The 58,065-nt window shown below is 43.8% G+C and overlaps 2 protein-coding genes across 6 annotated transcripts; both read left to right on the forward strand.

Moving 5' to 3' along the window:
• The first annotated feature begins 16,423 nt into the window (after nt 1-16,423).
• Nucleotides 16,424-35,979, forward strand: AMMECR1L (AMMECR1 like). 3 transcript variants are annotated; one of them, XM_046658028.1, is made up of 9 exons: nt 16,424-16,866; nt 18,341-18,450; nt 22,793-22,913; nt 25,338-25,782; nt 27,829-27,939; nt 28,246-28,360; nt 29,019-29,109; nt 30,535-30,631; nt 32,358-35,979. In XM_046658028.1, the coding sequence occupies exons 4-9, from the start codon at nt 25,376-25,378 to the stop codon at nt 32,467-32,469; spliced, it is 933 nt and encodes a 310-aa protein (XP_046513984.1). In that variant the 5' UTR covers nt 16,424-16,866; nt 18,341-18,450; nt 22,793-22,913; nt 25,338-25,375; the 3' UTR covers nt 32,470-35,979. The 3 variants fall into 3 exon arrangements, with proteins under 3 accessions (XP_046513984.1, XP_046513980.1, XP_046513981.1); XM_046658024.1 differs by lacking the exon at nt 22,793-22,913 and having other exon boundaries at nt 16,429-16,866; XM_046658025.1 differs by lacking the exons at nt 16,424-16,866; nt 22,793-22,913 and adding an exon at nt 17,868-18,008.
• A 3,664-nt stretch (nt 35,980-39,643) lies between these two features.
• Nucleotides 39,644-54,194, forward strand: POLR2D (RNA polymerase II subunit D). 3 transcript variants are annotated; one of them, XM_046658031.1, is made up of 4 exons: nt 40,301-40,428; nt 45,752-45,932; nt 52,154-52,249; nt 53,821-54,194. In XM_046658031.1, the coding sequence occupies exons 1-4, from the start codon at nt 40,356-40,358 to the stop codon at nt 53,897-53,899; spliced, it is 429 nt and encodes a 142-aa protein (XP_046513987.1). In that variant the 5' UTR covers nt 40,301-40,355; the 3' UTR covers nt 53,900-54,194. The 3 variants fall into 3 exon arrangements, with proteins under 3 accessions (XP_046513986.1, XP_046513985.1, XP_046513987.1); XM_046658029.1 differs by lacking the exon at nt 45,752-45,932 and having other exon boundaries at nt 39,663-40,428; XM_046658030.1 differs by lacking the exons at nt 45,752-45,932; nt 52,154-52,249 and having other exon boundaries at nt 39,644-40,428.
• Nucleotides 54,195-58,065: the final 3,871 nt, after the last annotated feature.

Genomic DNA, 58,065 nt, shown 5'->3' on the forward strand with positions numbered 1-58,065 from the left:
GTGGATGTCTAATTACTCCAGCACCATTGGTGGAAAAGGCTCTCTTTCCTCCATTGAATTGCTTTTTCATCTTTGTCAGCATCAGTTGGCTGTACTTGCACCAGCCATCTCTGCTTTCTCTATTCCGTGATCTATGTGTTTGTCCCTCAGCTAACACCACGGTCATTTTTTTCCCAGTTTCATTGAGAAATAATTTACAGACATCACTGTACAAGTTTAAGGCATACAGTATGATGGTTTGATTACATATACGGTGAAATGATCACCACAATAGGTTCAGCTAACATCTACTCATATAGATACAAGAAAAAGAAAAAGAAATTGTTTCCTTCTGTTGAGAACAGTTAGGATTATTTTCTTAGCAACTTTCCTATATGCCATACAGCAGTGTTAACTATACTCATCACGTTGTACATTACATCCCCAGAACTTACTTACCTTATAACTACAAGTTTGTGCCTTTTAACCACATTCCTCCGCTTCCTCCTCCTCCCATCCTCCACCTCTGGTAACCACAAGTCTGATCTCTTTTTCTATGAGTTGATTTGGTTTTTGGTTTTCTTTTTTTTCTTAGATTCTACATATAAGTGAGATCATACAGTATTTGTCTTTCTCTAACTTATTTCACTTAGCATAATGCCTTCAGGATCCATCCATGTTGTCACAAACAGTAGGATTTACTACCTCATTTTTTATGGCTGAATAATATTCCATTGAATATATATATAGCACAACTTCTTTATCTATTCATTCATCAATGGACGGTTAGGTCGCTTCCATGTCTTGGCCAATGTAAGTATTGCTGCTATGAACATGAGGGTGCAGATATCTTCTCAAATTAATGTTTTTGTTTCCTTTGCATATATACCCAGAAGTGGAATTGCTGGATCATCTGGTAGCTCTATTTTTAATTTTTGGAAGATCCTCCATACTGTTTTCCATAGTGGCTGCACCAATTTACAGCCTCACCAATGGTGCACAAGGATTCTCTTTTCTCCACATCCACACTGGCACTCGTTATTTCTTGTCTTTTTGATAATACCATTCTAATATGCATCAGGTGACATCTCATTGTGGTTTAATTTGCATTTGCCTAGTGATTGCCTAATGATGTTGAGCATCTTCTTGTCTATCTTCTTTGATATACAATCTTCAATACCACAGTCTTGATTACTGTAGCTGTGTAAGTCAGTCTTAACATCAGGCAGAGAGAGTCTTCCTACTTTCTTTTTCTTTTTCAAAGCTGTTACATTCTAGTTCCTGTTCTTTGCCATATAAATTTTAGAATAAGCTTTCCTATGTCTACAAAAAACGCTGGTAGAATTTTGATAGGAATTGCATTAAATGTATATATAGATCAATTTGGGAAGGACCAATAGCTTTATGATGTTGAGCCTTCCAATCCATGAACACAGTATGTCTCTTCAGTTTTTAGATCTTTTTTCATTTCTTTCATCAGCATTTTGCAGTTTTCACTATACAGGCCCTCACATATTTTGTTAGATTTACACCTAAGTGTTTGATTTTTTTTTTGAGCAATTGTAACTGGTATATATTTTTAATTTCATTGTCCATTGCTAGGACATAGAAGTACAATTGGTTTTTGTGTGCTGATCTTGTATCCCATGGCCTTGCTGAACTTACTTATTAGTTCTAGAAGCTTTCTGTAGTTTCCTTGGGATATTCTATGTAGACGATCATGCCACCTGCATATGGGGACTGTTGTTTTATTTATTGCTTTCCAATCTGCACTCCTTTACTTTCCTTTTCTTGCTGTATTGTACTGGTTAGAACTTCCAGCACCATGTTCAATACATACTTCACTTTTTTAGACTCCTAAACCATCTTCAGCATGTTTTTTAAAAAACTTATCTGTGAAACACTTACTGAGCATGTACCATGCACACACCTCTATGCTGAGAGCCAAGGGGATGGAGGTGAAGGAACTGCAGTTCTGGTTGGAACAGCTCTCATTCCAGAGACAGAAACAGACCAGGAAATAAATATGAGCCCTCCTGGGAGGGACCAGCACCCAAGGAAGTGAGCACAGGCTTTAGGTCCAGGCACAGTGACTAATAAAAGGAGTCCATGTTTCCTCCCCTGCCTCCTCCCTGGTGCTTTGGGCAACGGGTGGTGGGAGGTGGGCACAGAAACCTATAGAGTCACCCCAGACATCCCCGGCACTTATACCAGGAGCAGCACTTCCTCACAAGCACAGTGGATTATGTGGTCCTGGAGATCTAAGACCTCACTTCCTTGAGGTTCAAGTGGTATAATTAAAGAAAATGCACGGGAGAAAACTCGGTTCTAATGGGGGATTGTTGAGTCCTCTCTCTGAGTAGGCAGGAGAGAGAAATACGTAGAGGAGGTCTTACATCTAAACCGGGCAGTTGGCAGAAGCGGAGCTCTTATTGTCCTCTCCTGGTGCTGAGTCAAAAATACCTCTGTGCTTAGAGGCTTGAAAAACCATATTCATTTCCAGCCAAAGCAGGGAGTAATGGGCCCCCTGGTGCATCCACATGTGCGCATGTCTGCTCCTCTGCCTTGCTGTGAGCGGAGGTGGTCCGTCCGCCCCCTGGGCCCTCCTGGCCTATTCTCCGGCACGTCCCTCCCTACAGCTTTGTGTAGTTTAGAAGAAGCCTCACTAGACTGGGCTGTCTGGGCTCTCGGTTTCTCTGGAGAACTGTGTGCCTGGGTTCTAAGGCTCTAAAGGGTAGGAACTCAGTTCCTTCTCAAGTTAAGATCCCTGCCCTGACGAGTAAGAAAATATTCATGGCATACTGAGCCTTTGAAATTCACTCATTTGTTCACTCTTGGTCAGACACATTCGTGCCCAGGGCTGTAGCTGCATGTGCTTCACACTTTGACCTGTTCACCGCACCAGCTGCATAGCTTCAGCCGTTATGAATTCTGGAGAGCAGGGAGCAGCAGTAGGGTCCGTGAGCAAGGGTACCTGAAGCTTTCAGCTTCTTTTACTTTGCCTTGGTGTCATCCTCAGCAATGCAATGTTTTCTATTGCTCTGTGTCTGTTCAGTGATTCCATTCAACATAGTTACTTTCTGTTGTCCCCAAGCAAGCCTCAAGCAAATGGTTATCTTTTTCAGCATGAATCAGCATCTGCGCTTGTAGCTTGTCACCAGCTCCTTCCTTCTGGGTCCCCAAATCCTGCCTTTCCTTTTGTGGTTAGATGTTGACTGTTTATTCAGTCTCATTCTTCCCCCATCATGTCTACATGTAAAGGTCTCCTAACAGAATAGTGAGGGGAAAAAGGTGGTAGTCTTAAATTGCTCTCATTTGTTTCCATCTCTGAGAAACTTAAACTCGTTATATTAAGAGAATCCTTGTAACATTTGTAAGGCACTGACTCTTGGAATGGGTCCCAGTGACCTCAGAAAGGGCTAAGAAGGGAAAGTGTGTCTGACCTCTGGCTCTGTCCTTCCCCTGGTGTGTATCCAATTGCTGCAGCTTTAGAAGCTAGAAGTTCAGGAGATCTACAAGCCCTAAGGTGCTAGACAGTTCAGGGACTGGGACAGCTTTCAGCTTTACTGGGACAAGGCCTAGAACTTCTAAGGTGTCAACCAAGACCCGAAGGAGTTGCTACCAGCATATTCCCAGAAAAACCAGAGGGCAATTTTCTTATTTTGGTAAAATCTTGAAGTGCTGGCTTTGCCATTATTTATCTATTCTTGCTCAGGTCAAGCCTATCCTCTCAATTCATCCACGCTGTGATGCTGGGCCTGGCAGTCTGCAAACTACATTTCCCAGACTCCCTTGCCACCTGATTTCCTTTTAAGTTATGCCAATGGGAGGTACTGATGGAAGACTAGAAGGTGGAAGGAAAGAAGAAGGGCATCTCTTCCCATTTTCAGCTGTCTTCAGCTGCTCAGGCATTTCTTCCGACTCTTCCAGTAAATGCAGGAAGTTCCAGCTCCCCACTACTCTGGTTCTCTGGGCACTGGCCCAAGGGCACCCCTCAAAGGCCTGAGCACCAACTGGACACTAGTCCCAGTACCAGATGTACAATGGTCTCTCAATCCAGCACCAGCCCAAGGTGGACTGTCCTTCAAGTTTGTAGGTTCTAGTAACATTAACTCTTCCCTTTTGGCCTCCCAGTCCTAGAGGTGGTAGCTAATTCCTACAGTTGCTGATTTTGGGGTTAACTCAACATCTACTTCATTCTTTTAGACTTCTAACATGTGAGTAACCAAGTCTCTCGATTAAATCCCTTTTGTTTGCAATGCTTACTGCAGTTTCTATTTCCTGATCCCTAATTGGTACAGTATTTGGTATCAGCATCAGGGTTATTTCCCACCTCCTGGAACTTTCTAATGTGTCTAAGGTACTTGCCACTTCCTGCTCACCAGGTCCATTCAGCAAGATGTCTTGAGTGTAATGGATCAGTGTAATGTTCTGTTGAATGTCAGGAAGATTAAGTTCTCTGCAGGCAATATTATGGCAGAGAGAAGGATAGGTCACATAACCCTGAGGCTAGACAAGTGAAGATGCATTGCTGTCTCTGAAATACCTCCTTCCTTACTGGATCCTGGCAGATACAATAGCTATTTTCAACCATTGTAATTTGAAGATGAACTACACCAAGCTTGTCAAAAAAAAAAAAAAAAAATGGGATCTTATAAAAAATACTAAATCTCTAGATTTAGAGAAGGGAATAAGATTGTTTTAAAATAACGCTGGCTAGACAAATTGTCACATATTCATTCAATATGTACTGAATAGTATACATTCAATATGTATTGAATGGCATAGTAGTCTATACAGCAAAGAAAAAGAATGAACTATAGCTGAACATAACCAAAGAGATGAATTTCTAGGACGTAATATTGAACAAAAGAAATCATACACAAAAGAATACATATTGTATGAGTCCATTTGTATGACATTCAAGAACAAGCAAAACTATTCCATGGTGATAGAAGTCAGAATAAATGTTATCTTTTGAAGGGGAATAGTACCTGGGTGGAGGCACGAAGGATCTGTCTGGGCTGCTGGAAATTTCTACATCTTAATTTGGATGTTACATGGATATATACTAATGTAAGAATTTGTCAAGCTGTACACTTAGGATTTGTGCATTCTATATATGTATATCCAAATAAAAATGCAATACAAAATTCTCGGTACAGACTAGACATTGAGAGTATTTATAGAATAAATGAATGTGTGACTTGAGCGTTCCAACTTGGTTTCATTTATTTCACAAGTAATATTAGTAGAAGTTTAGAAGCATTTGATGTTAAATTGTGTACCCAAGTGACAAACCAAGTTTAAAAACACATATTCTCAAGAGAGACATCAGCATCTTGGTGGAGTGAGTTGTTCCCTTTGTCTCTCCCCTCTAAGTTACAACTAAATGGACATTCATTAACCAGTAGAGGATTCCTGGCACAGCACAACAAGACATCTGAGAGATCCATACAGATGTGCATCTGAAAGTGGGTGGGCTAGATTCCCAGGAGACAGTGGAACTAGGTGCGTGCACCTCTCCCCCTTTCCAGCTGCACCAATCTAGGTCTCAGGTCCACACTGTGGCTGGCATGACTGTAAGAGGAGGCAGGGGGCAGTCCGACCCATGCAAATGCTTTTGGAGTTGTAGCCTAGCCTGAGGGAGTGCCCACCATGCCACAGCAGACTCACCCATGGGAACACTCCCCACTGAGTAGCATGGCTTGGCCCCTGAGAAGGAGCCCCTACCAAGAGCAGATCAGCCGAGCCACCTGTTAGCAAAGAGTCACCCTGCATGCAAAAGGAAGTGCCCCTCCCCACCTACCTAGTGCACCATCTCAGCCAGTCCCCAGCCAAGTGCAGTGGTCCAGCACCAGAGTGACCCACCGGCAGAGCAGAGAGGGCCTGCCTGCACATGCGGGGATGGCCTGCCAAGTGACTGCAGCCAGTGCACAAATGCAGACAAGCCCTACAGGCACAACTTCAAGCAGACAGGGTGGGATCAGAAAACATACCTTCTATCCCACCCCCCACCCACCAACAGTGACAGGTGGAATCTGTGACCTGATACTACCAAAAATGCACCAGCAAAGGGTCAGTTCATCAAACACCATGAAGAACTACAGTAACACTCAGAGCAGAAGGAAAATGAAAGTCTCCAGAAACAATCCTGAACTCACAGAAATTTGCAATCTAAATGACAGAGAATTCAAAATAGTTATCATAAAGAAACTCAACAAGCTACAAGAAAACTCAGAAAGACAATTCAGTGAGCTCAGGAATAAATTAATGAGCGAAAGAAATACTTCACCAAAGAGATTGAAACTCTGAAGAAAAACCAAACAGAAATTCTGGATTTGAAGAACACAATTAATGAAATAAAAAACAATCTAGAATTCATAAAAAATAGAGCTGATGTTATAAAGGACAGAATTAGTGATTTAATGGATAGAAATATAGAAATGCTTCAGATAGAGGAAGAAAGAGAACTGAGATTTTTAAAACATAAAGAAATTCTTTGAGAAATATCTGACTCAATTAGGAAAAGCAACATAAGGATTATAGGTACTCAAGAGCAAGAAGCATGGGAGAAAGGAGCAGAGAGCTTGTTCAAAGACATAATAGCTGAGAACTTCCCAAACCTCGGGAGGAAACTGGACTTACAAGTACATGAAGCCAATAGAATTCCTAATTCCAATGCAAAAAGACCTTCTCCAAGGCATATAAAATTAAAACTGGGGGCCGGCATGGTAGCACAGTGGTTAAGTTCTCACATTCCGCTTCTCAGCAGCCCAGGGTTTGCCAGTTTGGATCCCGGGTGCAGACATGGCACCGCGTGGCACACCATACTGTGGTAGGCGTCCCATATATAAAGTAGAGGAAGATGGGCATGGATGTTAGCTCAGGGCCAGGCTTCCTCAGCAAAAAAGAGAGGAGGATTGGCAGTAGTTAGCTCAGAGCTAATCTTCCTCAAAAAAAAAAAATTAAAACTGGCAAAAGTAAATGACAAAGAAAAAATATTAAAGTCAGCAAGGCAGAAGGAAATGACCTACAAAGGAACCCCTATCAGGCTTTCAGAAGATTTCTCAGCAGAAACCATACAGGCTAGAAGAGAACGGAATGATATATTCAAATACTGAAAGAAAAACTTTCAGCCAAGAATACTCTATCCAATGAAACTACCATTCAGATATGATGGAGAAATAAAAGCTTTCCCAGATAAACAAAAGCTGAGGGAATACAATGCCACTAAGCCTGCCTTACAAGAAACATTGAAAAGACCCTTTCCATCTGAAACTAAAAAGCAAAGGTTTACAAAACCTTGACCAAGGAGATAAATAGACAGATAAAATCAGAAAACTGCAGCTCTATATCAGAATAAATTAGTAAACACTCAATTATAACATAAAAGACAAAGGGAAGGAAAGCATCAAAAATAACTATAAACACTTCAATTTAGTCACAAACTCACAACATGGAAAAGAACAACTTGTGACAACAATAACTCAGAAGGGGAATGGGAAATAGATGGAACCTGCTTAGGTTAGTGGACATAAGAGGCTATGTACCCCTATGTTCATTGCAGCATTATTCACAATAGCCAAGACATGGAAGTAACCCAAGTGCCCATCAACCAATGATTGGATAAAGAAGATGTGGTGTATATATATATATATATATACACACACAATGGAATACTACTCAGCCAGAAAAAAGACAAATTCATCTCACTTGCAATAATGTGGAAGGACCCAGAGGGAATTATGCTAACCAAAATAAGCCAGTCTGAGAAAGACCAACACAAGATGATTTCACTCATATATGGAATATAAAGGGGTGCATGGACAAAGAAAACAGTTCAGTGGTTACCAGGGGAAGGGGGTTGGGGGGTGGGCAGAGGGAGTGAAGGGGAGCACTTATGTGGACAGTCAAGAAATAACGTACAACAGAAATCTCGCATTGATGTAAACTATTATGAACTCAATAAAAGAAAATTGATAAAAAAAGAATCCATGTAACTTAGCACATTATCATCAAAAAAAAAAAAAGAAAGAAAGGCAACAGAACAGAAACAATGGAAATACAGAACAACCAGAAAACAAGAGATAAAATGGCAGTAATAAGCCACCATATATCAATAATCACTCTAAATGTAAATGGATTGAATTCACCAATTAAAAGACACAGAGTGGTGGGATGGATTAAAAAACAAGACCCGACAACAGCTGCCTTCAGGAAACACATCTCAGCTCTAAAGACAAACATAGGCTCAGAGTGAAGGGATGGAAGACGATACTCCAAGCAAATGGCAAGCAAAACAAAGCAGGTCTTGCCATACTTATATCAAACAAAGCAGACTTCAAAATAAAAAAGACAACGTGAGACAAAGAGGGGCAGTATATAATGATAAAAGGGACATTCCACCAAGAAGACATAATACTTATTAATATATATGTACCTGGGGGCTGGCACATAGCTTACTGCTTAAGTTTGGCATGCTGTGCTTCAGCGGCCCAGGTTCGGCTCCCAGCATGGAGCTATGCCACTTGTCAGTGACTATGCTGTGGTGGCAACCCACACACAAAATAGAGGAAGACTGGCACAGATGTTAGCTCAGGGCAACTCTTCTTCAAGCAAAAAGAGAAAGATTGGCAACAGATCTTAGTTGAGGGCAAATATTTCCTCAACAAAAAAAATACATATGCACCTAACTCAGGAGCACCAAAGTATTTAAAGCAACGATTAACAGACCTAAAGGGAGAAATGACAGCAACGCAATAATAGTAGGGGATCTTAACACCCCAATTACATCAATGGATAGATCATCAGATGGAAAGTCAACAAGGAAACAGTGCCCTTAAATGAAACACTAGACCAGATGGACTTAGTAGATATATACAGGACATTCCAGCCAAAAAGAGCAGCATATTCATTCTTCTCAAGTGCACATGGAACATTTTCAAAGATAGACCATACATTGGGAAACAAGGCAGGCCACAATAAATTTAAGATTGAAATCATATCAAGCATCTTTTCCAACCATAATGCAATGAAACTAGACATCAATGACAGGAAAAAGGCTGGGAAAGTGACAAATATGTGGAGACTAAACAACATGCTATTGAACAACCATTGGACCAATGAAGAAATCAAAGGAGAAGTCAAAAAATACCTGCAGACAAATGAATATGAAAAACAACATACCAGGGCTGGCCCCATGGCCGAGTGGTTAAGTTTGCGCGCTCTGCTGCAGGCGGCCCAGTGTTTCATTGGTTTGAATCCTGGGCGCGGACATGGCACTGCTCATTAAACCACGCTGAGGCAGCGTTCCACATGCCACAACTAGAACGACCCACAATGAAGAATATACAACTATGTACTGGGGGGCTTTGGGGAGAAAAAAAAGAAAAAAAAAAAAAAGAAAAACAACATACCAACTCTTATGGGATACAGCAAAAGAGGTCCTGAGAGGGAAATTTATAGCAATACAGGCCTACCACAACAAACAAGAAAAATTTCAGAAAAGTAATCTTAAACTACACCTAACAGAACTAGAGAAAGACAGAAAAAAAAAGCCTAAATTCAGCAGAAGAAGGGAAATAAAAACTAGAGCAGAAATAAATGAAATCAAGACTCAAAAAAAAACAAACCAATAAAAAGGATCAATGAAACTAAGAGCTGCCTGTTTGAGAAGATAAACAAATTTGACAAACCCTTAGCCAGATTCACTATGAACAAAAGAATGATGGCTCAAAAATAAAATTAAAAATGAAAGAGGAGAAATTACAACAGATACCACAGAAATACAAAGGATTATAAGAGAATACTATGAAAAACTATATGCCAACAAATTGGACAATCTAGAAGAAATGGATAAATTCTTAGAATCATACAACCACCCAGAACTGAATCAAGAAGAAATACAGAATCTTAATAGACCAATCACAAGTAAAGAGATTGAAACAGTAATCAATAAACCTCCCCGAAACAAAAGTCCAAGACCAGACAGCTTCTCTGGAGAATTCTACCAAACATTCAAAGACGATTTAATACCTATCCTTCTCAAACTATTCCAAAAAATTAAAGAAGACAGAACACTTTGTAATTCATTCTACATGCCCAACATTACCCTGATACCAAAACCAGACAAGAACAACAACAAAAGGGAAGATTACAGGCCAATATTGCTGATGAACATAGATGTAAAAATCATCAACAAATTATTGGCAAATTGAATACAGTAATTTATTAAAAGGATCATACACCATGACCAAGTTGGATTTATATCAGGGACACAGGGATGGTTTAACATCCCCAAATCAATCAATGTGATACACCATATTAACAAAATGAGGAATAAAAATCACATGATTATCTCAATAGACGCAGAGAAAGCATTTGACAAGACCCAAATCTATTTATGATAAAGAATCTAAGTAAAATGGATATAGAAGGAAGATAGCTCAACATAATAAAGGCCATATATGACAAACCCACAGCCAATATCATACTCAACGGTGAAAAACTGAAAGCCATCCCTCTGAAAACAGGACCCAGACAAGGGTGCCCACTCTCATCACTCTTATTCAACACAGTACTGGATGTTTTGGCCAGAGCAATTAGGCAAGAAAAAGAAATAAATGGGATCCAAATTGGAAAGGAAAAAGTAAAACTCTCCCTCTTTGCAGATGACATGATTCTATATATAGAAAACCCTAAAGAATCCACCAGAAAGCTACAAGAAACAATCAACAACTACAGCAAAGTTGCAGGGTACAAAGTCAACTTAAAAAAATCAGTTGCATTTCGGGGCTGGCCCCGTGGCCGAGTGGTTGGGTTCGCGCGCTCCGCTGCAGGCGGCCCAGTGTTTCGTTGGTTCGGGTCCTGGGCGCGGACATGGCACTGCTCATCGGACCACGCTGGGGCGGCGTCCCGCATGCCACGGCTGGAGGGACCCACAACGAGGAGTACACAACTATGTGCCAGGGGGGCTTTGGGGAGAAAAAGGAAAAAATAAAATCTTAAAAAAAAAAAAAATCAGTTGCATTTCTATAGTCTAATAATGAGCTAGCAGAAGGAGAAATCAAGACTAGAATCCCATTTACAATCACAACAAAAAGAATAAAATATCTAGGAATAAATTTAACCAACGAGGTGAAAGACCTATACACTGAAAACTCTAAGATATTATTGAAAGAAATCAATGAAGACAAAGAAATGGAAAGATATTCCATGCTCATGGATTGGAAGAATTAACATTGTTAAAATGTCCATATTACCTAAAGCAATCTACAGAATCGATGCAATCAAAATAAGAATCCCAATGACATTCTTCACAGAAATAGAACAAAGAATCCTAAAATTTATATAGAACAACAAAAGACCTGAAATGGCCAAAGCAATCCTGAGAAAACAAAGCTGGAGGCATCACAATCCCTGACTTCAAAATACACTACAAAGCTATAGCAATCAAAACATAGTTAAAACGTTCATGGTACTGGCACAAAAACAGACACACAGATCAGTGGAATACAACTGAGAGCCCAGAAATAAAACCACACATCTATGGACAGCTCATCTTCAACAAAGAAGCCAAGAAGACACACTGGAGACAGGAAAAACTCTTGAACAAATGGTACTGGGAAAACTGGACAGCCACATTGCAAAAGAATGAAAGTAGGCCATTATCTTCTACAACACACAAAAGTTAACTCAAAATGGATTAAAGATTTGAATGTAAGACCTGAAACCATAAAACTCCTAGAAGGAAATATAGGCAGTACACTCTTTGACATTGGTCTTAGCAGCATCTTTTCACATGCCATGTCTACTAGCACAGGAGAAACAAAAGAAAAAATAAACAAATGGGACTAAATCAGACAAAAAAGCTTCTGTAAGGCAAAGGAAGCCATGAACAAAATGAAAAGACAATCCACCAACTGAGACAAAATATTTGCAGAGCATATATCTGACAAGGGGTCAATTTCCAAAATATATAAAGAACTCATACAACTCAACAAGAAAAAGACAAACATGGGGCTGGCCCCATGGCCGAGTGCTTGAGTTCGCACACTCCGCTTTGGCAGCCCAGAGTTTTACTGGTTTGGATCCTGGGCGCGGACCTAGCACTGCTTGTCAAACCATGCTGTGGCAGTGTCCCACATGCCACAACTAGAAGGACCCACAACTAAAAAATATGCAACTATGTTCTGGGGGGCTTTGGGGAGAAAAAGGAAAAATAAAATCTTTTAAAAAAAGAAAAAGATAAACAACATGAGCGAAAAACGGGCAGAGGATGGGTTGGCCCCATGTCCTAGCAGTTAAGTTTGGCACGCATTGCTTCAGCAGCCCAGGTTCTGTTCCTGGGTTCAGACCTACACCACTTGTTGGCCACCATACTGTGGTGGCAACCCACATACAAACTAGAGGAAGATTGGCAAAGATGTTAGCTCAGGGTGAATATTCCTCAAGCAAAAAGAGGAAGATTGGCAATGCATAGTAGCTCAGGGCGAATCTTCCTCAGCAGCAACAACAACAACAAAAAAATTGGCAGGGTAGGTGAACAGACATTTTTCCAAAGAAGATATACAGATGGCCAACAGGCACATGGAAAGATGTTCAACATCACTAATTACTAGGGAAATGCAAATCAAAACTACAATGAGATATCACCTCATACCCATCAAAATGACTATAATTAACAAGATGAGAAATAATACGTGTTGGAGAGGATGTGGAGAAAAGGGAACCCTCATACACTGCAAACTGGTGCAGCCACTATGGAAAACAGTATGGAGATTTCTCAAAAAATTAGAAATAGAACTACCATAAGATCCAGCCATCCCATTACTGGGTATTTATCCAAAGAACATTAAATCGACAATACAAAGAGATCTATGCACCCCTATGTTCATCGCAGCATTAGTCACAATAGCCAAGATGCGGAAGCAACCCAAGTGTCCATCAACGGTGAATGGATAAAGAAGATGTTGTGTATACGTGTGTGTGTATATATATATATACACACACACACAATGGAATGCTACTCAGCCATAAAAAAGACAAAATCATCCCATTTGCAACAACATGGATGGAACTTGATGGTATTATGTTAAGTGAAATAAACCAGACAGAGAAAGACTAACACTGTATGATTTCACTCATATGTGGAAGATAAACAAACACATGGATAAAGAGAACAGATTAGTGGTTACCAGAGGGGAGGGAGCTAGGGAGTGGGTGAAAGGGTAAAGGGGTACATATGTATGGACGGATAAAAACTAGAATATTGGTGGTGAGCACAAAGCAGTCTATATAGAAACTGATATATAATAATATACACCTGAAACTACACCATGTTATAAACCAATACGACCTCAATAAAATAAACAAAAAACACATCTTCTCAGAATAATATGGTTTAACTCTGCCACAAACAAAATACTGTGGCTCTTATCCATTTATTTAAACTACTTCATATTTCTGAAATACTCAACCCATGTACACATTTGTATATAGAGATAAACATTCATTTTAACCAGATAGATATTCCTCACCCCTTTTAAATGCCCAACTGGACTTACCCTGTGAAGGATACTCAGGAGACAGGCACTGTCTCTAAAGGAGATTACAGTCTCTCTTTGCCTGCCTTTTGTGGAGGCTGGAGCACAGATTCAGACTCTATCTCCTACCGAGACCAGACTCACATCCATCTGGAAAACGGACAGACGAAATCTCCATCACCCATCAATATCTCCTGTGAAACCTTATTTCATTACCACGGGTTGGCAAATGCCCTTTGCATTCATTGCTCATCCAAGGTGCAAATCCAAAAGAATGAGTATGTCACGGGTGCAGGCTAATTTCATGCTTATTGCAACACCCTAACACTAATGAGGCTGACAGTTATTGAGCATTTGTGACATGCTAATCCTATAATAGCTTTATATGTATAAACTTATTTCAATCCCATAACAACTCTGAGGCATATACTGCTACAATCCCCATTTTACAGATGATAAAACCCAGTAACTGACATACTAACTTGCACATAAACCTCGGTTCACGCGTATTCGGTGTCAAGCCTGGAATTTGAACCCATGCTGTCTGATTCCAGAGCGCACCCTCTGAATCATGACTGTATATTCTTTGTTTTAATTAAAATATAATTGACACATAACACTGTGTAACTTTAAGGTGTATAATGTGTTGACTTGATACATTTATGTGTTATAATGTGATTACCACTGTGGTGTTAGCTCACACTTCTATCAGGTTACATAATCATCATTTCTTTTTTGTGGTGGGAACAATTAAGGTCTAGCCTCTTATATTACCGTATATTCTTAACCATTCCAGCTGCACATCAGGGAGGCAGCTGACTTGTTCTCAGGTATTTTGGTGGAGTGGTACGGCGATATAACAGCAGATTGGGAGGACACTTCAGGAGCATGCAGAGGGCTTGAGCCACCTAGCTTTTCCGCATTTCCCCTTTCCCAACCAGCTTATCTTCCCACGGCTTCCTGCTTTTCTTCTTCACTTGTCATTCAGGCTACACATAATTATTGTATGCCTACTATGTACCAGGTTTCTGTATTACAGGTACGACATTAGAAAATAAGTAAGACACAGCCTCTTCCATATTTATAGCACATATTGCCCTCAGTTGCTTCCTCCTGTCCATAATTTCATTCTGTCCATCTCTGCGTCAGTTCAGACAACAGTCTGCTTTGTGACCCCAAAGTGACTTTTTAAAAGTCCTCTCTGTCTTTTGGCATCAGTTAACAACAGCAGCGACCCCTGGGTCCTACTTCTCAGTAAGATGTCTCTTTGACCGCTCAAAGCAAGGTTTGCTTTTAATTTGGGAGTGTTTCAAGTCCAACTTAGTGCCATCATTTACGCCCTGGCAGCTTGATAACCAGGGAGCACTAATTCCCTTATCTGTGGGCTGTTTAATGACGATATAGTACCACCCTGGGAGCAACAGACTAAGGCCCTTTTCCAGATGCCCTGTTTTTAAGATTTTCAGCTGGAAAGACCTTCACCATGTGAAATTTATTCTATTTTAAGTTAGGATTTGGTCGTCTTATTCAGAAACCAAAAAAACTGACCTCTGGCTTGCTGCTTCCTGCACTTCTGGCTCTAGCCATATGATCATCTAATTTGTAGTTTTTCAGGCAGAGTTTAGAAGCTGGCAAATGTGGTCTCCACAGCAGATAAGCACGTCAAGACTGTGGCAGTAATTATGAAGACTGCTATAGAAATCGCTTTTTAAAAAAAGTCACCTCCTGTTCTACAAAGCGTAGCTGTCTCTTCCTTCCCCTGATATCCTTTGCCAGGTTCTCTTGGAGAGCTCCAGGTCCAAGAGGCACCAATCACTCAATCTCCTTGTTTTTTGTTGCTTACAGATAATTATACTAAGTGTGTAGTAGTAGATCTTATTACGCTTGACTACATTATGCATTCTGGAGCAGGAAGTTTTTTGCTGGAAAGCTTCACGGTTAGTTAGGATTTGCATTTTTTACTAGATACTTTGGTCCATGACAAACATGTTAAGGATTCCTTTGTGCATAAACAGCATAGCGAAACACAAAGCCATCTATCTGTCGGCTTCAGTCTGTTCTCACTCAGGCTGGCACTGCGTTACGACAGGGCAGCCCTTGCTGCAGGGCCTACAGGTCGGGTGTGGAGTGGTTAGCGCGAGGGAGCGGGGCAGAAATAAGACTGTCAGTGTCTGTAATTAAAAATAAAAATGCGAAATCACCAAATCAAACAGCAAGTCTTGAAACAAAAATGATTTACTCCAATTTTTAAAAAATGCTCCGTATTGTTCTTTTCGAGGCGCTTGCCCTGCCAGTGCTGAAGAACGCAGAGACGGCCTGCCGAAGGACCGCGTACTAGGGGCGCTTCCACGGCAGTCGTCTCCACGTGGGACTCAGGGCTCAGGCCAGAGAGCTGGTCTCCTGACCCCGCCTGAAGCTGGCCGCGCGGCGCCGGCCACAGCTCCCGCGGGCCTGGCCGGGCCAGCGGGTCGGCTCCATCTGCGGCCGGTCTGAGCTGCCCTTCCCGGCTGCGGCCGTCGGCTGAGGCGACGTAACCTGGCTTGCTGGGGTAGAAATGCCGGGGGCGGGCGAGAGCCGGGTCCCAACGCGGCAGAGGGCCGCGCAGCGAGGTGCGGCGCCCAGCCGGCGTCCCGAGTCCAGCCGGCGCCGCGCCGCGCACACGCCGCCCGGCCGGCCCGCACTACGACTCCCGGCGCGCTCTGCGCTCCCCTGCGCGGCCCGGCGTGCACCGCGCCCGCCGCCTGACAGCCGGGGCCGCGCTCCGCCCGCTCGGCGACCAGCCGGCCAGCCGGCCCCGTCTCGCTTCTCACCGTCAGCCCATCTCTGTTTCAACTGCCTGAGATTCGGCCCCACGAATGCAAAGCAGCCCCCTAAATTCAACCCCGTAGAGTCGGCGCCAGCCAATAAAGTGCGCAGAGTCAGGCCACGTGACAGTAGCGGGGCGGTGCTCCGGCGACTTCCTGATCTCTATGGTTTTTGCGGCTCGCTAGAGGGCGTGAGGTCCACGGGAGGACTCCCTACATTCTTCCTCCATTACCTCACTGCCTCCAGTGGCTGCTGGGATACCGGAGGACCCGGGTCCCTGCTCGACTGAGTCCTCCAGCTGCCCGGGGAATACCTCTAGCAGTTCCTCCCCGCCGCCACCGCTGCCCCGCCGCTTCCTCCTCCGCCCGCCCGCCGGCCTTCCTCGCCCCGCCCCGTCCGTGCCGCGCGTCCGGCCCGCCCGCGGCCCCGCTTCTCCCGGAGCCCCCACCTAGGCGCATGGCTCCATGAAGCAGGAGAAGAAGGCAGGGCGCGAGAGGTCCCGTCCACCCCGGCTGCGTCTGGGCCAGGAGAAAAGGTGGGAAACTCGGGCTGCGCCGCGCCCTCCTCCTCCCGCTCCCCTGCCGGGCCGGCCTCCCTCGGGCCGCCGCCGCCGTGCCCGCCGGGCCTCCCACCCCGAGACGAGCGGAGGGCCGGGAGTGGAGCGGGGTCCGGGCGAGGGTCCCGGGGCAGCGGGGGGGAGGGGCGCCGGCGGCGGGGCCTGCGGGCCGCGTGTCCCCGCCGAGGGCAGGGGGTCGGAGCGCTGCTGGGGAGGGCTGGGCGGCCGCCCTGCCCCGGGCTGCGAGGCGAGCGAGGCGAGGCTCCAGCTCCGTCTGCACTCCCTCCAGGAAACAGTGTAGGTCCGTGTAAAGTTTGGTGGTCTCCGGCGCCGCCTGGCGGCCCCCACCCACCGTCCCGCCGCCCCCTCCTCCGCCCGGCGTCTGGATTCCACCCCCGCGGCTCGGCCCTCCCTGTGCGACCCGTCCTCCGTGGTCTCCCCAACTCCTCCCGGCTCCCCGGACTCTCCTTCCCCACCCCCTTCTTTCTTACCTTTCACCTTTGCTCTCTGCCTGTTTTGCTCCTCCCCGCTCCGGCCTCTCCTCTCCCCACTCTCTCGTCCTTTTCTTGCTCAACTCTTCACACGCACGCTTTCTCCTCTTCCTCTTCTCTGTTTTTCCAACCCCTCCCTTAGTCTCTCCTTCCTTATTCATCCACCCCGTCTCCATTATCCCTCCACCTCACACTCTGGGTTTTATGCCTCTCTCGCTCCCGAGCTGTGGGGTTTGCCCTTCATTCCCTGCCCTCCTCCATTCCCTGTCCTGATCTGAACTCCTCACTCTGCCACATTCCCTTAGCCTACCCCTCTGGGCCTATCCTCTTTCACTGCCCTCTCCTTGGATAGAGTGGGTGGGGCCTGGAGTCTCCTGTTTACATCTTTGGGAATAGCTCGATTCTCTACTACTGGGGGGTGGGGGGAGTTGGTGAAGAGATCACGAAGAGATTTATCCAAGACTGAGGGGGATGACTCTCGCCAACAATTGTCATCTCCACCTGGGGCAACAAGATGGCCTGTCCTCAGGACCCTGGCCCCTGTCTACTGGGCAGAATTTTTTAGCACCGTCTTTGCAGAGGATTTGGGAATATGTTTGAATTCTGAAACCACTGGAGAGCCTTGAAATGGTATACCTTGGCCTGAGAGCAAGTTTTGATTTAAATTAGTGGTGGAGGAAGTTTTAGTGTGTCTCATGTTCAGGTTCAATAAAACCTTTGATCCTCAGTGTCCTCCCTTCTTGGTGATGACGCCAAAGATGAGGTGATTCAGTGCATGGGACTGCCATTGCTGCCTTATATTTAGATTTTGAAATGTTTTGAGGTGAGGAGAGCCTGTTCCGTGGCTTTTTTTTTTTTTTTGTCTAGAAATTGTTAGTTGAGTTGTAGTTTTTCAGAAACCATCTCTTACCTCTGCTCTACCCTGATTTTGTTCATTGATTGCACCTGCATTTCCATCTTAGGTACAGGAAGAAGGAATGGAATCGGAAGGAAGAGAATTCATTTCAGAGACAAAATAGCTCCCCTCCTCTGTTGTAGCTGTTCCCCTGGCAATACAAACTTTCTGCTTTCAGTGAGTATTTCCTTGGACATACTTAGAAAAGAATTTTGTCAGGATTTTTGGGGGCGAGGACTGTGCTAGAACTTTAGGATGTAAGTCTTTGTTCACTTTTATTTGACTTCCGTGAGGGGGTCCTAATGTTGATGAAGTTCGTTCCACTTGGTCTCTTTCAGAATAATTTAAATGTGTAAAGGCCAGTGTCTTGTCCCTAATCCTGATGGAGTGACCCAGGTGGTGGTGTAGCGGGTACAGTCACCCTTTGTGTTTTAGTACATGAGGTCTGGCTCCCCCCAGCCCAAATTTATCATTTTTTTAAGACAACCAGAGATCATAACTCAGGGGTTAATGCAGTTCCTGTCAAGGTCAATTACTGAGTTTCTTCCACATGGTTATAGTCTTCAGAGACTTTTGGAACATTTTGTTCTAAATCTACTATGGTGATACTGTTTTCTTGAAAATAACTAAAATTCTATATGTAAACAAAGTTATGGAAAGATTTTTATTACTGCTTCGTCCCCTTGAGTTTATTAATAACGACATGCTAACACTTGTAAGAGTTTTTCAAGTGCTTCACATCTTATTGGAGACTCACAATCCCTCTGTGAAGGAGGCAGGGGACAAATATTTTCATTTTGCAAATGAAAGGACCAAGGCCCAGAAACATGTGGCACCTTGCCATAGGTAACACAGTAAAGGGAGGGGATCTAAAAACAAAACTTTTGATTCCTATATTCATGTTTTTCTTTAAGCTAAGTTGACATGAAAATGTATGGTTCTGTGCATTTTTCTAAATCCATAGATTTTTAAAAGCAATTATATAGATCTGTATTTCATGGGGAAGATTTTCATACAGCAAGTGTTTTGAATATGTGTGTGTGTATGATGGGGTTTCAAAAATATAGAAGTGATTATTTGAAATGACTACCAGAATGTTTGTGGGTTTTTCATCTATTTCTTGGAATGGTTCCATAAGTAGGCTGGAATTATAGCTCAGGTGCTATTTCGCTGCTCACATAATTATTAAATTGAATTTCAGTTCAGCTCTCTGTGTCACAAAGGAAACAACAGCCTGTTCCCCTTCTGTATAAAGCTTGATTTGAACAGACATCTGGACACTAACTAGTAATGGGAGAAAATGCAGAGACCCCCTTTTCTTGCCTCCTTCCTACCTCCCATGTCTAGTTTCTTCGTTATAAGGTCATGCTCCCCAATAAGCTGTTTTGAGGCTAGCCTTCAAAAAGTGCATCTCAATTTTCTTTTTCCACTTCTAGGCTTTTCTAGATATTTTAATCTGGTTATTGTTTGAAATCTCATCACTTTGAAACCCTAGTTCCATTAGTACTCTCTATATAGCAAGACTTCTACAATAACAGCACATTTAGCAAGTTTAGTTTCTTTTTAGTGTATGTTTGTAAGCTTAAAAGAGGGCCCTGGGAGAATAGAAGTGTGTACAACTCTCAGACAGCCCGGTATTCTTTGTTTTCTGGCATCTCACAGTGAAAAGAACAGTGATGATTTATTAGGAACCATTGCTCTCCAAAGAGGAAAAACATCAAGGTCATTAGAGTAATAATTTCATGTTAATAATATGATCTTTTAGACTACATGGTAGTTTTTAATAGAATTTTATTATGAGGGCATTTATTTCTCTAGAAATTCTAAGAACTCAAGCTATGTTATTTTTATAACCAACCATACTTTGATTAGTGGAGGTACTGGTAGTATTAGCAATAGCTGACACTTTAATAAAAAGTAGTTATATGCCAAAGAACTGCTGGGTGCTCTTCATGTCTCACTCACTGACTGCTGACAACCTTCTCTGGTAGCAGGAGCCCGAGTCCACAGAGATGTGATAACCTGCCTGAGTTTGCACAGCCAGGATGTGGCAGGACAGAGTTGGGATTTGAGACAAGACGATAACCCTGCAGCCTAGGTTCTGTCCTCTGAAGACGGGAGCTGCTCTGGGAACACATCAGCGTGTTGTTTTCAGTGGACTCAGGAGCCTTGGCAGGGACCCTCAACAAGGGAGGAATGCCTCCTGCCCAACCAGCCACATCAGCCACGGCGTCCCTCCCTCCTCCCCTCAGTCCTGGTCTCCGTACCTTGTTTATAAAGATCAGCAATTTGTGAGACATCATTTGCAGTAACTCCTAAAATCATAAATTGCCCTCCAGGCAAGTAATGCTCCAGTGGGTAGCTCTTAAAGTGCCCCATCATTCAGAAAGAAAAGATTCTTCTCAAGTGCAGTTTAGGAACTAGGTCCGGCCTGTCACAGGAGAGCCTTGAGCAGCCTGAAGTTAAACAGCACCTGCAGCCGAGTCCAAGACTGAGCAGTTACTGGTATGTTGTAGCAAAGAAGACTGCTACCAGCATAAATCAAACCAAGAAGTTCATGTGGGGAATATTGGACCTAACTTTTAGAATGAATTGTCCACATTGGCTATCCATTTTGCTATGAATTAAACCATTCCTGGGTTTGGGCTGAACAGAGTTGACATTGTTGATAGAATAGATACTTGTAATGCAGTCACCTTCAGCTTCTGACAGGCTCCACAGTCAGCATCTCACAGTGGAAACAACTGTCTGAAGATGAGGTTGTGCCATAAACATTCCTTTTATTAAAAAGGCAAACGTAAGTGAAATTACTAGGAGATCTGTACATAAGACTGTTGGATGTATACTCCATGCAGGACACTGTGTTAGGTGTTGTGAAAGATGAAAACACAAATGCACCCAGCCTCTGAGACTACAGGTGGTGACGAGCTCAAGGCTGGCTGGAATTTAAGTGGCCTTTAAGCTGCCCAGCCCAGAGCCACAAAGCACTGCTCAGCTTCCCCGCAGAGAGGGAGCAGTCGCCAGCTGGCGTTTCTTATGGACCCTAATGAGGGTCCGGACCCCTTGAGTTCTGCATGTCAGGTAAAGGGCGTGGTGACTGTCGACTCTGAGATCATACTTCATGTAACACTTTTTAGGATAGGAGGTCTGAAGTGAAAAGGTACAACAGTGATTTGTGTTATTTCCTCTAGCTTTTTGTGAAAGTATGGGTGGAAATTCAGTTTTAACTAGTTCATTCTCATTGATTGCTCTAAAGTAGACAGACAGTAGGAAAAGGAGATCACTGCTGCTGGCTCTTCAAGTGGCCTTGAGTTTAGCTTTGAGAGAGTAACCAACTGAAGGCTTGGAAGGGTCTCGGGGATGCATGCGTTTGTAAAGGGAGGGTTTTTACACCTGATTCCAATTATTTCAGATGCCCTGACTTCACAGTAACCATTCACTTACTTCCACTGTGATCTAAGTACCATTGCTGATGGTTTTTATGAGGTTTTAAGGAAAGGTAAGAACAAATTCACACACAGTTTTAGAAGAGGTAGGATATATTATTAGAGGTTTTTGTTTTTAGCTGGTTAGACAACAGGTTAGTCTGTTGTATTGAAATGCTGTTATTCTGAGGTAGCTTTGTACTCTCAGAAGCTGAGCCACTGGAGAAACGACTGTCTCTTTGATCACTGTAGGGCAGTCCTGGGAGCTGAGTTTGGGACTGCTTAGTTGTGGTGAAATGCCCACTTTGTTGGAGTAGGATTAGAACAGTGTCAAACCTAAAGAGAAAGTTTTGATGAAATTGGTACATGGTGGTTGATGTTGTAAATAAAAAGTATTTACTACCAGCATCCTGATTTACTTCACACTCTTTACTGTAATTCACTTAATATTTGCTTTATGCTGACTGATAAGTAAAATATTGGCCCCCTTAAAAACATACCTTCAAAATAATGCAGTGCAAACTGGGGAGATGGTGTGAGTAGGTGGGCTATAGATGTAATAAGATTGGCCATATGTTGACAATTATTAAAGCTGGCTATCGGGAAGAAGTGCCTTCTAATATATTTTTGGTGTGGAAAGTCTCTAACTCTGCGTTTGGTCACTAGCTGAGAATTTTGCTGGAGTTATCTGCGTAGAGGCCTCCAGAGAAGAGCTTGGGCCTAAAGGAAAACAAGATTTCGGTTGGTTCTGTGTATTTCAGGTCAGTTTGGGAGGGTGTGGGGGAACTGTTCGAAGGACACACTTGGTTTCGGTTGTGACCCTGCTCCGCTGCAGTCAGAGACGGTGCGTGGTGTGGAGGCAGGGTCTGCCCAGACGTGAGCTCATCTGCCTTGGCGTGGTCGGAGAGTCCCTCCCATTGCTCTGTTGTGGGGTGTTGCACGTCAGGTGGCTGCTGACACCTGCTCAGGAACGCCTGCATTGCCGCCGTCTCATGACATTTTGTTCTTCCTTCAGGTACGCTTTGGTGTAGTGAGAGTAGGAAAGATTTCGTTTTTAACCTTCGTGTTTCATCCCTCTCTTTGCTTCTTTGAAGTCTGGGGCTCTCTGGAGGCAGAGCCTCAGGGTCCTGTGAAAACTCCAGCTCTCTAGAGACAGTCCTGCAGCTCCATTCCACACGCATCCTACACCCGCTGCCCACACAAGTTAGACGCAAGGTAGGAAGTCAAGAGCTCAGGCCAGTGACGTCCATTGTGGACTCAAATGACAATGGCAAGGGGACTAATAATTGTCAGGGTGTCAGGGTGATGGCTGAGATGTTGGCTTGGGCTTAGGTTTTGATGTTTTTTTTTTCCTACTCCATTTTTGTTGGCAAGATTCTGCAAACTGTTAGCTTAGTTTCTAGTATGCCCTTGAATGTAATTTTTTATCATGCACTTAGGAAAGGGACTGAATCCAATGGATATTACTGGCAGTCCTCATTCTTCTTTGTGGCTTGGTGAGAAGACCCAGGCCTCGGAGTCTGACGGATAGATTGTGGTCCAAATCCTCACTCTGCCCCTTAGTGGCAGTCTGGCTTTGGGCAGGGTATCTTGCTTATTAAGTTTGAGGTTCATCCTCTGGAAAATGATGGTAATATCGTCTGCCTTGCTGAGTAGTTTCGAGGATTCAACGAAGTCCTGTTTAAGGAGCACCCGTTCAGTGCAGGCACTGCTCTAAGCCGTGAGTGCACAGCGAGGCGCCCTGGCCCTCCGGGATTTCCATCCTGGTGGCAGCGGTCAAACAAGAACTCAGATGATAACAGCAACTAAATTAATTGGCACTTACTACATGCCAGACACTGTATTACGCACTTTATAGATATTGAACTCATTTAATTCTCCTAACAACCCCATGAGGCAAGTACTACTGTTTCTCCCATTTTGAGGAAACTGAGTCATAGAGAGGTTAATCCTGGAGGAATCAGGATTTGAACTGAGGCCATTTGGCTCTGGAGGCAGCATTTTTAACCAAGACCTTCTGCTCCCTCTCTTAACCATCTAAACAAGACAGTGACATCTGCATCTAGTCATTAGAGGTTTTGTTCTATCAATTGGCTAAGGCTGTCTCAAAAAGAAGCCCGTTTCAAGCCAGACATTAAAATGTGCAAGCTATTCTTCCTTGGCTACAGACAACTTTCATCTCACTGAGAATTTCCGTAGATATAAAAATCTGTATTTTGTTATGGATCAGCATATATCAAGAACATAAACAAATAATATTTGTATCTCATTCAAGCTAAAGTAACAAGTTGTTTTTGTAGAAATAATGGCATTGCAAATGGGTATGTAAATATCTAATTTGATTTAAAAGGTGGTAGAATTTCCAACCAAAACACTATGTTGCAGAGCAATGCCTAAAAAGGCAGTTATGTGCTCCCTGTGCAAATCACAGGGAAGATTTTAGGTGGGATAATATATGTATGTGTATATATAAATATAAATACACACATAAAATTGAAGGGGCACTAAAACTGACGTGTTGACTTGAGAAAAAACAAAGGGTACTTTTCTCAAGTCAGCAGAATTTTACAAATTTTGGTATTATTCACCCTGAAGTAACTAGAGTCTATTTTCCTGGTTCTGTTGATTATTGGCACAGCCAATAGAAAAGATCTTGGTCATGTTATAGCTATATATTTTTACCTTAGACTTTTTAAGGAAAAAAAATAGTGAAAAAAAAGATCCTTTCCTCTCCTTTGCCTCATCAGATGGGACGCTTGGTTTCCTGGCCCATCTGATGCCACATTTTGTTAAGCTGAGTGGCTTTGCATCTGTCTGCCTTGCTGTGACAGGGCAGAAATAGCTACCTCACAAAAGGACTGTGAAGCTTGGGTCATTTGTGTGAATAAAGGTTTCTGCTAGGTTGTAGCTTTTTTTGAATGGGGTCTCGAAAGGGTAAAGAGATGTGTAGAAATTGAAGCGAGCTCAGAGGAGAACCAAAGAAAATGAGTAAGGCATTGGAGAAGGAGCCCTGTGAGCACAGAAAGGTGGGCGCCTTGTGTTTAAAGGTGTGCTCTTTTCGGAATGGCAGATAACTGCTCTTCATCTTCACTAAGGTTTGGGCTGAAATTACACAGATAGATTTAGCTTAGTGATGAGGAAAATGCTGAAAGGATGTGGTTCACAAGGAAAAGCGTGAAAGTTTCTCTGGGGCTCTTTAAAAATGGAGTGGTTCAGTTTGGAGCTGCTGAAAAAGTAGAGAGAGCAACCTGATGAAGAGTCTGTCGGGTCAGGCGCAGTGTACCAGTCAGTCTTCAGGTGTCCTCAGCCAGCCTCACGCTGCCTGCCACCACCCTCCCTTCTCCCCTAGGGAGTCCTGGGCAGGAGAGAGCTGCTTTTCGCCTGCCTCTACCCATGGTGATTATAAGCTTTATGGAAAGTAAGCCATAGTTCCTCTTTAGGCAAAGGTTAGGAGTCCCTGGTCCAGAACTCAGGGTCTCTTCTAGCCCTGCTGGTCTGTGACCCATTGTCACCACGTTACCTGGATGAGAACAAGAATTGGATTACTCTTATCCTCTCTATGTAGACTCTTTCTCTGATTTTCATTTTCTCCTTTTAACTAATCTTTAATTAATGTTTACCTGTTCTCTTTTTGGTTAGGGTTCTGCAGCATTCCAGACCTCGAGCACTGAATCAGGATGGGAAAAAGACGTTGTGTTCCTCCACTCGAGCCCAAGTTGGCAGCAGGCTGTTGTGGGGTCAAGAAGCCTAAGTTGTCTGGAAGTGGAACGCACAGTCACGGGAACCAGTCCACAACTGTCCCCGGCTCTAGTTCAGGACCTCTTCAAAACCACCAGCATGTGGATGGCAGCAGTGGTCGGGAGAATGTGTCGGACTTAACTCTGGGACCTGGAAACTCTCCCATTACACGAATGAATCCCGCATCGGGAGCACTGAGCCCTCTCCCCCGGCCCAACGGAACTGCCAACACCGCCAAGAATCTGGTGGTGACTGCAGAGATGTGCTGCTACTGCTTTGACGTCCTCTACTGTCACCTCTATGGCTTCCCACAGCCTCGACTTCCTAGATTCACCAATGACCCCTAGTGAGTAAATAATCAGGTACAGGGGACAGGGAGAGAGGCATGATGGCGTCTTTCTTTGGTTGTCCTCTTGAGAGAGTCTGCTACTTAGAAAAAGCTCTAACTTGTTATGGGAAAAGAGTAATGGGAATAGGATGATGAAAATGTCCAGAGAATACCTGGAACATTCAGTGGATTCAGTACTGGAAGAGGACTAGGTTGTGTCTGGAAGACATCCAGGCTCGTTAAAGTCACGTTGAGGCAATCAGGAGGGTTTCATTCTGGGGTCTTCTGTTGGCTCATGTGACAGTGGGTAGGTCATTTAACCTCTCAGGTGGAGAGAGCACACGACCACACTATTGTAGACCCCCGTAGTGTTGAAGTCCAAGTGACTTGGGAGTGTCTTAAGGGCCAGGCTGGAGACTAGGAGCTCATTTGTGGGAGCTGGGATGCTCTTAACAAGGGTCCCCTCCCTTCATTCATCTGCAGTCCCATGGCAATCCCACAGGGCTTCTGGCACCCTGTGAAGAATGTCAGATTCTGCTTTACTGGTTTTGGTTCCAGGCTGTTACTCGCCCTAAGCCCTCTCACGGGGTCAAGGACTTAAATGAGGAATATGTATAAAGCACAAAGTAAAGTGAAGAAACTCACGCCAATGATTCTTCTTTCTCAGAATTGGAAGCAGCTCTGAGCTGGCTTTAAAGAGCACTGCTGCGTTTGGTTTTGTTTTTAGGAGATGCTCGTGCAGCATTCATTGACCTGAGATCGTTCATTCCTCAGCTCTCAGCACTGTGCTGAGGCAGTGCTTAGCCCCACTGGGCAAGCCACGGAGGGGTGTGCAGAAGAAGTCCTTGTTCTTGGGAGACTAGTTGAGTTGGCAAGTCACACACTCGAAGCTAAATAGTATGCGTGGCACACTGGGCAGAGGGAGGGGGAAGTTACTCTTGTGTGATTGTGTCAGAAGAGAGGAAATGTAGAGAAAAATGTGCTAACTTTTTAGGGAAGTATTGCCATGGGATACCATGGTCAGAAAAATCCTGACTGAGCAGGTGGCATTCTGAGCTTCATCTAAGTGGGGTCGGTGTGTCCCATATAGGAGAGGGACACAGGTTTGGAAGAGTGGGTGGTGGCCACAGTGTTGCAGTGTGAGGGCCCTTGTATTCAGGGGCTCATATTTCCATCCCGCAGACAGTGGAATTTTTAGAGGTTTTTGAGTAAGTTTTGGGACGATGACCTTTGCTGGTGCTGTTCACGTGTTTTATTGGAAGAAAAAGATGGGTGGGTGGGAGACCTGCTTTGTAACAATGAGCAAAGAAGTAGATAACTTTAAAAACTTAAATTGCTTTTTAGAAGTGTTTAACTTAAGAGTCTCAGAGATAAGGGCATAGGAGTATGGAGGAATCTCATGAAGAGGGGACAGCCTGTAACCTCTTTCTAAAAAATCTGTCACCATCAATCTGATGTAGTCTAATGAAGCATGACTTTGGCCTAGAAACAGAAGGCGGCAACTTCTGCTAATAATAAGCTTTCTCGAGGAGACATTGTTTTTCTTTTCTGAACATTTATGAGCCGGAGATATTTGCAGTTGCCTGGAGCAGAAATAAGTATGGGAACAATGTGGGGTTGCAGGGAATGCTTGCAGATAAGAGATGAAGGTAGCCAGGCTGGGTGTGTCTTTATGAAGGATGGAACTGGGGAACTTGCACATTCATAGAAATAGAGTAAAGAAGAGAAGGACGTGGAGAATTAGAAGAAGGAAAAGCTGAGTCCTGGGCAGAGGAAGAGGGGGATAGCACATACATGTGGCGTCAAAGTGATTTAGAGCTGTCAGCATGGAACCTAGGAAAGCCTGCAGAGAGCCTTTCTTCGTGCCACCTTTTTGAGGGCTCCTCTCCGTGTCCATCCAGGGACTGCCTGACTCCCAGAAAGGCAGAGAGCCCTTCAGAGCCAGCAATTCAGAAAACAGTCCTTTTGGGGAATAACAGAAATGAACAGGGATATAGCTAAGGTTTTGTTCTTATCCATGATTGGTTTGGGGCTGGAGAATGTTTTGTGTTTTTACTTTTTTAGTCCGCTCTTTGTGACATGGAAGACAGGGCGGGACAAGCGGCTTCGTGGCTGCATTGGGACCTTCTCAGCCATGAATCTTCATTCAGGACTCAGGGAATACACGTTAACCAGGTAATGACACTAGACATAGGATCCAAGATAAATTGGCTAGAATCAAAAACAACTGCCTGACTTGCCTTCTTCTAAGTGATAAAGTTTGAGTCTCTTTTTGGAAATCGGGAAATGTGGGGGCTTTAATCTGAGGAGTCACCTATCAGTTCAAGTATAGACAGTTAATAACATCACGTTGTTTTGAGCTTATTAGTATTGATGGATAATAGATGTTCTCTGCATAGCTCAGGATTTGTAAGTATTCAGGCACGTGATGTTGGCTCCCAGCTCCAGAGCACCTCACTTACGTTTTCTGTCCCCCTCCAGTGCACTTAAGGACAGCCGATTTCCCCCGCTGACCCGAGAGGAGCTGCCTAAACTTTTCTGCTCTGTCTCCCTCCTTACTAACTTTGAGGATGCCAGTGATTACCTGGACTGGGAGGTGAGAACAGCCGCATTTGGAACTCTGCATCTCTCGTTGCATTTGGGTTCGGGTTAGTACATGGTAATGTACTCCTTCATTGAGAGGGTATAAGAATGTGAAGCAATTGTGGGCAACATAGGTGACAGAAAAGGTGCTGCAATATTAGAAGCAGGAAGAAATGTGAAGGCTGTCTTCTTCTCCCACTTCTTCCTGGTCCACTCCATTCCACATCCTTCTTCCATGTCTAATAGGAAATAATAATGGGATTAAAGGAGAATATTCCAGACCCCTCTTGGTAAGCCCTTGAGTAAATGTTATTAGGAGCCGTAGATGAAAAGTCATGAACCCAGATCAAAACCCTGTGGCATGTTCATTTAATGGCATAGATTAAAGGTGGAATAGTCAAGATTATTGGATGGGCTACTGAAAGAATTTATTTCTATAACGTTCGTACCATCAGAGAGGTGGCTACACATAGACTCGCACCTTCCCTCAAGCTGAGGTTTCTTCGGCTTCTATACCTGAGAGAGAGTGAGTTAGTTATGAAAAGCAAGAGATTTTCCTTTTCTCCAACCTGGGTCAAGCTGGTCAGGGGACAGGGTCGATTTAAATCCAGATAACTGAAGTTCCATTAGAATAAATAAATGGCCATTTATTTGGTTGTGTTTTTCTGTAGGTAGGGGTCCATGGGATTCGAATTGAATTCATCAATGAAAAAGGCGTCAAACGTACAGCCACATACTTACCTGAGGTTGCTAAGGAACAAGGTGAGCTGGACAAATGGGATTTCAGTGAACGCTACTGTTCAGTGTGACAAATTAAAGGGCAGGAAAGTGGAGTGTATTGCCTTTCAGCCCAACTCCAGCTAAGAATGAGTGCTTTTCTTCTTCTTACTATCTATCAAATTCTTAGAGAATGAGAAATAAACTCCCAAAACGATGTAGCAGCTGGGAAAAGAAAAGGGGTAAAGACTTCCCTCCTCACCCACTTGTTTCACTTACTTTCAGTGAATAGTTTTATTTCTTGGCCCCCAAAACTATTGTGTAATTGTGGCAAAATTGCGGCAACCACCTCGACCATGTGATGCAGTTCACTGAGGGAAGTGGCCTGTATCACTGGGTTTTAAACTTTTAGCCCTGAATTATTAAACCATGTTATATTTGGAAAAAGGCAAAACATGATAGAATTGAATAGTTACTACATTCTCCACGTGAAAGGTAGGAAATTAGTTGGGCGGGTTTTCTGTTTAGAATACCTTTAAATGTTGCTTGTGCATTCTGTGATATGCAACCCGGTTTTCTTTCTTTCTTGGAATTAGTCTGCTTTTTGAAAATAATATGTGAAATACACAGTATTTGTTGGGTGTGGACCTGGAACAGAGAAAAATGTCTAATTCAGTGTGTCAGTGAACCACTTATGTGGAGAGCAATTGCCTTGTTGGTTTCCATCATGGTTGCGTTTAAACTTTTTCAAAGGCAGGGTGGATATGGCATAAAAAGGAAGCCTTTTAGACACCTCTTCGCTGTCATAGATTTAACATTTCTGTACAGGGAGGCATGTCAGAAGTATTTTCTCATAGTGAGACCTGATGATATCTTAGAAAAATAATCAAGTTACTTCTGCCATTTTGAAAATTGGTTGGGAAAATTTTAAAAATTGGGGTACCTACTGCCATGATTTAGAGGTTTTTCTTTGGCTTTATCTGTTAAAAATGTACAAGAAGAACACAACAGTATTTGTGTGAACAACTTTCCCATCCTTCTAGTTCTCTGTGCTAGAAAACAGGACTCCTAGAAATCATCAGGATGAAGGAAGGTCACAAAGGAATACAAGCGGCAGAATTTGAATTCGTTCTTTCCACAGAACAGCCCTGGTTAGCAGCACTAGCCCAGAAGGCCAGTCAAAGTTGGGACCACATTTGTTCCTAGATAATTATACTGGGATAACATCTGACAGGAAAGACGCAGGAGCAGGAGGCCTGGGACACCATTATGGCATGCGTCGGGCCCTCATCTCATGTCTCCAAGATCGTATCAGCCTGTCAATGAGGCAGACGGGGCTCCAGGGATGTGGGGCCAGGGCTCAGGGCTTCCTCTTCCTCTAGCAGAGTTGGCTGCTTCTCTCCTCTCACCGTGTTAGATGTCCCACTCTTGTGTCATCGTGCGCTGACCTCAGTGTGCCTGTCTTCTCAGACTGGGATCAGATCCAGACAATAGACTCCTTGCTTCGGAAAGGTGGCTTTAAGGCTCCAATTACCAGTGAATTCAGAAAAACCATCAAACTCACCAGGTAAGCCACTGTCTCATTTTCCTTATCATTTTAATTTAGTTGGGGGATGCTTTTGATGAAAAGGGGAAAAAAAAACTTTCTCAGCTAATGTCCCTACACCAAGGAAGTATGGGTGAGATGTGAGCTCTGAGGAAGCAGTGGCAGCAGAGGCAGAGATTCTCCCCAGCATCCTGGGCGTCTCCACAGCTAAGCCAATAGCAGAGTGGGAGCCGGGTTTAGGCTGCTGAGCAAGTCGTGGAGTCTTTGCCAGACCCACTTGTTGGGAGGCTGAGGGGAAGATCAAAGTCAAGAGAGAACGCTCTCAGTGTAGAAGTTCAGGGTCAGCTGCAGTCACATGCCCTGAGGTGGCAGAGGATACAGGTGGCATATTAATGGAATAAGCAGAAGATGCTTTTTACAAACAGTTACAAGGAAACGCCTCTGCCTGTTAGGACAAATACTTCTGTGGGGAGGCCGCCTAATGCAGTAGAACGCGCATGAACTTAGGTTCTGAATCCCAGCTCCACCACCTCCCAGCTAGATGACCTGGGCCAGTTATTCTGCCTCTCTGAGCAGCAAAAAATTTCTTGTCTGTAAGAAGTGAATCTTACTGCCTTGGGTTAAGAAGTGAATCTTAATGCCTTGGGTTGTTTTAGGGTATGGTAGGGTAATGTATGAAGAATTTCTAACCCAAGGCTAGGCAGTATTGTAGGTGGTCAGTAGATGTCAGTTCTCTTCCCATCCCTACTGAAATTGGAAACATTGAGAGGTTTAGCTTTTGGGCTTCTGTGGGCCTCTGTTGGCCCCCCATCTGTAAAATGCTAAATAATCATATACTAACCTCACAGGTCTATTTGGAAGATAACCCAGTGTTTTTGAAATGCTTTGGATTCCAAAAAAAAATTCTTCAAATACAAAGCATTATTATTATTATTATTATTATAATTTATTTGAACAGCCATTTCCCTGTCAAAATTCAGGAATAATCACCTTGCAGTGGAGGAGTGATAACAGTGGGAAAGAGATGGCTCTGGGTAAGGATTGTCACACCCAGCTCCTGTGGTCTGTAGTAGGCTCCATAGGTTTGTAACACCCCATGCTTCGCATCCTGACTCATGGCTCTTTCCAGAGCAAAGCCAAAGTGCTATGAATTCTGTTCTGGTGACCCTGTGATATGATATGGCATATTCATCTGGGAATTGAGACCCGTCCTATGTAGCCCCAGGATCCTTTAACCTGCTCCATCAGAACTTGACCCAGAACTAGGTGTCTGTGCCCCTTTTAGTTCTAAATAACTTGTTTGTTGCTTTTCTGCAAATTGAGGTTGCATTTCTATCAAATTTATCACATTTTAACCTGAAAGTAGATATACAGTTTACACTGGGCATTGGTGCAGCCATCTTCCAATCTGCCACCCATGTAATTTGACCATGAAATTCTTCATCCAGACCCCAGTAGCAGATTGCTTAAGAGCAGCCTGATGATAAGCATATGTAGTGTTTAAAGGTGGGATGTGCAGAAAATACATTCTCAGGGGTGAATTGTGATTGTGCTTTTTCATCTTGTTCATTTGTAATAACAACATTGTTTTCTTGTGCTGTCTTTCATTTTCTGTAAGTAAGATTGCTCTTGGTCTTCCATTTTATTCTTTCAAAATGTGGAATATGCTTTTGGTTTTCACTGCTAAATGACTTTACAAAATGAAGTGTTTGGGGTTCCTAATACCCTTTCCTGTTTCCTTATACAGGTACCGAAGTGAGAAGGTGACAATCAGTTATGCAGAATATATTGCTTCTCGACAGCACTGTTTCCAGAATGGCACTCTTCATGCCCCGCCCCTCTACAATCATTACTCCTGACACACGGCTGCATGACCAGTCCCACCCCCCTGTGGCCACCAATGGCTATGACATCATTGGAGCAGATGCCTCCTCTTCCTGGTCCAGTTACTTCTATTACTGCACCATTTTATGATGCTAGCTTCCGTTGCCAAGTCTGCCTCCAGCTGACTGAGGGGGGGGGGGTGGGGTTATATTGAATGAAACAGAACTTGAGGGGCCCAAGCCTTATCTCAGCCTTTCCTCAATATGGGGTTCCGTTGGATTGGGGCTCCTCCGTGACTAGTGAGAATTACCGTGTGGGTTCAGAAGACCCTTGGCATGCAGGTGCCACTGGTGATTTGCCACCTGTGTGATGGCCACACAATGGAAGCTGGAATTGATGATCCATGAAGGCTTACCCCACACACACCCCAACAGCCTCCCCAGATCAAGTAGGTGTATTCCCTTGGCAGTCTGGGCAACGGAGACCAACAAAAAACATTTTTAGGTTGTTTTAAATTCCTTTTTTTAAACTTCCAGTTTATTGCGTACCAAGAGTTGATCACAACCTCCATGCTTCATAAGTGGACGCCATGTTAGGGTTGAACGTGGGCACCATGAGTCCTTCGAGGCTCCTGGACAGAGACCCACATCAAGATCGGAAGCCCTTTGGATGGCGTTGCAGATCTCATTGCTCAATTAGCCTCGAAAGTTTTAATTCTCATCCCACTATCAGTTGGATTTTCTGGCACTCTTTCTGCATTGAGTCTCCTGGTATTGAACGGAGCTCTGTGGTGTAGCCTGCTGAGGAATGGACTGGGATGCTCACGGGAGGTCTTGATGTCATCGCTGCATGCAGTGTGAAAGGAGAGACCTCTTCCTTACCACCAGGCTACCTCATTCCTCTACTGGTAGCAGTGCCTATAGTTGGATCTAGGTTCTCAGAAGGCATAGTTGTGCACACAAGCACTTGGGTTGGGTTTTAGAAGGACATGTCATAGGAGAGAATCCAGGGTCTCCAAGCTGTTTCTCTTTTCAGGCAAATATCCTGAGGGACTTGTAAGCAGAGGAGTTCCTTTTTCTAATTTGCCTGTAAAGGTGGGAAGACTATTGATGTTTTAGTCCTTTACAGGACTTTAGAGCAAAGCTGTGTAATTAAACAAGGGGAATCTTTATCTTGCCTAACACACTGGGAATCTTCACCCCACCAGGGCAAAGTTCCAAAAAGCTCATTTTATTCTAGGTCATTCAGACTTTCATGTGGCATATTTCTCTTTCCCATTGTTGCTGATTCCAAATAGCTGTCAGCAAGTTTCTCCTCTCTCTTGCCTATTCTTCACTCATTTGATGGCAAAGTTCATAGAAGTTGGGGACTTGGAAGATGCTTTGAAAACATTGTCACAGAGGCACTGCTGAAATGATCAGGAAGAGGTGGCCAGTTGGAAGAAAGGACCCTAAGGGTGATACACTGGTTTTCAACAACATGCTTAGAGAACTGTTGAAGTGGATTGGGTGTCAACCCAGTGAACACAATGTTTTGATTTAATTTATTTTTTAAAGTTTATGTGGTGATGGTGTGGCTTTCTGAAATGGGCAAATAATTCAAGTCAAAAGATCTTTTGAATTTTCTTCTGCCAGGAATCAGGGGAGGGGGAGCAGGGACACAATCTAAGAAACGATACACATGCTGTTCTAGGCATTGCTGTCTCATTTCTTGGAAGAGCTGGATAAGGGTGAGCAGATTTGCTTGGCACCATCCTCTGCTGTTCACGAGGATACAGAACATGCAAGGGAAAAGTGGGTTGATGTCAGGAGGCCCAGGCCAGGCCGCATCACTTCATCTTACTGTTGTGCTGCGTTCTCGCACCCTGCTGCTTTTCCCTTGCAATGTCAACGGAAAAAAGATTTTGAAGATGAAGGGGTTGTTTCATGATTTCCTGCTGCTGAGAATAATAAATGTCTTGTTAGAAACAAATGTGACGACAGTTACTCTTAGGTGCCATGGATTGATGTCAGGGTGGTCAGCTCTGGACTAAGCCACCCACCTCCAATTTGTACAACAGTATTGATACATAGGGCTACACTCATTACTGTTCAAGTGTTCTATGTTAAAAGTTGTGTTTAATTTCTAAAGATTAAAAAAAGCAAAAAAATTGGTGCTAAACTTTCACCCCTGAGCACGCTCAGTGAGACTGGTCATGCAAGCATTTACAGTGCCATGCTCTTCAAGCCTATTTTTTCTTGTAGAAATGTTGCCCTATTTGTCTTCTTCCGTGTATAGTATGTTTTTTATTTTATTTTATTGAGGGTGGGATAGGATACCTGCCATTTAAGAAAATGAACAGAAAATTTAAAAACCCACAAAATGGGGAAAAAAAATCAGTGCACAAGAATCGGGCTGGTGAAGCCCAGCACCACACTGAAGTGGGCTCAGTGGTTTTTGGAGTGAAGAAGCCTTACTCCCTGCACATTCCCTCATGCTCCCATACAAGTCCAGCAATGGGGATACTCAAGGTCCTCTTGCCTTTCAAGGGGACTCAGGAGTCAACCAAGGAAAACTGTCTGGCCCTGTGAGGAGTGGCACCATTAGTGTCTGTCCTGAATGGGGCCTAGTCAGGAAGCGGTCTGGAAGCGTACGGTCATGGTCACCTCGTGAAGATGTGTGGCAGGTGGCTCTCAGGAAAAATACTAAGTCTGGATCATCCATGCGGCAGCTTTGCATAGGGAGATGACAGCTCCGAACTGGAATTGAACTGCCTTCCACGCGCTTGACCAAAGCAGTGATGAGGGTGGCCGATAAATGTAGTGTGAGTGGTAGGTTTCAAGAGAAGGGAATGTTTTCTGCTTGGTGTTTCCTTTGTCCTTGGGCTGCTCGAGCTGAACAGTAGGTAACCACTGTTTCCAAGGAACCATCCCAACGTGGCTGGTTTGGTTCGGAGTTTGTTTCATCCCTAGCTGTGAGTGCCTTTTGGTCTGGAAAGTTGACTTGTCTCATAATACCCACAGCTAGGACATTCTCTCTGTAATTATGAATTGTCCTTGTTTTACATTAACTAAAAAAGAATGTCTTTGATCACTAGAGTTTGTCGTGTTGGATTGTTTCCACTGTGAGGTTCTTAAACTTTTTTGCTTCATAATATTAAAGCAACTCATGTTAGAGATCCTTTCAACATGAAAGGTTTGTAGTTGAGACATTACATATATTTTATTGTTTATAATAAAAAATCATCTATACAGAAGTCCTGGGTGTTAATTTTAATATTTGCACAAGATCTGTTTTCCATGATATGTTAACACCTACAATTTCACTAACTGTTGATGTTATTTTCTATTGAGATTCTGGAGCCTAGGAAGCTATGTGTTCTTTTTGTTTGTTTTCATTCTTATTTCCCTGAAGCAAGAGACTTTGTATGGCCTTCAGTGCAAAGACTTCAGACCAATTCTTTGTATTACACTTGGTTGCCTCTTGGCTATATAACTTCAGAGTGCAAATCATTGAACTCTTTAACAAAGTATTGTAGAGAATAAATCATAATGGGTAAAAATTGTTCTTTGTTGTGCCTATTTTTTTTTCTTAGAATAGTGGTAACAGTCATCTTATTTTTGAAGACAGCCAACCAGACAGTGTGCAGTCAGCCTGAATATTTTATGTGGCGTTCATCACCCCCAATAACCTTGAACATGTTTATTTTTTTGTGGTTAGTAGCAATGCCACTGTTTTTTTAGAGCCAAGTTTCCTGAACTAGGGGTCATGAATCCTTTGAAGTCTGGATTTTTCTAGAAAGAAGGCTCATAGTTTTCATTAGATTTTCCAATGAAACTGACCTTGCCCAAAAAGCTAAAAACTGAAGAGGGGAAAAAATGCTCAAATTTAAGATATCATCTGGTGACGTTAATCCACACAAAGACCCTAGGACATATTGATGGTCTGGCCAAAAGCAAAACGTTTATTGCTTTTGGATGGGCCAGAAAGGATGAAATGTCTTTGAAGATAATGGCAATGAGTAATTTTTCAAATGTACAAACGTTCGTATGCTGGGATTATCAACCTTCAGTTTAGATTTTTGTCTGCAAGAAAGTAAATTTTTTAAGATTCACAGTTCTGAGGGCCTTACACTTGGCAGAACTCATAAGCCACAGGTATGAGTGCTGTCAGGATTAGGCAATAATTTTGCAAATGGACTACAAGTAACTGGTTAAACAATTAAAGATTTGGTAATAACCCTGGGGTGTATGAGAGGAATTCTCTTTTTTTCTCCCCAAAGCCCCAGTACATAGTTGTACATCCCAGTTGCAAGTCCTTCTAGTTCTCTGTGGGATGCCGCCACAGCATGGCCTGATGAGTGGTGTGTAGGTCTGTGCCCAGCATTTGAACGGGCAAACCCCAGGCCGCCAAAGTGGAGTGCATGAACTTAACCACTACACCACGGGGCCGGCCCCAGAATTCTCCCCAGAATTCTCTTTCTTCAAGAGAAATTATGGTTCTAGAGATTACTATTGCATATTATCTGTAATATCACCTGTAGTTAAACAGCATGTAATTCCATATCATTTCTTTTTTGGTGGAGGTAAAACCATAAAACGCCATTTTAACCATCCCTATTGTCCTTTGAAATGTAAACTAAACCATCTGGTCAGAGATTAGTGGTGCTAATTCTTGTGGGAGTGGCGGTAGTTTGATCTATAGCTGCTTCCAGATCAGTCTAGGGTCTGTGACCTTGGCTTGAATACCTGGCTTTCAAATACGACAGTGGGCTGGTTGAAGGATTTGACTCTGAACCGATAGTGTACAAAGAACCATGTAGCATCCTGAGGAATGTAATGCTAGTCCTGTCCCTCCTGGGTCTGTTTCCCTCATTCTAAAATGAAGCTCTGACAAGGACTCTGGGGTCTCTTCCTGTGGCTGACTCAATCTGTTCCTATGAGGTTTGGTATGCTACAGCAAACTGAAAAACAGATGACCCCTCCAATTTCAAAACCAACTACTGATGGGGGGAACCAAACAGGAGACAGGTCTCAAGTTCACACTGTCAGTCTCTCAAGTTCTGAGTCCAGTCAGACCCCCCCAAGCCCATATGGCCATTCATTTTTTGATCCCACCTTGGTTCCCAACCAAAGAAGTAACCCAGAGGGCTGACCCTGGAATCTTCACAGGCTGGCAGTCTGATAGGCTTGAGATCAAATCTGTTTTTTTTTTTCTTTCTGCTTTATCTCCCCAAATGCCCCTGGTACATAGTTATATATCTTAGTTGCAGGTCCTTCTAGTTGTGGCATGTGGGATGCCGCCTCAACGTGGCCTGACGAGCGGTACCATGTCCGCGACCAGGATCTGAACCGGCGAAACCCCGGACCGCTGCAGCGGAGCGGGCGAACTTAACCACTTGGCCACGGGGCCGGCCCCGAGCTCAAATCTTGGTCCCACCATTTACAAGCCAGACAACTAGTTCTGAGTCGAATTTTCTACTTTGTGACAGGCCTGTGAATCTCCAAGATAGCCTGTTGGAAATGCTTTGCCAGGCCCCAGCACATGGTGCACTGGCTGAATGACTATGACTATACAGACCGTCATCCAGTGCTAAGTGTGGATGGGAACAGGTGGGCAAGTGTCAAGCCCTCCAAACCCCAAGCAACTCTGGGCACATGAAAAGAGGTGGCATTATTGGTGTGCTCAGCCCTTCAAGTCAGACAGGCTTCCTGAAAGACAAGGGTGCTGAAGTCAGCCCAGCTTGACCTCAACAAGAGAGAGCTTCTCAGGTAGAGTCAAACAACAGTGCCAGCACAGCAAGATGGGGTGGACGAGCCCTCTCAGGGCTCACTGCCCTGCCACATTGCCACGGGACAGAGAGGCTTTAGAATCTAAGTCCGGTACTCCCAGGACAGCCCCCTGGAGGTTTTTGTGCTTGGAAGTCAGGGCTATTTGCAGAATCACACCCCCCTACCCCCACCATATATACCCCATTCCTCTGTATCTCTAGAGACTGTATTAACAGCAAGAGGGAGAGGATTTCATGTAGATGCCTTTGGCTTCCTTTGTAGCACTTACCAGCAGGCTTCAGCAGCTGGTGCCAAAGTTTTTTTTAACTTATGAGAGAATAGCTTAAATTGGGAGATCCTGTACATTAACTTTGAGCATATGGAGAACTGGGAAACATGTCATCATTCCACATTAGGGGCAGGACACCTGGGTCCAGGAAAAAAATGAGTGATTCAGTCCACAAGGGATTCTTTGAGAAGCACTCTGAAAGGTTATAAAAGGGGGAAATTATTCTTTTGACTGAAAAAAATGATAGAGCACCATTAATGAAAAATGTAGCAAATGAGTATGAGGGCTGCATAATTACTGTGTTTTCTTTCATTTCTCAAGAATGATATAATGAAAATGACATTTAAGGAAGTTGAAATATGAATTTACCCTAAAGAGCGAATATTTCTCTTAAGTACCTGACAACTTTGTTCATATGACTCCTCCGCCATCACTGACTACATGTTGAGCGGTTCCAGTGCCAGCTCCCCAGATCGTCTTAACTCACCTACCCCCAATCAGAAGTGACCTCTTTCCCTCTGCATCCTTCCACAGCACTTTTTTTGACTTTCTCTCATCCTACTTGCAACTTTCTGTCTTTTATTATGGAAAATAAGTCCAGATCTTGCATCAACTACTCTTGGCGAGCTCCTTGTGGTGACTGATTCATCTGTTTAGCCCCAGGGCCTTATACGTCAGTGTTTATAATGGTTTCCCGAATGGAAATGTTGTAGACAAACCAACCTGTGAAACGTCACCGTATGTCTTATTTGTTATTCTCCTTTCTTGAAAGTCTCTTCACCTGCTGACTTCTCTCCTGCTGTATGTGTGCAGAGGATACCAAGTGTTGGGTATCCACCTAGCTTTGGGCCAGCACATGGTAAGGTCCAGTGAGCAGTAGGTGTTCTGTAAAGGCCTGCTAGATGGACAGATGGAAGAAAGAGGCCTGCACTGAGTTCCAGGTCCACTTCCATACCCAGCGGCTGCACGTCCTGGGACTCTCCATCAGGACATCTGTCGGCAGCTCTAATGACCTGTCTAGGAAAGCACTTTGAAATACTAATGAGTTCTGCCAATACTATGTAATCAACTTTTCTTTTACCCAATACAGTCCTTCTGGAAATAAAGATACAGAGCAAACTAATTTTGTAAAAATTATATTTACAAGTCAAAGGAATACAGACGCATATTCTTGTCCAGTAATACCTTAACTCATTTTTTGTTAACAGAGTTTACACGATACCTAAACATTGTTCACTACTGAGCCAAGTAGTGCACTATGATTATTTCCTTTATGGTACAACCTTCTGTTTTCTTTGGCGTTGAAAACAGCATTATTTTTCATTTGCTTACTTTTCTATGTATCATCCAAATGCTCCAAGAGATGTGTTAAAGGCCTCTCAGTATCACTGTCCACGAGCTCAGAAGTATCACAACAATCCACTAAAAATCAATCAAAACTTTTAAATGCTTAAGGCACTGAAAGAAATTCCCCCGTATGTTTTCGTAGTCACCTACCCAGCTTTCCATCACCGGGAGTTCCTCGGGTCAGCCACTTGGCGCGTTCCTGCATTTCCGCCAGTCCTTTCCCGCACCCGGAGAGCAGGTTCCTCATCCACTCTTCTCCACAGCGAGGAAGCTGGGGCTTGGAAAGGCCCAGCGCCTGGTCTCAGGACGATCGGCACAGGGTGCACCGGGCAACAGGAGGAGCACTGGCGGCGCCCGCCCTGCCTCGGCCGGGCCTCCGCTTGCTCGCGGACCGCCAAAGGCCGATCCGTCTTTCTCGGCCGCCTTCCTGTCCCCCCGCCCCTGGCCCCGCCCCCAGCCACGCCCCTTCCGCAGCGCGGCGGGCGGCTGGGCGCTTCCGCTTCCGGCGGCGTGGGTGGCGGCGCGAGGCGGGGCGATGGCGGCTGGTGGCAGCGACCCGCGGGCTGGCGACGTGGAGGAGGACGCCTCACAGCTCATCTTTCCCAAAGGTGGGGCTGGGGCTGCCCGGCGGCCCCCGCCGTGCTACCTAGTCGCCGCGGGCCTGGCGTCGCCCGCGCCCGACCAAGATCTGGCTACGGCAGGCAGCCGGCCGTCCCCGGGCGGCGAGGGCCGGAGGAGGGGATGCGGGCCCGGGAGGCCCGGCCGCCCCGACGCGTGGCCTCGAGAGACGGCCGGCGCGGTTCGGCACCCGGCCCGCGCTGCCCCCTGGCGGCCTCCTGTGCCTGTTTAAGTCGCTTGTCTTACCTGATAGCCGGAGGGTGCTGGCGGGATGTGTCAGAGCAAAGCCGGCTCCCGCCAAGTGGGCAGGGCAGGTGGAAGTCACTAACGCTATGGTGCGGCGGGGAAGGAGTCCAGCGTGGACCGATCTGGCGTTTTAAAGGGAGCATGAGGGAATAGTGGGGTTCGGTAGAGTCAGGGAAGTGAAAAACTACAGGCAGCGGGGAGGGGGGCGTTGGTCCACTTAAAACCCGTTTGTGTTTGTTCACTGGCGCCTATGGAAGTTAGGCCCCTGCCCTGCCCCTGGGCTGAGAGACAGGGACCCTCTCTGCAGGTGTTGGCTGGAGCCAACAGTGAGTTATTTTAGCGGCCTTGCGTTTTCACGGGCAGGCGCTTTAAAGGGGCTTGGGCCATCCTAGGGATGCGGCCGTGAGCGGTTAGAAATCAGGAGAGTGTTTTGTTCAAGTCTTTATGGGCCGAAGTTGAGGCCTAGTCGAGAAGAGGGCTCAGAGGAGCCTGGGTAGTGTTTGGTTTCCATCCTACAGCCAAGACTTTCCTTATCTTTTAAGTACTTACTGTTAAGTACAGTGTATCTACATACATTCTGAAGTATTTAATAAACGTTTGATAATGCCTATATCAGCTGAGAAGTTAAAGACAACATATTTAGAACTGATACACTGTTAGTTGTATCTGGTAGATGTAGGCTGGCAGACGGCGAGGAGGAGAGCGCATTTCGATGTCGGGGAACTTCCTCGGCACGGTGGGATGTACTGTCCTTGTAGTTTAGAAACCCACAATAAGCAGGAAGCTTCAGATTTTAAACTACCATATCTTACAGATACCGAAGAACATGAAGTAAGTGGGGGAAACCTTAACAATACCCTCCTGTTTTAGAAATTGTATCCACAGCAACAAGTGAAACTCCACACCCTCATCACCCAGAGGGAAGCACTGTAAACATTTTAGTGCTTATCCTTCCAGACTCATTTTATGCTTATTCATCGATAATATATACGTGTACACTTTTTTCTTTGCAAAAATGGAATTATGCTATAGAAATCCTATAGCTTTTAAAAAATTTGACAATATATTGTAGAGAACTGTCTTATTTTTTTAAAGGGCTAGATAGTACTTAATGATTGTACCATAATGCTATTTATCTATTAATAGACATATAGCTTGCTTCCGGTTTTTTATTTCGTAGACTCGAGGTCAAATGTTTTCGAAGAATAGCTTCATAGAAGTTTTTGGCATAATGGAAATATGTTTCTTTTTGTTTTAGAGATTGGCATCTGTTGCCAATCTTCTTTTTTTTCCCCTCTTCTTTCTCCCTAAAGCCCCCCAGTACATAGTTGTAGGTCCTTCTGGCTCTGCTGTGTGGGAGGCCGCCTCAGCGTGGCTTGATGAGCAGTGCCATGTCTGCGCCCAGGATCTGAACTGGCGAAACCCTGGGCCACCTGCCAAAGCGGATCCCATGAAGTTAACCACTTGGCCACTGGGCCAGCCCCTGTTTGTTTCTTTTTTAAGGTGTAATAACTAGGAGGGAACTAGTTTTCTTAATTTCATGATAAATTAAGCCAGTTTTTTTGTAGTTGAGTTTTATCTACGTGCTTTTTATTTAGTGTTTTTTTTAACACTGAAAATGTTTGTTTTAATAAAACCAGGTAGCAGCTGGTACACATGAACATTTTATTGAATTGTGTATAATTAGATTTTAGATCTTATCAATTAACAGTGTATCAGTTCTAAATATCTATCTTTAACTTCGCAGCTGATATAGGCATATAAAATGTTTATTAAGTATTTCAGAATGTATGTAGATATATTGTACTTAACAGTAAGTACTTAAAAGATAAGGAAAGTCTTTGCTATAGGATGGAAAGTAAACAAATGTGTGATATTTCATTGTAGGACTGAAAGAATGGATGAGATGATTGCAAGCTTCGGGAATTTGTGTTTTGTTTTGTTTTGTTTTGAGGAAGATTAGCCCTGAGCTAACATCTGCTGCCAATCCTCCTCTTTTTGCTGAGGAAGGCTGGCCCTGAGCTCACATCCGTGCCCATCTTCCTCCACTTTATGTGTGGGACGCCTACCACAGCATGGCTTGCTGAGCAGTGCCACGTCCACACCCGCATCCGAACTGGCGAACCCCAGGCCGCCCAATCGGAACGTGCGAACTTAACCGCTGTGTCACTGGGCCGGCCCCTCTTCTGGGTATTTGTAGTGGTAGTTTTCACAAGCATGTTTGCCCACAGTTAACATTTGTCCTGCATCAGTGCGATGTAATTAACAGCAGCTGTATATAATTAGGAAGTAAGCCACTTTTTCCAAAAAAGATGATTCAATCCCAGTCACTCCCTCCCACAACTAAAGAAATCCCCTAAACCATTTTATTCTAGAGAGAAAAATGTATAAGAAGACCATCTGAAATCACCACCCTTGTCATAAAACATTTATTAATGATTGTAATAAAGAATCCTCAAGAAAATTCCCAGATGAGGCACTGACCAAGGAATTGTTTTCCTTCTTACAGGAACAGAGATTAATAAATCGTGGCTATTGTTCTTAAAATATCTGCACAGAGGGAGAATAACATGCATAATCCCTGATCTATTTCCTTTTGTTTCCCAAATAAATGATGTATAATATGTCTGTGTGTGTGTGTCTGTATATGTGAGTGTGTGTGTGTCTATGGTCACCTAAAAAAGGTTTGTTGGGATTAGCCATGGGGAGAGGTCTTGGGTTGCTTCTCTGTAGTTACAAAAAAGTGCCTGAACCACTCCTCCTCTCCACGTTGATTGATGCCAGATCCTGGGAATGCTTCCCCCAAGGCTCCACGGTGGGTCTCAGGCACCCCTCTCCTCTGTCCTCAAAGGCAGGGCTTGGCTGCCTTGACCTTTCCTTGGTTGAAAGGAGTGAGGGTGATGTATCCATAGTACTTGGGCATTGCTCTCAGTGAGGAATAGGGATGGTGACTAGTCTCCTGGTGTCCTGAAAGTTCCATCCTACTACATTTAAAAGGTAACTTTGGGAGTCAGCCCCGTGGCCGAGTGGTTAAGTTCGCGAGCTCCGCTTCGGCAGCCCAGGGTTCCACCGGTTCGAATCCTGGGCGCGGACATGGCACTGCTCCTCAAGCCATGCTGAGGCGGCGTCCCACATGCCACAACTAAACATACACGACTGTGTACCATGGGGCTTTGGGGAGGAAAAAGGAAAAATAAAATCTTTAAAAAAAAAAAAGATAACTTTGGTTTAGTGTAGAAAGGGAGGCATCTCTAAGTTTGGCTGATTTTTCAGGAGCCTTAAATTCTTATTAGTAAGTCTTATTTAGCCTCTTAATTTCCATTTTCTAAGGTTATATTAGTGCTGCAGCGTCAGAAGCTGAGACTCACCTGCTAGTTAGCTGCTGCTGCTTTTTTTTTCTTATGTCAGTTGTTACTCCCGCATCAGAGATTTGGAGTCATACGGTCCTGATGTTGAATGCCTTGTCCACTCATTGCTGTGGGGCAGTGGTTCCTTCATCTGTCCTCACCAGCTTGGCCCCTTGGACTGGAATTAGCTCGGAGCTTCCTCTTGTTCACACTGCTGCCCTCAGGTGGAAAATACCTTTTGTGTGCTGATTATATTCAGTAGCAATGAAAACGTTTTCAAGTAAAAGCAGTTTCCTCCTGACCCAGCCTGCCTTTCGCCAGCTTCCCACGTAGGCTGTTGTGAAAGAAGAGAGAAGCTCTTGTCGCCTGGCCCAAGAAATGGGAAGGCGTTATTCTGAGAGAGGTGTTGGTGAGCTCCCCGATAGTAAACGTACACCACAGGCAAATGCCAAATCGCAAGTGATTTTGGATTCTTCTCACTGTTGCTTCCTCTTCATCGCTGTGGGATTATAAACATGAATTCGTGTTTGTGGATGGTTCCTGCTCTGGGAGAGCTCGCTGATAAGGGAAAGGCAGATAAAAACCATCTCTAATACCTTGTAGTAAGTATTAAGGAGGTATAGTCCTATGAGAATGTAAGGGAGATGATCATCTTCCCAAGGAGATAATACCATTTGTTTTTCTCTTTTTGGTGAGGAAGATTGGCCCTGAGCTAACATCTGTTGCCAATCTTCCCCTTTTTTTTTTTCTCCCTGAAGCCCCAGTACATAGTTGTATATCCCAGTTGTAAGTCATTCTAGTTCTATGTGGGGCGCTGCCACAGCATGGCTTGACGAGCAGTGCTAGGTCCGCACCCAGGATCTGAATCACCGAACCCTGGGCCGCTGAAGTGGAGTGCATGAACTTAAACACTTGGCCACAGGGCTGGCCCCAGGATACCATTTTTAACTGTTATTCTGAAAATAGAGGAAAAGGTTACCATTTATTACGTTAAGGAGCCATGAGTATCTTTTTCTCCTTCAAACCTAGTTTTTTAAAGATTGCTTGTAGGTATTCTTACTCGTCAAGAGGATTGTTTTAAATGAGTATCAAGGGCAAGAGATCTGTGCCATGGTAAATAGTTGAATTAGGTTCAGTTGATAGACTGTATTAGACTATGAAATCCAGAGAGTAGGGACTTCTAGCGCCAAGCCCAATGCCTGGTAGTACATAATAGGCAGTGAACTGAGTGAAGGGGCAAATTATAGATTTGTACAAGTATAAAAATAGAATTTGGGGTATGTTATTAATCTGTGTTTCCGAACACTGGCCCTCTGTAACATGTAATAATTCTTAAAATTCAGAGTATATTAACATTATGGAAATATAAACCTTATCAGCTCATGCAAGCTAAAGGGAAATAATTGTTGGTTATGCTCTATTTTGAAATCAATAACTGGCCTAATTAGGATAATGATGTGTCGTTATTTATTAACATGTTGAGATCAGGTTCTTTAACGTTAGAAACTGTCTAGCCCACATGAGCTAAATTTTAGTATCTCATGGCCTCCACTGTGGCTGGTGGCGCCCAAGTCTGGATGAAGGTAGAGTTGTGGGATATGAAGCCTCTGGATTCCTGCAGGCACAGAGACCTGCTGTTAGTCTCAGAGGTAAAATGAACATTTGGAAGCTGACTTTTGAAGGAATATTTTCAGCTGACATTTATGCTTCTCACAAATAGAGTTTGAAACAGCTGAGACGCTTCTAAATTCAGAAGTTCATATGCTTCTGGAGCATCGAAAGCAACAGAATGAGAGTGCAGAGGATGAACAGGAACTTTCTGAGGTCTTCATGAAAACTTTAAACTACACTGCCCGATTCAGTCGTTTCAAAAACAGAGAGACCATTGCCAGTGTCCGTAGGTGAGTGCTAAAAGAAAGTTTTTGTCAATCCAGAGTGTTGGACATCTGCAGGTGGAATGCTGCTTCCTCCCCCTGCCCCACCTCCATGGCTGTCGTCTGTAGGTTTAATGTAAATAAAATAATGTTTTTGTCAAAAATTTAAAAATTGCTCCTAAGGCCTAAATCCTCTTTGGCCACCTTGTCTTATACCCCACATCCCAGTTGTCTCCTCACAAAGTAACTACTGTTAGCAGTTTGTTGTTAGCCCTCTAGATCTTTCCCCCTGCATTCACATATGTATATACAGCTATAAAAAACACATGGCATTGTTCTGTGGAGTTTTGGGCTTTTTGCTGAGGAAGATTAGCCCTGAGCTAACATCCTTGCCAGTCTTCTTCCACTTTATATGTGAGTCTCCACCACAGCATGACTGATGAGTGGTGTAGGTCATGCCCAGGATCCAAACCTGCAAACCTGGGACACCGAAGCAGAGCATGCCAAACTTAACCACTACATCACAGGGCTGGCCCCTATTTTCTTTTGGTTTTTTCCACAGGTTTGTTTATTTATTTATTGGTGAGGAAGATTGGCCCTGAGCTAACATCCATTGCCAGTCTTCTTCTATTTTTTTAATGTGGGATGCCGCCACAGCATGGCTTGATGAGTGGTGTGTAGGTCTGTGCCCAGGATCTGAACCTGCGAACCCTGGGCTGCTGAAGCGAAGCGTGCACACTTAACTACTACGCCACCAGGCCAGGCCCTATTTATTATTCACCTGAAATGTCTTAGAGATCTTTATATGTTAGTAAATATAAAGCAGAAGTGTTCTTTCTGGATCCTTGCTTTATCTTTCAAAACATGACCGACTTTTGGCATCTTTTCCTAAGGCATTGTTTCTCACAGGGGTTGGGTGTACCATGGGAAACTGTGATGTGCTACGGCATATATGAGACCCAGGAACAACATCCTGTCTTGCTAAAGTATCAGTTTCACTTGATGATGAGTGATTTAAAACATTTCTGCATTGAAGCAAACAGATGCCAGCATATTGTGGAGTAAAACAAAAAATGTATATGAATTATTGCATTAAATCATGAGACTGACAACTTTGCGGTTGCAGAGTCATTTGAGCCTATGTCCCCAGGTCACCTGAGAACACTTGTTTGTTCTACTCTGATGAACATGTTTGAGATGTGCTGTCCTTAGGAAGAGCAGGTGGAAAAAAAAGATGTATATACACAGATACTCTTTAGAGAGCTATTTATAATAGCCAAAAGTCAAAAACACAACCTAAACATTCTACAGTAATTAAATAAACTGTGGAAAATTCATTCGATGGGCTCCTATATTATCATTAAAAATTGTGGTATGGGGCCATCCCTGTGGCGCAGCGGTTAAGTTCTCACGTTCTGCTTCTCGGTGGCCTGGGTTTCGCCGGTTCGGATTCCAGGTGCGGACATGGCATCACTTGGCAAAAAGCCATGCTGTGGTAGGCATCCCATGTATAAAGTAGAGGAAGATGGGCACGGATGTTAGCTCAGGGCCAGTCTTCCTCAGCCAAAAGAGGAGGATTGGCAGTAGTTAACTCAGGGCTAATCTTCCTCAAAAAAAAGGAAAAAGAAAAAATTGTGGTACAGAAGGGAGATGTTCCAGCCAGAGAGAACACAACACAGTCCCAAAGAGCAAATAATTCTGTTTGGCTAAAAATGTAGAATATGGCAGTGAAGCTGGGGAAAATTAGACTGCAGGGCCATTCATGGGTCAGATCGGGTCTTGTAAACTGCTTGGGAGCCCCTGAAAGTTGGGTGCAGTGGAATGACTCCATTGGATTGGTGTTTTAGAAAAGTCACTGGCTGCTGTGACTTGGAGGCGGGTGAGGTTGATGCTGTAATTCAGGTGAGAGATGGTGGTTGTCTGAAAGAAACTAGTGGGAGTGAGGACAGAGAAAAGCATTCAGAATCAGGAGCTAACTTTGGAGACAATTTCATGGAGCTTGGTCATTGGATAGATGTGGATTGGGAGTGGGGATGTGGGCAAGCAGAAGGAGAAGTAGTCAAGGATATCTCTGGATTTGTACCTTAGTTTCTGGGAGGCCAGTGGTGCCGCTCACTGAGAAAAGAAAGCAGAGGGCCTCTGAGGCATTGGGCATTGATGAACTTGACAGCCTGTGTTCTGTTTGTGACTGAAACATAATGCACATATAATGTAGTTGGCTTTCCTGCTAACAAAAGTGTTCCTGTTTCACACAATGGAATTAAATTTATCAGTATTTCAAGGCATTCCACACAAAGCACCATGACTTCCAGGTGCTTTGCTACCCAAATGGATTTGAAATCCATCAATTTATGTCATTTGGGATGAACATGGTACCATGTCCAAATCAGGGAGGAGGGCACACCAGCTGCAGCAGGTCAGAGGAGACCCCTGGAGAAGGGTGTGCCCACCTCTGCACCCTCATCCCTGTCTGACACCTCTGCTCTGCCAGCTCTCAGCAGAGGAGTATGGATGATGTTCCCCCCAGTGTTACTGCCCTGGAGTCTCCCAGGAAAGCAAAATGCCTAATTCCACGTGGGGTGACATGGAATGCCACCAATACAACGAGTCTTCCAATTCCAAGGTAGTGAAGCACTGTGTCATACTGATGCTGTCCTCTTCCCACTTGGATCACACAGTGGGAGACTGTATGTATGTATTGATCAGGCAACAGGGGCTGCTCCTGTCATTCATCTACTTAGCATCGCTCGAGCCTGCTAGGCAAGAAGCACTGCGCCAAGCACGTTCGGGGGCCTGGCGATGTGGAGGCACACTCTCTTCTCCCAGCATCCTGAGCGTTCCTCTCTGCTCCTCCTCCCCCTTGCTTAGTCCCTCCCCAGGTAGGACCAGTGGCATCTGATAGAGACTCTCAACTCTCTGTCTCCGCCACCCCCTTGCCATTCTCTACACTCAACCGGTGTGTTTCTGCAGCACAGTTCTGAGCGTGCCTATGCTGATAGATAGCTTCATGTTCTTGGATTTGATGGTTTGCCAAGTTTGTTTTTTCACACATACTATCTCATTTGTTCTCAAACAACTTTCTGAGGCTTCTAATTATGATCTCCACTCTACAAATCTGAAAAGTGTCTGGAAAACTTCCTTTCCCTTCCCCCTACTTGGCCAGTCCCTACGCATCCTTCAAACCAACCCTTGCTCAGAATACTCCTGCCCCGGAATCTGTCCCAAGTCCTCTGGCTGGACCATCTCCCTCCCTCTTCAGGGATCCCACAGCATTGTTTCATGGTTCTATTCTAGAACATACCCCCAGTTGTATGTATGTCTTTTTCACTGAGGTGTAAGCATCTCAAGGATTACACCGTGTCTTGCTCATGCCTCATCTTCATGGAATAAACAAAAGAGCATTAAAAAAAAATTGTAACAGAAAATGAAAGATGTTCACATATGGTAAGTGTATAGAAAATGAAGGTGATAAAACTATATGAAGTATATAATCTGTTCTAAAAGTGAGAGTGTGTGCATGGAGAAAAGATTGGAAGGAAATGTGCAGAGCTTCCACGTGAAACTAGAAACACTTGGGCCTAAAAGTTGACCGGAGTAAATGAAGGTGAGATTACACACTCATGAATAAAAGGTCTTAACGTTGAAAAAATGTCAGTTCTTCCCAAATTAATGTATACAGTTGGTGCCATTCTAAATTCTAAATCCTCAAGGAAATTGGTGTGAGGGGGCTTAATAAAATGATCTTAGATTTTAAGAATTGTCAGAGGGCTGGCCTGGTGGCACAGCAGTTAAGTGCGCATGTTCCACTTCTCAGCAGCCTGGGGTTCACCAGTTCTGATCCTGGGTACAGACATGGCACTGCTTGGCAAAAGTCATGCTGTGGTAGGCGTCCCACATATAAAGTAGAGGAAGATGGGCATGGGTGTTAGCTCAGGGCCAGTCTTCCTCAGCAAAAAGAGGAATATTGGCAGCAGTTAGCTCAGGGCTGATCTTCCTTGAAAAAAAAGAATTGTCCAAAAAATTTATCTTTAAGACACGGTGATAGGACTGGCTCCGTAACTGAGTGGTTAAGTTTGTGTACTCCGCTTAGGTGACCCGGGATTTCCCTGGTTCAGATCGTGGATGTAGGTGGACATGGCACCACTCGTCAGGCCATGCTGAGGCAGCATCCCACATAGCACAACCAGAAGGACCTACAACTAGAATATACAACTATGTACTGGGGGGCTTTGGGGGAAAAGAAGAGAAAAAAAAAAGATTGGCAACAGATGTTAGCTCAGGTGCCAATCTTTGATTACTGTTTTTTGGTTTTTCTTTTTTAATCAAGTGCACAAAGTAGTATGCATTTACAGTGATCTTCAAAAACCATTTAAAAGGCCAGCCCCGGTTGCCTAGTGGTTAAATTCAGTGGCCCAGGTTCAGTTCCCAGGTGTGGACCTACACTGCTCTGTTAGTGGCTGTGCTGTGGTGGTGGCTCACATACTAAAAAATAGAGGAAGGTTGGTGCTGCTGAGACCAGCTAGGCAGCCAGCCGAAGGGGCAGATGGAATTAATACACAGAACACAATCTATATTATTCAGTGGGATGGGACCATCAGCCTCAAGGACTGAGGTGAGGTCCCTTGGATCACCACGTATTTATTTGAGGGTAAAGAATCTCAAGCATGTACAATAGCAGGAACTCATGCCTGCAGGGACACGCAAGCCAAAGTCCAAAGGTTCTATTCTTCATCCCCCCAAAGCACACCAGCCCATCCCGGGTCATTCACTTGGGGAGTATCTTAAGAACAGTCAGCAAGGTAGGCAGATGGCATTCCGTTCTTGCAATGGCCTGGTGTTCCTAAGCCCCTTGGCTTCATGCTCGATAAGATATTTCCTTCCAGCCTTTGATTCCAAGGCACAAGCAATCTGGTATCAGCCTAGTCTTACAGCCTAGCAAGAATGCTGCTATGATCTCCTGCAGCAGGTTGGTATGGATGTTAGGTCAGGGCGAATCTTCCTCAGCAAAGAAAAGAAAAAAAAAAAAACATTTAAAATGATGGAAACAACTGAGATATTCAACAGCAGAAAATTTGATATATAAATTGTGGCATTTTTCAGTGGAATGCTGTGTCTAAGGTAGAGTTATATGTGTACTAACATGGAAAACAGCTGCTGTTGAATGAAAAAGGCCAGTTACAGAATGACATTTTTTATGATTCCTTTTGTTTTGAAATATTCTATAAAGAGAGGAAGAGAAAGGGATCTCCAAGCAAATGTTAACACTGATTATTTCTGGGTAGAACTTCAGGTTGTTTTCACCATTTTGGCATTTTCTTTTGTATTGTTTGTAAAAGAGCATGTGTTCATTTTACAACAAATCCCTCCACACACATATGTATGCTATATTATTGAACCTCTTCCTACCTAAGTTTACAGTATTTTCTTTACCAAATGAAAATAGCTTTATTAAGTGACAAAAAGTTACAAAACAGAATGTGTGAGTTTATATTCCAAAACAGAGAAACGTTTGGAATGGTGTGCTAGGATGGTAACGTTGATTTTGTTTAGGTAGCTATATGGGTAGCTTTTATTTTCTATCTTTCTGTCTTTTCTAAATTTTGTACAATAACTCATGTGCTTATAATAGAGTTTGATAAGCACAGTAAATGTTTTGTTTCTGAATGCATAATTAAGGTCCTCTCTGAAACCAAATTTAATGTGGATGAGCTCTATTTTAACAGGTAGATGCGTGAAAATCCAAGTTATGATTTGTAGTGACAATATTCTTTTATACAGTTTGAACTAGAAGTATATTTAAGATAAAATGCAGTTTACACACTTTAAGTCAAAATACCTAATAGCTTGAGAACATATAACATCATGTGTTTGACATATAATTAATAATCAAAGGAAGCAAGAAAAAGTGGTAGGAAGAGCAGAGAGCAACAAAATAAATTCCTAGGGGAAAGGTTGTATAGTCCTTGAGGTATGTAGTAATTTTCCAAAACTTATCATAGCAAGGGTTCTCTGCCCTGGTGTGCTCTCTTTACTTGCATTGTCTCTGCCTGATTTTGTTGTAACTTCCTGTTCTCCAGGAATAGGAACAGGAAGTGATTTGAAAGTACGGTTTTGCAGCCAGCCTAACCATAATGGAAAGGTTGCAAGTGCTGTACTTTTTCTCTTCCTTGAAGCTAGCTACATTTGATCTTCTGTTTCCTATTCATCATTTGATTTTTGTTTGTTTTGATTTTCTTTGCTATGATCAGCTTGTTGCTTCAGAAGAAGCTTCATAAGTTTGAGTTGGCCTGTTTGGCCAACCTTTGTCCAGAGACTGCTGAGGAGTCCAAGGCTCTGATCCCAAGGTTAGTACCAGTTGTGATAGGCTCTGTGTGTATTGTATAAATTCTTACAAGTAGAATTATTGTGTCTAAAAGGTACACGCTGGGGCTGGCCTGGTGGTGTAGTGGTGAAGTTCGCATGTGCTGCTTCGGTGGCCCACAGTTCGCTGGTTCCGATCCTGGGCATGGACCTACACACTGCTCATCAAGCCATGCTGTGGCAGCATCCCATATAGAAGAACTAGCAGGACTTGCAACTAAGATAAACAGCTGTGTACTGAGACTTGGGGAGACAGAAAAAAAAGAGGAAGATTGGCAACAGATGTTAGCTCAGGGCTACGCTTCCTCACCAAAAAAAAATTAAATAGGAAATTAAATAAATGAATAAAAGGTGTGTGCATTTAAAATCTGGATAGATGTCACCAACATTGAATGAGAGTGCCTTTTTTAAGAGTATGAGAATGATGGACTTATAAATACCATCTGTTAGCAAAAATGTGGAACATCTGAAACTTATACACTCATGCTGAGAGTGCAAGTTAGGGGGCCGGCCCCATGACCGAGTGGTTAAGTTCGCATGCTCTGCTTTGGCAGCCCGGGGTTTCACAGGTTCAGATCCTGGGTTCGGACATGGCACTGCTCGTCGGGCCACGCTGAGGCAGCATCCCACATTGCCACACTAGAAGGGCACACAACTAAAATGTGCAACTGTGTACTGGGGGGATTTGAGGAGAAAAAGCAGGGGGGACAAAAGATTGGCCACAGTTGTTAGCTCAGGTGCCAGTCTTTAATAAAAAAAAAAGTGCAAGTTAGTAGAGTCACTTTGAAGAATAATTTAGCTACGTGTAGTAAAGATGACTGTACCATATGACCCCAGAATCGATTCCTGAGTACATGCCCTGAAAGCATCTTGTGCGGGTTAAAGGGAGATGCGCGTTCCAGTGTTAGTGCCTTGGAGTTGCAGCGTTGCTAGTGACAGCAGAAACTTGACAATAGTCTCAGTCAGCAAGAGAATAGATGACTAAATCATGTGTGATCAAACAGTGTTTATTATATAACAGTGAAATAATTAATGAACTAGAACAACACGGAATAATGTCCTCCAAATGCCACAATGACGTTTGAGCAAGAAAATTGCGGAAGGATACATACACTGTAATGCCATTTCTTATAAAGTTTAGAAACTGCTGCATATTGCTTATAGATGCATTTACATGTACATATAGTAAGTCTAGAAATGTGTATAAGAATGATAAATACCAAATTTAGGATAGTGATTACTTCTGGGGAAGGAGGGGCAGATACTGGGATGGGAGCGCATACAGAGCCATCAGTTTGTTCCTGTTATATTTAGTAAAGAAATCTAAATCGAGTTAAGTTTACTTATTTTCTGTACCTTTTATATGTTTGAAATACTTCATAATGTTTTTAAAAGGAAAGGCAGGAAAGAAATATGGTTGAAATGTAAAGGTGTCAGTGTTTGGGGGTAAATGGAGAAGTGGGCCCATGGTGCTCAAAGCTGAGCATGCGTTAAAGAAGCGTGGGAACATCGTCTATCACTAAGACACTCACTTCTCTTGGTTTTCTTCTTGCAGCCTCGAGGGGCGGTTTGAAGATGAGGAGCTACAGCAGATTCTTGATGACATCCAGACCAAGCGCAGCTTTCAATATTAATCTCCAGACATCACTCTCCTGCTCAGGGAGCCACCTCCCCAGCACAGCACCACTGTCCTGGGGCTGGGGCTCACCTGCACAGAAATTCTGTTGCAGAAGACACGTGGGCTTCCTTTGGATAGAACAGCCCAGCTTGGTCTTGGTTTAGGTTGCTGTTTCAAACTTGACACTTGGACGGTGATGGCCATGTCATCTTGAAGAGGCCTTTCAGTGGCTCCCTGTGGCTTCCTGAGCCTGCCTCTGGGAAGGATGAGGCAGGGTGATATGCATATAAACTACGTTATGGACTACCTCATACCATGGTCTTTGGCCCCTGTGTTATTTTTGATTCCTAACATTTTATGTTTTAATTTCAATGTGTTTATGGTTTTCAGAACTATACTAGAGGGGCTGGCCCAGTGGCGCAGCAGTTAAATGTGCACGTTCTGCTTCGCTGGCCCGAGGTTCGCCGGTTCGGTTCCCATTTGTGGACATGGCACTGCTTGGCAAGCTATGCTGTGGCAGGCGTCCCACATATAAAGTAGAGGAAGATGAGCACAGATGTTAGCTCAGGGCCAGTCTTCCTGAGCAAAAAAAAAAAAGAGGATTGGCAGCAAATGCTAGCTCAGGGCTGATCTTCCTCAAAAAAAAAAAGACAAAAAACCTAGAACATGTAAAACTGGTATGGGAAACAACAGTCTTACCTAAATGCAAAAGGAAGAATTAAACCAGACCTGTATCGTTGTTTGAAATTCTTAAAGAAGGGGTGATAGTGTTAAGTGTTAATGACTGAGAGCGAGCCTTGGCATCGTTGTGCTTAACCCAGGAGACAGGGAAGAAGCTCACCATGGGAAGCAATTTCACCTGACGATAACTGTGCTAAGGGTTGCGGGGCCCATAGCCTTGAGGTAGACGGGTTCTTTGCCTTTTTTCTTAGACTATTGCAGGCTTTTTTTTTTGTTGGAGAATGTAGATGTGGAGTAAGTGGTCCTAAAACGCTTCCTATGTTACTCCTAAGTTAAGAATTTTCCTTCACAGGCCGGATGCGAAGGTCTGAAGACTTTGAGTCTCCTCGTGTGGGCCTCTAGTCCAAACCTCTAGCTTGTGCTGGGCTGCAGGTGTTCTCTGATGGGAGGGATTTGCAGGGAGGGAGCCCACCCCTTCCAGAGCTGCTCCAGTGAAGCTGTGCGATCTGAGGCTAGTTAGGGGTAACACTTTAGTAGCTAAACATGCTAGTCTTGATTTTTCTGAAGGGATACCTGCCTGTTTCTTAACAATTTAGGGAGTTTTCTTTGGAGCACTTGTTGGCTCCAAAAGAATTCATGATCCAAGGGAAAGGTTGGGGAAACAGTAAAGTTGGCTTTACAAGTCTAGATCGTTTTATGTCAGCTGCTGCCCAAAGCAAAAATAAAATAGTCTTCTTTTTATAAATGCTGAAAATCTGAAATGACATGGTTTCTAGGTCACTAATATTTTTGATCAGTATATGAAGGAAATAATCTTGACAACTTGGCATCCTTGGGCAACTTCGCTTCTTTGACAGTCGTCAGTGTTCTCAGTTTTAAAATGTGGCTAATAATAGTATCCATCCCATAGATATTTTGAGAAGATTGAAAGAGAAAATTACTAGAAAGAACCTGCTGGTGTCTGACATATATTATGCCCCAATGAATGGTAGCTACTGTTAGTATCTCAGATGAGTAAGTATACATAGGTGATAAGTCAGCTTGCTTCATAGAAATTAGTGCAAGAATTTGGTAGCATATCAGCTGGTACTGGTATCAGACTGTGAAAACAAACTACTTACTCCTGATCTCTGCAGGATTATTTTTTAAGAAGGGCAATTACAGGTGCAGGTTGGCACCAAGCAGTGGAAGGAAGAACAAGCCTGGGAGGCAGACCTAAGTTCCAGACCAGGCGCTTGTGCTATATGGTGAGAGAGCAGTGCAGCGCCACCATTATCACTGCTGTGCCCACCTGTGTGCCAGGAGTCTGTGCGCTGCCCGACAGTATTCAAGTCTGTAAAGCGCATGGCGTAAGTAGGCGCTAATGAATGGGAGTGAGATGATTAGAAGCAGATTTTTTTAAAAACTGCTCATATTAGGGAATTACTTGTGAAAGCAACCTCATGCTGTTAGAGATTCAGAGCCTGATCAACACATTCTGCTGGAAATTGTTCTCTGCAGTCCTGGACAGCAGCTTACTGTTCAGTCAGTGGGAGACCCTGCCGAGTCTTTAATCATCTATGAGATACTGTTGGGCTCACTCTCTTGCGTTTGCAAAAGCAGAATTCAGGGACACATTGAAACAAAACAAAAAGATGTCATGTTAAACCCTCACATCACCAGAAAACTAAATTAGCCAGGAAGACCTTTTCTGAAAGTTCTGGTCATTCTGATTTTATCAAACTTGAGGCTTGAAAAATAGCACTACTGCATGAGGCCTGTGCACAAGCCCTTCTTGTTAAACATTGTTAATGTTTTAAGCTTATTTGTGAAACCATTGAAGCCTGCATAAAGACTTGTATGTGAATAATCCTTGCAGCGTTATTCAGAATAGCCAAAAACTGGAAACAATCGGAATGCCCACCAACGGGTGAATGGCGAAACAAAATGTGACATACCCATACAAGTGGAGCACTATTTTGCAATAAAAAGGAACAAACTACTAAAAACCACTGAAGCCTGCAGGATATGCCAGTGGAATGCCGTATTTTTTCAACTTATGAAAAATTTTAAACATAACAAAAGCTGAAAGACCAGTACCTTGATCACTTACGTGTTCATTGCCTACGTTTAACATAAGTTTCTAATATTTGCTCTATCTGTATTATATTTTTGCTAGGAAGCATTTGAAAGCAGATGGCATGACACTTCACTGAAATGCTTAGGCATGCTTTTTTTCCTTTCGTCTGTAAGCAGAACTATTTCAGTTAGGAACATCGACAAGAATTTCCCGATCTTTAATACTCAGTTCATATTCTGGTTTCCTCTAGGGAGAGTTCTGGGCCAACGCTCAGCCCCAGTGTTGGTGTAGTTTAGTATTATATAAAAGCAGTTATCATTAAGGCTCTAAACTGATACTTGTGACAAATATTGAAGAAATATATGTTGTTACTGTCTTCCAGTTGCCGTGAGGAGCTCTTGACTGGACAAAAATACCTGTATGCAACCCTAGGTGAAAAATGGGCCCAGATAGGATTGCAGGCCTTAAGTAGCATTTGATCAGTGATGTGTCCACATGTGGCTCTTCATCTCTTCCTCCATCACCAGCAAGAGGGCAGTTTGGGACTAAATAGGCAGAATGGGTGAAGGGTGACAGCAGAGGGAAGGCAGGTCTGCTGTATGCCACCAGAACTGGAGTCAGTCACACTAGAGTTATATGTGCCTCATTTCCCTTCACATGGCACTGAGTAAGTACTTTTTAGTAAATGTTTATTGAGTAAATGCACAGCCCCCATTTTCAGAAGAGTCAGTGTGGAGCTGCAGGGAGAGCAAGAATGTATCTGAAAGAATGAAATTGGAGGAGAGGGCTCCATTGAAATAGAGTCACGGTGGTGGAGACACAGCCCAGAAGACACCTGGGAGTTCTGAAAGACAAGGCAAAGCTGTCCATCAGAACTTTCCGCAAGATAGGAATGTTTTATATCTGCACTGTCCAGTGTGGTAGTTGCTAGCCACATGTAGCTATTGAGCACTTGAGGCTAGTGAGGAACTGAATTTTAAATTTTATTAAATTTTAATTAAGTTTAAATAGGGGCTGGCCCTGTGGCTGAGTGGTTAAGTTCGAGTGCTCCGCTGCAGTGGCCCAGAGTTTCACTTGGTTCAAATCCTGGGCGTGGACATGGCACTGCTCATCAAGCCATGCTGAGGTGGAATCCCACATGGCACAACTAGAAGGACCCACAACTAAGAATGTACAACTATGTACCGGGGGGCTTTGGGGAGAAAAAGGAAAAAAATAAAATCTTCAAAAAAAAAGTTTGAGGGGCCGGTCCAGTGGCACAGCAGTTAAGTTTGCACGTTCTGCTTTGGCAGCCTGGGATTTGTAGGTTTGGATCCCAGGTGCGGACGTGGCACCACTTGGCAAGCTATGCTGTGGTAGGCGTCCCACATATAAAGTAGAGGAAGATGGGCACGGATGTTAGCTCAGGGCCAGTCTTCCTCAGCAAAAAGAAGAGGATTGGC

Source organism: Equus quagga, chromosome 4, assembly GCF_021613505.1.
Source record: "Equus quagga isolate Etosha38 chromosome 4, UCLA_HA_Equagga_1.0, whole genome shotgun sequence".
NCBI lineage: Eukaryota > Metazoa > Chordata > Mammalia > Perissodactyla > Equidae > Equus > Equus quagga.

Bases quoted from the DNA above. Each gene is read 5' to 3' on its own strand.
- AMMECR1L (XM_046658028.1), top strand. From the start codon at position 25,376: ATGGGAAAAAGACGTTGTGTTCCTCCACTCGAGCCCAAGTTGGCAGCA. The intron at 27,940-28,245 runs GTAATGACACTA...GTCCCCCTCCAG, and splicing joins AGGGAATACACGTTAACCAG to TGCACTTAAGGACAGCCGAT. The intron at 30,632-32,357 runs GTAAGCCACTGT...TTCCTTATACAG, and splicing joins AAAACCATCAAACTCACCAG to GTACCGAAGTGAGAAGGTGA.
- POLR2D (XM_046658029.1), top strand. From the start codon at position 39,920: ATGCTTAAGGCACTGAAAGAAATTCCCCCGTATGTTTTCGTAGTCACC. The intron at 40,429-52,153 runs GTGGGGCTGGGG...TGCTATGATCAG, and splicing joins ACAGCTCATCTTTCCCAAAG to CTTGTTGCTTCAGAAGAAGC. The intron at 52,250-53,820 runs GTTAGTACCAGT...TTCTTCTTGCAG, and splicing joins TCCAAGGCTCTGATCCCAAG to CCTCGAGGGGCGGTTTGAAG.